The sequence below is a fragment of the Camellia sinensis genome, unplaced genomic scaffold (genome assembly GCF_055761805.1).
Source record: "Camellia sinensis isolate YWXY unplaced genomic scaffold, ASM5576180v1 Unanchor6, whole genome shotgun sequence".
In the NCBI taxonomy this organism is placed as follows: Eukaryota; Viridiplantae; Streptophyta; class Magnoliopsida; order Ericales; family Theaceae; genus Camellia; species Camellia sinensis.
Window position 1 is genome coordinate 11,707,297 of NW_028129474.1, and position 61,004 is coordinate 11,768,300.

At 36.4% G+C, this 61,004-nt stretch overlaps 2 protein-coding genes across 2 annotated transcripts; both read left to right on the forward strand.

The window, feature by feature from the left end:
- The first annotated feature begins 31,070 nt into the window (after positions 1 to 31,070).
- LOC145818256 (uncharacterized) lies at positions 31,071 to 32,326 on the forward strand. Its single transcript, XM_082912898.1, has 3 exons — positions 31,071 to 31,449; positions 31,929 to 32,141; positions 32,238 to 32,326. Exons 1-3 carry the CDS (start codon positions 31,071 to 31,073, stop codon positions 32,324 to 32,326), a joined length of 681 nt encoding a protein of 226 aa, XP_082769024.1.
- Positions 32,327 to 38,670: 6,344 nt separating this feature from the next.
- On the forward strand, positions 38,671 to 38,994 carry LOC145818257 (uncharacterized). The gene has a single exon (XM_082912899.1). The coding sequence runs from the start codon at positions 38,671 to 38,673 to the stop codon at positions 38,992 to 38,994; it is 324 nt and encodes a 107-aa protein (XP_082769025.1).
- Positions 38,995 to 61,004: the final 22,010 nt, after the last annotated feature.

Below are 61,004 nucleotides of genomic sequence, written 5' to 3' on the forward strand. Positions count from 1 at the left end.
GAGCTAGATAAATACACTTATCCAAATAAGTGCACTTATAACCAATATCATAATATTTGTTTTTTCATCTTTTTATATTATTAGATTGGTTAACCAATATCATTAATAATAACTCATAATTAAAATTATAAAGTGGCAACCATATGATACACCCTATGTGCAGTAGAATTTCTCTCACATTTTCCATAAACCAATCATTTGCATAAAGACAAAAAAAATTAAAGATATATAAAACATTTTTCTTTATATATATATATATATATTCTCCGTGTCTTTTATCTCTTTCTATCCTTTCTTTTGCCCATCCTAAAATATTCTTTGTACACCACCCAAAGTAGGCAATATATACACATAGCACCGAGCGCGAGTGAGATTAGTCCTCGTATTTTTTTGTATAATCGAATCACCGTTATGCGTCTGAAACACTAACAATTTGATGAGTGAACCTAACAAAACCCTGCCCATAGGCTGTGTATCCTCTCTCACAAAATAGACAGATAGTGAGAGAGATTTATTTTTTATATTTTGGTTTAAGTGAGAGAGATTTATGAGTTATGTAATGAGCCAATAATAAAAACATACAATTTGATTCCGATTTTAATTTAGATCGAAACAAGTAATAATGTTAAGAGTAGTTGATGTCACTAGAACAATGGAAAATATCACAATTTTCAATGAAGGCCTTCAAGAAACCCTAGGCTCGCCTTCAAGAAACCCTGGACTCACTTTTGAAAAACGCAGTTCTGTCACCTTCTTATGTAACCCTAGAAAATCCATTTTGTTTCTCTAGAAAGTAGACACAAGTGTCACGACCTTGATTATTGCTTAAATGTTTTGGATTACACTTGGTCACTTGGGTGGTTTGGGCAAATGAGGCCCTCCCCCTTTTATAGGCTTACAAAAAATGTTCTAGACCTAGTATGATAGAGAGTATTCTAGACACTTCCTCCAACTTTATCTTATGGGCTATTTTAGAAGTATTCTAGTTCTACATGAATGAAGAGGATTCTAGATCCTTCCCTCATCCTTTCAAAGAACCTATTCTAGAATAGACAAGAATTATGTACAAGTTTCTAGTCTTATGTACAATTGTCTATAATACTCTAAGGAGTTCTAGAAGCTTCCATGTAGATTATGGTACTATGTACCATATTCTCATATTTTCTCAAGTTTTCCAGGAGCTTCCAGAATATTTCCTTAGCCTCCCTTCCATGAGACTTTCTTTTGGTAGGCAATTATGTTCAAGTAATTTGGCGGGACATGACACAAGGCACACCATAGCTGGTACATATATATATACACACCTATAGATACATATTCGCACACCCATAGCTGTGTATGTACACATATATATATATATATACACATACATATTCAAGACGAGAGAGAGCGCACAAGAAAATGAAGAACAAAGTAAGTTTAAACCTTCACGAGATCTGGTGGTCTCAATGCTGAGTTTAACGACCGTTCACCCATGTGCATAGATCCTTCTTAGAACCGAGAAAACAAAGAAAAACTGTGCAAGGTATGTCAAACCATTGAACAGTGAAATAAAACCAAAATATGAAATCTCCAAATAAGAGAGAATGACTAAAGTTTCCTGAGAAAAACGGATTTCATTAAGAATTTGTACAACTCACTTTGAGAAAAACTCAAGTAGAGACGAGCCACAAACCGTAGGTCGGTATCAAGACTGTGGACTAGAGAGAGAAAAAGCAAGAAAATGACGGAGAAAAGGAAATTTGTATTTGACAAGATGGGATGAGCTGTTCTCAAAGGGGAGAGAACGATTCGCACCTCTCACATGTCGTACGGTCCCCACTACCTCTCCGTTGCCATAATGTGTGCCGTTAGGGAGAAAAAATTATGTGGTGCTCTTCAATATCAAGTGGTGGTACTTCTCACCCTTTATCATATATCATGTTTTTTATTTTTTAAACGCTCAACAAAAATCAGAATCTCACTTTATTTATCAATTAAAATACTTGACAGATGAGTGATTGGGGTATGTGCAGTGCGATTCAGACGGTTTAAGAGTAAAATTATAAATCAAATGGTTGGTTGATGGATTAGCGGATTGACGGATTAAAAAATCTTGTAACTAATTATCATATATTTACGTAATATATAACACTAATTTGAATAATATTTTTTAGATATATAACACAATAATTTTACATAATATGTTTTATATATATAACCATTAATTTGTAATAAATTTCATATCTTAAATCTCTCTCACACTTATTTTTATATTGATATTGCATTAGAGATTAAAATATATATATATATATATTAATTATAGTTGAACGGAACAGTTTTATTGACAAATTATAAATTTTAAAATTTAAATCACACTTAGTAATTAAAATGATACGAATTAATACGAATCGATAAGATTTTAACGAATTAAATAATATTTTACACAGCAAACATGCCACCAAACAACTTGTCGGAGAACGGCTTGTTGCCTGCTGAAAAGTGAGGGTCGCCTCACAAATTAGGTTGGACTACGAGCTATGCTCAGATTGAAGGTAACCATTTGTTGTACTGGTACTGAGTAGTGCGCGCACATTCGCGCACTTGATCGTCATCAACGTGTATTAAATACAGAGCGGTTTGTTATACGCACTTTTTTTTGTTTTTTTGTTTTGGTTATACGTACCTTTGTGTGAAATTTTTTATACAGTAATGTTATTCTTATTATTTTATTAAAAAATTATAAAATATTCTTGAAATACTATATATTCATACTCTTTAATTAATTATTATTCATTATATTTTCTTATATTCCTCAATTACTTAATACAATACTCAGAGCCAATTCTAACTTTTTCGAAACCCAAAGCAAACTTTAAATATGAGACATTTCATATATATTAAAAAAAAGTTTTGATTAAAAGATTATATATTGAATTTTGTTTTAAATTTTTGCATTTAATAGTGCTCTCAAAAAGACTATTAAAATTTATTTAAATATATAACAAAGTTTATAATAATAAAAAAAAAGACTAAAATATAAGTTGGAGGTATGCTAAGTCTTCTATTATTTGTTTTTGCTTTTTTTTTTTCCATGTCCAAAATTATACTCTATAGAAATAGTGACATGTTTGATATAGTTTATCAAAAATTATTAACATCATTATAATGCTAACTTAATCCCCAATCATTACAAATCAAATAATCAATGAGCGGAAACATAAAAAATAATAAAAATATGTAATCGTAATAGATAATATATATAATCAATGATCAAATAAATATTTAATCAAACAAAAACAAGAATTCATCTCTATTACAGAGTTTGTATCTTGAAACCCAACTTTATATTACAAATTTAAGACTTTCCATCATAGTTTAACAAATATAAAAATAAAAAAAAAAATTAATACATAAAAAGTTAAGAAATATGATAATTCTTCAATTAGTTTTTTTTTAAAAATAGAAAAATACTTCTAATTCTTGTTGCTGACAAAAAACAACGGGAAAATTATTTATAAGTCCTATTAGGGAGGCTTATGTAATATAAAGGCCTGTGCAATTTCTTATAGAATTTGAAGTTCTATTTAAATTAAAAAGTATTCCGCAAGGTCCTATAAATTGTGTTTAAATGGTATTATTGTACTATTATACCCTTTATATATGTTTCCATGTTATAAGTTATTAACCGTATTATTTATTGGAGACTTCTAGGAAACTTTATTGTGTAGGCTTCGTCTAGTGTCGTGATCTGCGTCATGATCACGGAGGCTGGTAGGTTTTGAAAATGTTACTAGTTTGCATGGTTTTGTTGTTTGATCTTGCCGATCTAAACTCAAATTGTTAGAGGGAAGGAGATAGAGTTGTCTGCTTCTTCAATTGGTAAGTGTTGCTTTGTGTTTGCCGATTGTTTAGTTTTCAATGTCATCATATATGATATGGATTCAATCTGGTATAGCCATCTATTGGCACACTTTCATTAGCCTCCATTGAAGTTACATTTAGGTTGTAATGGTAATCATGCAACAACTTATGTGGTAACGTTATCGTATTGTAATGTTTACATCCATGTCACTTTACATTTCGTAAAAGTACATTACGTTCGCTTATTAAGTTTTATTTGAATGTGAGAATCTTACTGGGTTGTGCGAAATGGTACAGCCATACATTCGCACAATTCTGTTAGCCTCGAAGGACGTTACGTTTAGGTTGTAATATTAAACCACACTTGCGATGTTGTCATTTTTGGTCTGTGTTACGTTCATTTGTATTTAGTTTGTATTGTGCAATTGTTGTACTTATTGAAAACATACGTGTCACATTACGTTTCACAAACTTATTGGGTTTCTATTTTTTCCATTTCAATGTCACAATGTTGCTTGTTCATGAAAAGTATTGGAATGTATGTGAATGTAACTCACATACACATGGATATGATCGTAGTTTTTGTATTATTTATTTTGTGTTGTCCCATTGTTGTATTTACTGTAGACATATGTGTCATATTACGTTTTGCAAACTTATTGGGATTCTATTTTTTCCAATTGAATGTGACAATGTTGTTGGTTCATGAAAAGTATTGGAATGTATTTTAATGTTACTCTTACTTTTCATTATATATTATTCAATTTGGGTTTTTATTGTTTAACTGTAAAATTTCTTATGATTGATTGTGATTGAATATGGGTTGAACCACGTTGTACGATGTCGACTGTAGTGACCCTCATCCTCGTCTTAGTCATGTTCATGTGCATCTGCATGTTTTGTTTTGTTAAGCTTGCACTTGTGGTTTTGACTTGTTTTGCCCAAAGTAAGGTTTCCATCTTGTTTTGTACCTATGTGTTTTGGCTTGAGTATTGTTTGTACGTTTTGTCCCTTGCTTGGTGTGTGTAGCCGAGGTCATCTTAAGCCTAGGTCACGCCTTTGGACCTTTTACACCTAGGACCATCTTGGAACCAGTTTGGTTGACCTCCACCTTCGCCCTGGCATATTGGCCGAGATGTCATCATCTAGGCCAAGGTGTGCATCATCTAGGCCGAGATGTGTATCATCTAGGCCGAGATGTTATCATCTAGACATCCTAAATCTTTGATCCCTGCACCTGGTGATCTTGTTCCTGGACTGGTATGACCTAGACTGAGGTGTGGCACATCTAGGCCGAGGTGTGGCACAGTTAGGCCAAGTGCTAACCTTCCTAGCCGAGATCATTGAGACCTTACTTGCCGAAGCCTTGTCCTAATCCGAGGTCCTTACCTGCTGGAGTGCCCATGTCACCTTACTTGTTGAACACCCTTTGCCATGCTCTTGTCTTGTCATTCAGTCACCTTTTTTAGGAAACCCAATCCGGTAGTGCCACGTGCCCCAACAGAGGGTTAAGTCAGCCGGCAGTGGGAGAAAACATATCATTGTGTGTCATATTTTGCATGGTAGAGAGAGAAACTCTAGGAAGAAGAAGTTCTTAGAGTGAGAATAGATTTCCAAGCTTGATCCTTAGAGTTTGAACCGTTGGATTCGTGTTTGAGGTTAGATTCTTGTTTTGCTCTTGTTATTCTTTATGTTCATCTAACTACATTGTATGATCTAGCATGATTCATGAGCCATGCATTGCTTTGAAATTCGGTTTTAGGAAGAAAAAATGATGTTCTTGTGTTCTTGAAAGAAAACCATGTTTTGATCCGAAAGTTTGTATCAAGATCCATGTTTTGTGTTTGTTTTCATAAGATTTTCAAGTATGGGTGCTCAGGTCCATGTTTTTGAACTCATCTCATGAAATCTCAGATTTTGAATAAAGAAGTTATGATTTTAGCATTCATGTTCTTCATGTTCTTGTCCCTCATGTTCTTCAAAGGGAAACCCAGATTTTTCCGACTTCATTTCCTCGAACGTGGCCGTTGGGACCATACCTCAGCCAAGGGGTGTGGGACCTCGGCCAAGACCTGGTTGGTACCCAGCATGTTTTCCTCGAGATGAAAAATAGCGTTTTAACTCCCAGCATGTTTGCCTTGACTTGACCTGGTTTTGAAAGAAATGCCGAGATCATTTCCTATCATGCAAAGCTTGTTCTAAGGGTGCATTTCATATCCATCTTTGAGCATCTCTTCTTGTCTTCTTGAAATGCATTCAATGGAATTTATTATGTGCTTATAGGTCTTGGATCCTTGCCTTAATCCCTACACCCAAAGAGCTATGTGAGTGGTATTTTTAATAAAGTTATGTTATAAAGTTTTGATAAAGCTTTGTTTCGTTTTGAAAAAATATTTGATCAAGCATGAATGATTATCCCTAGTTTTGTATCTAGTATCATATTTGTTTTGACGACATTCTGGGAAGTCCTTAGTGCCAGGGGACTATAATGCAACTGCACCCTTGTTTTGAAAGTCCTTAGTGCCAGGGGACTATAATGCGACTGCACCCTTGTTTTGCCACTGACGGTTTTCCGCGTGGGTTTGTTTGTTCGGAATGTCATCCCTTGTACTATATTGATGCTAGTAAGCATCCCTTGAAGCTTTGAAAGTATAACACCCTCAAAATAATAACATTAAACCCATCAATTAAAAGATTCATTGACATATGAAATAACCACTTTCTTCCATTTATCAGAGTTCCATTACAAAAGTATTACATGTTAACAACAAAAGCAAATGCCCTATGGGCTTACAGCTTTCCAAGTTAACACTTGGTTGCAACAAAAGAGTACTAACTCATTTACACATTAAGCCCTTGGCTTGAATTTACATGTAATACATCAAAAAGTAAAACGACAAAAGTATGTCCGCCTCTAGCCTCCCAAGCTATGTCCTTGGAGGTGGCATGCTACCTGTACCTGAAATTGATATTCCCATATAGGGTGAGCCACAGCCCAGTAGAAATACACTAAACCAAATATGAACAATGACTAAAAGATTAGCAGTTGATAGATGGTCAACACTGGTGCCTTCCCTTATCACATATTACATTTTCATGATATACAAGTTCATATTACAACTCATTTTCCAATTCCTTTTCAATTCTCAAATTACATCCATGGCTCAGAACCTGGCCAAACAACTCATATGAGACAATAACTCATATCAAACACTTCCCATTTCATATTAGATAAGCATACTAGCTATATCACACAACAACAGATAAGCATACAAGCTATATCATCATTTCCACAGATATGCATATGAGCACTATCACACTTCCAATGACAAGCATATGAGCTCTGTCAACACATTAATAGATAAGCATATGAGCTCTATCTATGGAGTCCATCCCCTATCTCCTCCCAACACATCCGGTTTAGAGGTCCATCCCCTATCTTCCCCTAAACCGTGGAGTACATCCCCTATCTCCTCCAACACAACACAATGCATATAAACAACAATTATATACATCATCACACAATACATAAATTGAATGCATTCTTTCAATCGTCAATCTCGATGACACATTCCAGTGATTAGTTACAGTTTGCCTAATTATCATGCATTGTCTACAACAATCACGACTATCCTCCACCGATAGCCCAAAGCAGTTATTTCTATACAGAAAATAAATGCAACAATGGATATATAATCGACATTCCAACTAGGTGAGTGATAAATAATCCAACTACACCCCTTTTATCCCATGACTTCCCAAATCAATTCTTCATATCTCATAATTAATTATGCAAATTAATTAACCAATGTAATTAGGGCATTTTCCATAATTCACATTACAACCCTTAGGTTCCATTTTCATTAATGCCTCAACATTAATTCCACTTTCTCATGCCAAACATGCATCTAGGTTTTATATAAATAAAAACCCCAACATTTTATAAAATTACATAAGTGCCCCAAACTTTTACCAAACTACCAAACCAACCCCAACATCTCAAAATACCAAAATTTAAAGACAAGGTTCATAGAAAGGAGTAGGTTATCCCTACCTCAAAGTTTGAGCTCCAATGGAGATGAAGACTAAAACCAAAATGCTCCAAATTCCGAAATTTTCAGATTAAAATGACGCCCTCGACGATCAACACAACTTTTACAAAGGCCGAAGAGAAAGAAGACACTCTAACTAGATCAAACCCTAGAGAGAAGGGAGTATCTAGAGAGAGAGGCTCTCAAAAATGGTTTTTAGAAAAAGTAGGAGAGAGAAAGAAAAGCAAAAAGTGATTTGAAATCACCCAGCGGATAACTCATATACGTATGGTCCGCTCGAGCGGAGAACACGACACTCGAGCGCCAAGAACAAAACTCTGGACACGCTCGAGCGCAATAAGGCCCGCTCGTGCGCCAAGACACAAGAATAAAGCACTTCCGCTCGAGCGTCAAAACCAGCCCGCTCGAGCGCAGATTTCCACCTCCCAGAACTATACTCTGGAAGTACTACCCGCTCGAGCGCCCAACGACCCGCTCGAGCGCCACCGCTCGAGCGTAAACAAATCCGCTCGAGCGTAAAAATCAAGTCTGCAGAAGTTTTGCAGACACCTGAAAATACTGGAGGCGTGCAAAACCCGCTCGAGCGCCAGAACACCCGCTCGAGCGCTAGACTAGAGACCAAACTCCGCTCGAGCGCAAAATTACCCGCTCGAGCGTAACACCAAAAACCTGGGCAACAAGGATAAAGACCAAGGCTTAACCCACCTGTAACAACTCTCCCCAGAACATCCCAAAACTCAATAAAGTGGAATTTAAGGACGACAACAAGACAGATACCATTACCAACTTCACGGAACCGAGTCCGGAATACAACAGAACAATAAGAGGGAAAACCGGGATCGCTATAGAAAGACTTGATAGATGAACTTGGTTCATCCCTTGATTTGTACAAGTTATTACATGTATTGTTTTGTAAAGATCTTGGATATCATTCATTCAAACCTTTATTACTAACATCATTCACTGAGTATCCATGTAAGACCCATATTCTGTATTATGTTAATTGGTCCTTAATGTGAGTAGGATTATGTGTCTAATATGATTTTGTGTGCCATTATGTTAAAATATGTGGTTTTGAATTTCTATCTGTTCACCGTAGGAATATCTTTTTAATTATCTACTTTGGAAATTAAATTGAAGGCCTTATCGGCCACAGAACCCAAAATTGACTGCGCCATTGTGATTGGCATAATTTTTAAAGCCTACTGTGAAATTTGATTGAAAATTAATTCGGATCAGATTAAATTGATTAAATTAATGGATTAAGTGCCCAAATACCTTATATTAAAATATTGTGCTTGAGTGGGGTTGTATAAGGGGCCATGATATGTTCAATTCCCTCTTTTATTTTATCTTTGGCTGAAATCAACTCTCTAGAGAGAGAGAGACCCAAAATTAGAGAGGGAGATGGAAGATAATTCAAGTTTGATCTTGAAGCTTGATAATCTTGAAGGCATACTCAAGAACTTGCTATTGATTGGAAAAATTGAGCCCCTAGACAGGTAATTGATCTTGAATTCATAAGTTTGAATTTGTAATTTTGTAAGTTCAAGGTTTATTTGTGATCAAGGGCATAATTTGAGTTGAATTTATTGAATTGGGAGTTTATATGAGCATTCATGTGCATGATTGCTATAGTTTTGCATATTCTTGCATGAGCCATGTTGAACAAGAGAAATTGGGCATCAAATCTCACATGCATGCATGGTTTTCATAAGTTCCATGATCATAAGCCTTATTTGTACCATTTGAACTCGAATTGAAAGCCAAAACTTACATGCATGTTTGATTCTCGAAGAAATGAAGCTTATGTGAAGTTTGAAGACATGAGTTTTGTTCATACTAAAGAAATGAGAGTTGTTTGAGAATTAGATGTTGACTTTGAACAGTTTGATGTAATATCCTTACACTCTCATACAATATAATGTGTTTATATGTTTTTGGGACTGAAATCATGCATTTGGAACCCTTGAACATCAAATTGAAGCTCAAGAACACTGCTGGAAAACCCAGAAAATTTGATGTCCGCTCAAGCGGGAGAACCGCCGCTCGAGCGTGGAATTCGTGCTCCCTGCATATTTTTGCAGACCTAGTGTCCGCTCGAGCGGGGAAGTTGATGCTTAAGCGTGAATTTGATGCGACCAGAACTTTTGCAGACTTCATGGGTCCACGCTCGAGCGGGGACCCTGTTTCTTGAAATTTTGAAAATGCATTCTATGTTCTGTTTTCCGTTCCCTTTCACTTCTAAGTACTCTTAGGCATACATTGAGCATTATAAATGAGTTAGAAGAATAAGAATTAAGCCTAAAGAGGAATATGTGAATTAAGAACGGATTGAATCGGTTGTGACCCATATGTGTTATGTGATGTGTAGGGTCAAGCTCCAAGGCAAATCAATCAGCCGATCGCTGTGAGTAATATCTGAAATACGTTGTTATCCAATTGCTTACTTTTATGTAAGTTTTGTAAAGTTCATTAATTTGAATGGTGGACAGAGTTTGATATGAAAGTTTGAAAAGGACTAAAGGCCAGTTTGATATGGAAGTTTGAATAGGCCAAAAGGCCAGTTTGATATGAAAGTTTGAAAAGGCCTAAAGGCCAGTTTGATATGAAAGTTTGAAAAGGCCCGAGGCCAGTTTGACGTGCATGAATGGGCCAGAGGCCAGTTTGACGTGCATGAATGGCCAGAGGCCAGTTTGACATAAATGAAAGTTTAATAGGCGAAAAGCCAGTTTGACAAATGGAAGATAAATGGGCCAAAGGCCAGTATATTTGGAACCACAGTCACTTGACTTAAATTGTGTATATATATATATGTTAAATAGAAATATGAATTGGGCCCAAGGCCGTTTGAAGCATGTTGTTCTACATACCGTTTGTATAACTCTTTTATTTAATATTATTCACTGGGCTATCACTCACGCTCATTTATGTGTTTGTAGGTGAGCCAAGAGAAGTCCAAACCCAGCCCCAGTGAAGTCTATATGGAACAACTAAGGTTTTGAAGAGTCAGCCCTTGCATCTCATGCACGAGACACGTCTTCACCCTTCTGCCATTCTATGTTATTTTGTCATATTGGCGAGGACTTTGGTGTACGTCTGTATATAGCTTTGTTTTGGCTGACTTAGATTTGAAGGATCATGTCTATATAGAACTTTATGTTACTATACTTTCTGTTGTGAGTTATTAACATATGTATGTATGGAATGTTATGATGTGCATATAAGCACGGCTCTATGGACAAAATTTTAAAATTGCTTCCGTTTGGCCCCCGTTAACTCTGTTAAAATACGTCTGGTTTGGTTTGAGGCCGTAGGTAATCTCATGATTACTGGCCGGTTATGTCCTTAACCCACGGGGGCGGGTTCGGGTCATGACAATCCAAGCTCACCCTCTCCTTATATATATGTAGGTAACGAGCAAGAAGGCGATGACGCCTAGATGATTAACTGCAAGTTGTTTTGGATTCATACTTTTGCTAGCATCTTGAAGATTATGCTTCTTGACTTGGTTGTTGCAGTTCATTTTGTATATGTCGGCTTGAGAAGCCTTTTAATCAAGATGTAATATGTATTTATTTTATTTGTATTCAAGTTGTAAAACCACGTTATGTATGACATTTCATTTGATCTATGCACAGCTCTTGTGGACTAATTAGATCCAAATATATTGCTTCCGTACATGTAAGCCCCATATGTATACTCTGATTTTGTGTGACTTCGTAAGTTGGCCTTCGGTAATCTCAGATTACTGGCCATCATGGCACCATTCTACTAGGGGCGGAATGGGGTCGTGACATCGACGTTACTGCGCTCACATTTGATTACATATCACATATCTTCCATGCCTTGTTTTTTTGATTTTTTGCAGAATGTAGTGACACGGTTAATGTTTTATTTATTTTGTTGCGCAGGATATGGACATCATGCTATTTTGCACCTTCGGTTCATCCATTGTTGCTGTCAGGGGTATTAATGGATTGACATTCAAACAATTGGTTGAAAATTCATGTGACAAGTGGATGGATGTGATACCATCATCGATTTCCATATCTTACAAACTACCGTGTCGCGAGAACCAATTCATGATGAGTAATGATATGGACATGGAAAACATGTTTTCCATTGGAAGGTCCTTTGGCGTTACCCATATTAACGTTGCGATTGACTTGCAAAATGAGGTGGCTGATTTGATTTGAGGTAATCAATACGATGGGACTATCTCCGCAAGTCAAATGGATCCTAACATTGAACAATTATCGAGTCCCGAAACTAACGTAGATTTGTTGCCCAATTATTGTTGGCACAGTGAGAAAACGTTGATGACAGTTGATTGGTCACATGGCATTAGTCACATAGGCCAATGTTTTAAAGGGGGTGTTACTACATTCCGTTTGGTTCTGTCCAAGTATGCTATTGAGTGTGGATTTGACTTCAAATTCATGAAAAATGATTCAGTGCGGGTCACGGCTGTGTGCACGTTGCGAGAGCAAAAAGGGCGTACATGGTTGATACATGGAAGGGTTCAAACATGCAATGGATACTTTTACTTGAAGAGATTGAACAACTTGCGTAATTGTGGTGTTGTTCGCACTGGGAAGAATAGTAGGCTCAACTCTAAATTGGTTTGCAATGTTATTGGTGATCAGTTACGTGATAAGCCGCTTACATGTCCCACTGATGTCGTGTTTGACCTAAAAAAGGAGTACGGACTGAATGTTAGTTACCACATAGCCTAGTTAGGTGTGGAGAAGGCAAGAGGCGAAGTGTATGGTGACTATCATGTTTCATTCGATCAACTTAGGTGGTACGCGGATACGGTTATGCAATACAACCCTGGGAGTTATGTCAACTTGGATTTCGAGTACTCAACCAACCGATTAAGCGATTCTTCATATCATTCAAATCTTGCATTAACGGATTCAACCATGTCTGTCCATTATTGTTTCTTAATGGCACTTTTTTGAAAAGGAGATTTAAAGGCAATTTGCTTGCAGCGACAGGAAGGATGGCAACAAAGGTACGTGCCTTATGATGATTACTTCAAAATTCCATATAGTAACGCATCACATTGCGACTAAACATTTTTTATTAGTCCACTATAGCAGTAAGGGATCCCTAATGGCAAGATTATTTCCAATTTAATGTTATTTTCATATCATTGTCTATGGTGCGATTTGAATTGTGAACAATTGTTAATGTGAACGTAAACTTTGTTTAAAATATTACACATCTAACGTAAAACTTGTCAAATCTATCAGGTTTATTCCCATTAGCTTTTGCTATTGTTGACTCCGAAACGACTGCAAATTGGACTTGGTTTTTACAACACCTGACAAACGTTGTCAATAGTGCTCGCACATTAACTTTCGTATCTGATTGTAATGCTGGGTTGCTCGAATCCTTGCCTACTGTATTCCCATTTGCATACCATGCGTATTGCTTACAACATCTCCAAGCAAATTTGAGGGACAAATTACGATGGGTTGACAACCGTGTCCGTTTTGGTTTAATGGCCAAGTTGCGTAAATGTGCATTTGCTACAACCGAGGCTTCGTTTCAGCACCATTTGACGAAGCTAAAAGGATTAGGACAATCTGGAATAAATAATTTCTTGGAAGATATGCCACCAAACCATTAGGCCAACCCGTATTTCAAGTTTGTACGATACTTACATGTGATAACATTGAAAGTACCCAATATGTGATAATATTTTCATTATGTTTTCAAAAAGTAAACAGGGGCAAATGGTATGGGGAGATGACCTTAAACACTGCAGAATCGTTTAATAAATGGATACTTGATGCCCGTAATTACACAATCACTAAGTTGGTTGATACAATCAGAAATCAAATAATGACCATAAGGGCTGAGCGTAAATTATTGGCTACTAATTGGAATGGGTTACTTTGTCCAAAAATGGAAAGCCGTGTTAGGGAAACATGCTCCAATGGTTGCACATGGATTGTTAACTAGGAAAATAAAAACATATACGAGGTCCATTCATTTCCAACGGTGTTGGTAGACATTGGCAAGCGTTCATGTTCATGTTTCCAGTGGCAATTGAATGAATTCCCATGTGCACATGCGGTAGTTGTAATACAGAATAGTGGAAAAGATTTTAGTACATGTGTTGAACAATTTTTCACCGTCAATTAGTATAAAATAGCTTATTTCGGATACATTCAGCCAATATCAACAGTTGGCAAACCCTCCTTCTCAGAAGATGACTTCATCATATATCCACTGGCAGTTAAACGTCCTCTAGGGCGACCGAAGAAGAATCAGATACCATCTCAGGAAGAGAAACTAAGTCAGATCAGGTGCGGTCGATGTGGCCGCATGGGCAGCCATAACCGAAAGACATGTAAAGAACCAATTTAGTAATAGACACTTAGTGAGCAAGTTTTATAATCACTTTTGAATAGCAACATTGTATTATCGTAGTACAATGTAGCGAAACAAAATGATGACAAATTTTAATAAGTGAACACATTATTTATAAGTGATTATTCAGCTAGTTTTTTCCTTCACATTGCTTTCATTTATATGTTAGGTTTACATGTTTATTTATTTGTTCATGCAACTATATGTTTCAAACCAACAAAACACGTTTGCGTAGTGCGTTGTACGCTGGCCTTGTATGTGAGAATCCATAGTTTTTGAAGCCAGGTCACGTTGGTGTTATTCTGTCAGTGCGACACAGGTTATCCTACAACCAGTTCATCAATCTTAAATTATAGCATATTCTTGACAGATTAAATTGACAAAGCACACCCCCAACGTTAATGTGCCAGCATACATACTAAGTGAATGACAATTTCAAAATGTGAGGCATCTACAGACAACATGACATTTGGTAAATGCAAACTGAACCACATCTATCTAACAAAACCCACCACCCTTAACATCCTGTGACAAGTAGTAAACACTCCAATACATTCACCTTCATAATCTTTACAGTATACATAGGAAGTCAAATTTTGTTACAACAATCCACCATCGACACATAACGTGAATGTCCAAAGCAACAATTTCAGCAACGTAGACAACAAACGGCATATTATCAATCCTTAATCTTTTTAGTTACATTTTCCAACTCCCTAAGACAAGTACCAAACACTGTCATACATTCACAATCACAATCTGGGTATTAGAGATGGACAACCAAGATCCGTTCTCACGTTCACATTCACCTTCACAGTAACATTTGCATTCACATTTACACAACCACATTCACATTTGCATTTTCCAACCCTCTAAGACAAGTACCAAACATTGTTATACATTCACAATCACAATCTAGCTATTAGAGATAGACAACCAAGATCATTTCTGACATTCACATTCACAATCACATTAACATTTACATTCACATTTACACAACCACATTCACATTTAGTCACCCAACATTCCTACTGACATTAACTTCTTACTGACATTACTGAATGATACATAAAGCCATATTACCAAAAATAAGTGCATGCAAAAAATAATGAATGAACCATTGTGACATATTCCCAAAACAAAATGTACGAATCCTCAATCCATATTGACAATGCAACCAAAAACATCGAGAACATCCAAAATTTGTTTAACGTCAAACGTACTATACCATTCAAAAACTAATTAATTGTGAATTTATACCAAAAAAAACAATGATGCACCCATCTACCACCATTGGAAGATTGTTCCAATTGTCAATTCGCAACAACAAATGACCTTTTTCTGTCATTCACAAATGACTTCACCATACTGGCTTGCATCATTTTGCAGCTCTCCCCTCCCATTGACTTGTCCACATCTAGGTGACGCCCAAGTTGCTTCATAATGAAGCATACTAAAATTCCACAATCAGCCCTATTAGAAATATTTAAGACATTAGTAACAATGTCAAAACAGACCGCGTGCAATGTATGGAAACATGAATGACATACGTTGTAAACAAACGTAACCCACACTTATGAGTCTACTTTTTGTTGCGGACAATAATCAACCACTAAAAATTCCTTCACCAAATCATGCGTTTCAACTGTGCCAACCTTCAGTCTCCGCTTTATGTAATCCTCAAAGTATCCCTTCTACGTTATTGTCAAATTTATATTACCAAGTAATTAGTTTTGTTGTCCAAAATAAAATACAAAGACCACTACAATTAACTAATTCACGTTTACTAACTAGCAACCACGCTTCCCAGTAATGTTTGTCTTCCCTCCCACTTCTTGGTTTTATTGAGTTGTAATGCATCCAAAACCCCTCCTCAGTGTCATAAACCATTAGTGTCCAATGGTTATCTAAGTGGATTGGGAATTGAATATATCTAGCTCTAAGGGCATGAGGGGCATGCACGGCCAAGTACCTGTCACGTACATCTTCGCCCACATCTCTAATCGTAGGCTACACACATTTATTTTTGTGTTCATTAGCACAAACACAAAATGACTAAAAACAATTTATCAAACTCCACGTCTTACCAAACATAACGTGCTGAAAATGTATGATTTTTCCTCACCCATGGATGCAGGTGCCTTGATCTGCTGCTTGTACATTAGCATTTCCACATATGCATCAATTACCTACGTGCACAAATAAATCATCTATGATTTTGCTTCCCTCGGTATACATTTACGTAAATGGCGTACGCATGTTAAGAAGCTTCAGAAGTTTGAAGAATAATTAGGGATACCATACTTACATTACCTCATAACGTCAGCCCCTTAACGATTGTCCGTATGTCTTTGAAAGACACAGAATTGGAACCATTCTGCCCAGTCCAGACTTACACACTAACAATTAAACAAGACATTTGTTGAACACTAAATTCATGTACAAATGCAAAACGGTAATAGTAAGTTTGGAAACCTACCTGTCCCCCCCCCCCTTTCTCGTACACTTCTTTAAGCTTGTCTTTCTCTTGTGTTGATAACAACTTCTAGATCGGCAAATGATTAGTCAAATCGAACCAAGAAAATGTCCTCTCTAGCTCTGCAAGGTCATCAACCTCTATGATCTCATCGTGCATGTATGTTTATCGGCACACTCACCCACATTGACCACACCACTATCAGATGGTTTCATCAACCTCTCCAAAACCAATGGGTATTCATACTCTGGCAATTTGTGCTCTTTCCTATTTTTATTTTTAATGTTTCTCACAAGCGAGTTCTGCAACACAGTTGTTGTTCCAATATTTTGACTTATCCCAGGCATTATATCCGCATCACACGCCACATGCCCAATGTCGTGGGTCGAGGTCACATGAGTATCTACCCCTCATAACTCTGTCTTCTCATTCACATCAAATGGAGACGACGTTGACAATGGCATAATGTTAAGTATGTTTGCCTCACAATGGTACATGTTCTGATTACTTTGCTTCATCTCCTATACACCAGTAGCTGCTTGGGTGCATGCACTGTATACTCCTCCAACTAATCCACAAGCTTTGCGTTTTTGTCATTAAGCTCATCCACTAGTTGTTTCATCCTTTCAATCTCACATTCCTTCTGGTTATTGGTCAGTGTGATTTCATGTGCTAACTTCCTAAATTTTTCTTCGTATGATGCCTTCATTGTTGACAATTGTGTCTCTAAAGCAAATATGACATCAGATTTACAGCGGAGTTCTATCTCGAGCACACTAATTTTAACCAATGCTTTCTGGTATTCTTTAGTCGTAGACACACACTAACCACAATGACCAAAACTATCAGCACCACCTCTGTTGACATCTCTTTCATGTTGTACATTTTGCTTTACATTGTCCAGTCCATGGACACGAATACCATCAATTGAACCCAAAATGCTGCCATCTACAATTGTCCCAATAGTCGAGCCCATGTTCCCACCAACCCCACTGCGATACAAACATTCGGCATTTGCTCTAATTTCCTTAACGTCTTTCGCCTTCGTGATGGTCCGTTCAGAATGACTCATGTGCAACTCTCCTGCCATAACCTGCAAAGAAAATAAAAAATAAAAATCACAAATAGAAATTGCCACATCTCATATTTACGCTAACAATACACAAATTCATACTTCAACATCATGCTGCTGATCGATGTCCACTGCTCTTATCTTTGTGACCAACTTGCTGATATTCCATTTCATAAACCTTGGAAATCCATCTCCACAATCATCTTTTATCAAGTCGGTATGCTCACATATCCAAAATTGTGTAACCATGGGTTAAAAACATAAGTTGTCAAATTTATTCGAAACAAATACACGTACCAAAGCTACCAAACAAAGTCAAAATTATAATGGGGGAAAAACAAAAAACCAGAGCACTTATAAGCAAGGCACACATCCAGTAACTTTCTCAGGCTTAGAGTAAAATCTCTTAATTGACTCCATCAAAGTTGCGCAGATTGCTCCAGCCCAATCATATGCTTTTATGTTCTCTAGATCCTCAACAACCCGGACAAACCCCCATCCCATGGTCTCGCCCGAAGTGGCAAAGAATAACTTTCCACATAAGTACAAACACAGTAACTTTGCAACATCCTGGTGGTCCTGACTAGTGTTCCCGATTAATGCATCCATTAACAGTTCCTTAATGGTCTTCAAGTTTATGTGTGCTATGTTGGGACACCTTCGTTGGATGAAGTCAGTCGGAAGTGTTGGCCCATGTGACACATCTAAACTCTTCTTGCCACCATGGATTCCAAATATTAGTTGCATATCGATGCTCTTCAACTCAATGTGTTTACCACCAATCATGAAAGCAGACTTCTCTGGAACAAATGTTTGAATAATCCTCATTACAATGTCATCGCATTTTTGGAATTCATGTTGATTTAGATCATTTTTTCACATTGCATCAAACAAAAACCAAAGCGGTGTTTTTTGAAGATGATGTAAATGCTCATCTTTTAGTTTTGATGCTGCCACAAGCTTCACAATTCCAGCGATGTTGTAACGGTAACAGAATCTTGGTTGTTTGGTCAGTGGTTGTTGAGGTTCATATTTGACCTTCTTTCCTTTTCGAACACTGTTTTGCCCTACTGCATTCACATTCTGTGACGAAGTTAGACACCGTCCTCTTTTGCCAGATGTAGTCCCTTCACAGATATTTACTTTCGCCTTGGACCCCTTTTGTGGTGTACCTTTAATTGTACCTCTTGAAAAACATGCCAAAAACATTTCACATTTTGTATACAAACAAGTGGCCAGTAATAACTAATGTGAATATGTAAATTAATAGCAATATGTGACAATATAAGTTAATATGTTCCTCGTGAATATTAAAATGTAGTACGATAACGTGTGGTTGTACATGTATTCAATTCAAACTCATTCACATACCCACACCCTACATTGACATTCTAATTGGATGACAATACAACATTTCAAGACCCTAACATTCACTACGTATGCCTTAAGAACTATTTTTACTTCATTCAATAAACGTCAAAATTAATTACAACATTTTCACATGCCATTACGCTTCAGTCGTGTTAGATTAACATGCCTTTTCTGAGTAAACACTATTTAATTCACATCATTCTTTAGTATGAATATACTTATAAATCATGTAAACATAATCCAAATGACACAATAGCATTGTGATTCAAAGCAACACAACACTGTTGGTTCATTACAAAAAATTAAAAAATGACAAACATGGGTTTATGGAGGTTAACGCCTTCAGCCCAAAACACAACATCTAGCATAATGTGGCGCATGCCATTTTATCAACTAATGTCACAATAAAAGCCATAATAGTGAAATAAGTCAATTTCTGTGTAACACACCCCGAACACGAACGTGACAACATTTAAAGGACATGTGCTTGTGCCACTTTGTGCATATGTCGTTGTGTGAGACAATACAACATATTCAAATTCAAACACGAACCAAATCTACCCAACACAAACCACAACCCGTAGGTGTATTATTCAACCCGCATAACACAAATTTATGATGATATGGAAATTACTCCATCAAATATTTCATACCTTAACACATAACTATACACCCGTTCACAAAAACGTCAGTAGAGTATGCAACGTGAACGTCAATAATGGGAGACATGCCAATTCACTTAATAATATCAAAATGTAAACAAGACTGACCTACGTGAATATTGATGTACAGCAAACTACAAACACGAACACGAACGTGATAACTTAAAATGTGCAAGGGAAACCATAACCACATCCCGAGGTCATGTTACGCGTATTATTCGACTAACTGTGACAATTAACTAGTGTTGTCCTAAATATTCACTTGCACATTCACAGTTCAAACATGTAATATTCTCCCCCTGAATTCCAATTGACATTATAATGAAAATTACCTTCACACAATTCACAAATTAAGAAGTAATTATGCACCCACATACACGGACATGCTTTTGTAGATACCCCATTTTTGACCATCCTCAAGACTTGGACATCACCGTTTGAACACTCGGCGATCATCTATGTTCGTGTTCGTTTTGAGTTCTCAGAGGTCTCGGCTACGCGCCTTACCTTAGGATCTCTCGACTTGCTTGTTTTGTGTTTGGTTTTGCACCAAACACTTGTTGTTTTGCTTCTGAGGGCAGAGAATGGCTTGTTGGTCATCCCCACACCTCACCGGCCATGGCTTGAGGCCACCGACCCTGTTTTGTTGCTACCGGCCATTGGTGATGGCCGGTCGGCACTCTTTATGGTCGGCCGACCATTGTTTTGGTCAATCTGTCATTTTTAGCTGGCCGACCACTGTTCATCTGCTTTTGGCAGATATTTTATGCTAGCTGTGATAGCTGGCATCCACAATGCCGCCCCTCCATACACGTGTATGGAGGGATTTCCCTCTTGCTTAGCTTGTTTTGTAAGCTTTGCAAGATAGGAATTCCTATAAAGGGATGGCTTCTCCTCCCTCCTGGAGGGTTCCAAAAAGTTCTAGAGGTCTGATATTAGGGTTAGAGAAGTCCTATATCTATCTATCTCTATATCTCCCTCTCCTTTTGATTTGTGTGTGTTAAAGGTGTTTTGTTCTTAGTTTTGCACTAAGACACATGGTATTACATGATACCTTGGTTGCTGAGGTGCCAAAGGGTTGCTCTTGGAGTTTTTGAGCTGGTTTTGACCTAAAGAGGCTGCTGGAGTGGTCTTCTTGAAGAAGGTCTTCAAAGGTAAGAACCTTACCCCTTTATTCCCCATTTTTGGACAAGCTTTTGACCTATCTTGCATCTATTTTTGAGCTTAGTGCATAACTAATAAAAGTTCTAATTTTGTGTGTTTTAGAACTTTTTTTAAGGTTTCTTTGAGGTTTGGGGTTGTTTCCCCCCTCCAAGGCCTTGTTAGGCTTTGTTTAAGGCCATACCTTTTGGCCCTCGCTTTGAGCTTTGCATGACCTCTCTACCATTGAAATCCAAAGGATTTTCAGTGGTGGAGAGGTGGTTTTGAGGTCCTAAACAGGAGAGGGTCATCCCCTCTCCATGTTGCCTTTGATACTTGCACAAATGGCTTGTGTTGTAGCTTGTATGCCTAGTTTGCTTTAGCTTCATTTCAGCCGGTATTTGTGCTTATTTTGTCATGATATAGCACTTTTTTAAGTTGGTTTAGACATACCATGCATGCTTTGCATACTTGTCTTGTAATGCCATGAAATTGCCTTAACATGCATCATGATGTACCATGACTTTCTAGCATGATTTTGGCTTAGCTTTGTGAAGCTTTTATGCATGTTTTGGTATGCTTAAGGTCTTATTTTGGTTGTTTGGGTCATCCATGACTTTCTTTGTATAGCTACCATGCAACCTAGCTTGTAGGCTTTGAGTATTGGATCTTCTAGCATGCTTTACTTGCATTATTTCAGTGACTTGGAGTCTCTTACCATGTCATTTCAGTCCATATGGCATGCTTGTTTACTCACAATTAATGCTTCTTCAATGTCTTAAAGAGTTTGTGTTTTATGCTCCATGTTTGTGCCATTGTGTATGCCATCATGTGTAGGCATTTGGGATGCCATCTAAGTGTGCCTTTGGCCTTGTTTTGGTCTGCCTTGGGACTGTTTTGAGTCCCTTTGGCCCTTTGAGACTTGGTTGGCATGGTCATGGCTTGAGCCCCTTGGCTAGCCTTGAGCCTTGGACCTTGTTGCATGCTTTGCTTGATTTGTTTAGTTGGTTTGGCATCTTTTCTAACATGATCTTAGAGCTTACAATGTGTGCCATTTGTCCATGTTTGTTCCTTTTAAGTGTCCTTAAAAGTTGCCTCTTTATGCTTAAGTATTGGACCATGTATGCATGCATGTTTGTATGTACATTTGCCTCCATTTCCTTGGCATGTTGGCCACTGTTTTGGACCTAGTAGAGAGCTGTCCATCTTGGTGTAAGTCCATCCTTTGCATGTTGTTGCATGCTCGCCTTGCGTGTTGTTGCATGCTCGGCCTATCGCATGTTGTTGCATGCTTGAATCACTTTGCATTTGGCATGCATTTTCTTGGTTAAGTTGCTTTACATGTTTCCATGCTAAGTCTCCTTTACATGTTGTTGCATGTTTGTCATTAGCATGGTTGTTACATGCCTCGCATGCTTGTTTGCTTAGGTTGTGTGCCTAGTACACATTGCTTGTTTGCATGTTCATGTTGCATACTTAGCTTGCATGCTTAGGATGCATAACATTGTGCATATCATGCATGCCTTGCCTCTTGATCAAGCATGATAGAGATTGGGTCCTTGTGTTTTGTGTGCATTCCATTTGACATTGAAATTGCACACTTTGGCCTCTTGGACCATCATGCATTGAAATGCGTGATTGGTGGCCCGAAGGTCGAGGACCAAACTCCCTTGAGTCCATGACATGATAGGGAGGTTGGTTGTGCAAACATTTGATGTGAAATGCATTACCATGTCTTGTCTGTCCTCTACTGCTGTCAAAACAAGGTTCTGCAGGAAGATATGGTCGACCGACTATTTTCAGTGCCGATCGACCAATAATGGATGGCCGAGAGCCTTACAACTGGTCGATGACCACTTTCCCATGGCCGGTGACCATTCCTCTTGGCCAGTGATATTCCACAGTGATCAGGGAGTGATGCTGAAGCATCCTTGGGACTTGTGCAATTTTCAGAGGCATAAAACAGTGAAAACAAAGGCAGTTTGTACATGGTGGTGGATTTCCGAGCGGAGCCGAGCACGCATGCATTGGACCCTCTTCCCGAGGCTGTTTTACCGCTTTATTAGCTTAGTTAATTCGCTTAAACTAGTTAAGTGGTCTGTAACTATTTAATTAGCTTGTTAGTTAGTTAAATTTGTATTAGTCTTTCAGTCCCTCTGAGAGAGGGCGAATTGTGTAATAAGCGTACGTGTGTGTGATGCATGTCTTCCAACCCCCACTTGTTTCTCCCCTTTACTTACCTGCTTTTGATGGTTAGTATTAGGACATGTTTTGATTAGCATACTTATGATAGCATGTTTGCATCCATTCATTTGTATTGCATGCACCGGGCTCGGCGCATCATACTAATTGCATAGTATTTCAAATCTAACTTAAATACATGTTATCTGTTGCATTTCACATGCCATCCATAGATTAGCTGAGCCTATTCTAGCTGCATTTTGCATGCGTTGCATTAGCCATCTTAATATGAACTAGGATCATGCATGATTACTAACTAGTTTCTTATTTTGGCTCGGAGTACACTGTAAGTGTTTATGCCTTAGCATCTCGCATGAGTGTGAATGTTAACATAACAGCATGCTTTCCATGAGGCTAATTGCTTAGTTGATTTACTGCCTGAAATGCCTGTGAATGAAGGTTGGATTGCTTGAATTGGGATAATTCATTGAAATCCGTGTTTTAGCTTACTTACGAGTAGCAAACTCCAAATCATTTTCCAAACAAACAGATGTGCGATGCTTTGTTCCAAATTAGGCGATCTTGTCTATACTTATTTTGCTCGCGCATCACATAGTAATTCTAGCTAATTAATCGGAATAAGAATGCATAATGTTTTCAAAACTAGATATCATGGTTAGTAGAGGTCGATCTTTGATCGGGCGAGCGGGGATGCTCATAGCTGACCTTCCCCAATCGTACCCAAGTTCCCGAGCCGAGGCAACTTTGGTGATGACGGACACGTGGCCTTAGGCAAACGAGTCAGGGTTTCCTAAATTCCCCCATAAAAAATATTTAGGTAGCGACTCTGTATCTGGCAAAGCAGTCCATGTTTGGCACTTCTTTTTAAAAATCTGTTTTTCAAAACGATTTGCCAGATTTGGACTCTTTTGTGATTTACCAATCTCACATTGCACATTATGAGATCAGATTAAGAACCGTGACAATTTGAGTCCGAACTGTAGTGACCCCAAATGAACAAAATCGGGAATTTCCCTCCCGGGGCGTTCGGGGACGTCTACAGCTTTCAAATGTGACTATGAAGTACTCGATGTAACCATGAATAATGCCACCCATGCCGATTAATGCAATAATCTGAATAAAAAAATAAACGAAAATGTGCTACGTGAATCTTGACAACCAAACCACTACGAACACGAACGTGACCTCTTCAAATGGTGACATGAAACCACAACCACACCCCCAAATCATATTACTTGCATTGTTCGTCTCCCTGTGACAATCTACAAACAGTGTCCCCCGAATATTTTGACACATTCACAAACCTTAAAGTACATCAAAATAGGACATGGCACCAGCCACGTTCGAAAACTTACTTTTATTTTTGAATGAAAACAACCAAACAACACCGTACCACAACGTGGCACTATACACACAATCCAACTTACATGTGCTGCCACTCACATTAAACAATAATTTAACATTGGGTCACCATCACATTCATAAACTGTACAACACATAACACAAAAACGTGGCACTATTCACATCCAACAACTTATTTTTTAAGTTAATCCGCACAACCAAACGACATCGTACCACAATGAGAAACCCCCAAAAATAGTCTACCAAACACGATACTTTGCATGGTTCAAAAAAAAACAAAAACAAATAGACCATGTACCAGGCAATACAACAACGAATCAAGCACAAAACACCCATATTGGACAACCCGCCAAACCCTCATCCTACAACCCCCACATACATACTATCATCAAATCGAAAACTATAAAATCCTTTATTCCTCACAAAACTCACAAAACATACAACTAACATTACATATTATGACTGAAGTTAACCGAAATTATCAAAAACCCCATATTCACATAAACCCTAGTTCTGGGTTGTTAATTAAATTCAAATGAATGAACATTGCAAAAAAGGGGGAAAAGCCACACTTACATTGTGGAGCCATTATTCCTCCTCGTTCACCGGAAACAGTATTTCGTTAGCACCTTCCCATCAAACGTGGCGGTCGAATCGCGCCCCTTCTCCTGTTCATGGTGGGTTTCGAAATGTTATCAAATGAATCAGCCGTTCACATTAGAGTAGAGCCACAAAACATATCGAATTCTTTTTGTTCCCTAAAATTTTTCCTAACTGAACCTGTAATTTCCACATATCACGTGTATTTTGAATTTCAAATTCACATCCATATAGATATGATCTATGGTAACATTCAATTTTCTATATATGGTTTTCATATTATTTATGATATTAACAACTACTATTAAGGGTAAATGTGTCAACTAACTTCCCACAGGACTTATGAGAACATAAGTTTTTACTTAAGACCATATATAACATAAGTCTCCTAGATAGAACTTATAAATAATTCTCCCAAAATCAACTAGTAAAAATTTTAGTTTTATTATATGTTTATAATTAAATGCATTTAAAATATAAATTGAGACCTCAAAATGTTGGGCCTTCTTATTCAAATTTGACCTCTTCTTATAAGAAACTTTAGATCTTTCCTACTCAAGTGGGCCTTTGTTTTTGGACCAATACAATACTTATTATAGTTTTGGGGCCTCTTTTTTTTTTTTTTTTTGAGCATTTTTTGCGGTTCCAATGCAGCTGCTTTGTGGGCTTTGCCCCAAAGCTGGCCCTGACAATACCCCACTTACCTACCTTCTCTACCAATCACAATACTATGGAATATCACGCGTTTATATTCCGGGATTACTGAATAATTATCTTGTTTTATTATACCATTTAATGTACCGAGTAATATTAAGGATCATGAAAAAAATATCATGAAATATTTTATAAAAATTCTCCACCCTTAGATTATATATATAACAAAACAACACATACTAATCAAAAGATGAAAAAATTTCATGAAGCATTTCATGATTTTTTTAGCATTACTCTATAATGTACCATCTCATGTGTCAATCCATTTTTTGTGTAATGAGTTCCACCACTCATATTTATATCAAATGATATACTAACACATAAGGTGATACATTAAAAGTATTATAATAAGTTGGTAAGTGAACTAAAATTTTCTATTTTTGTTAGACAAAGAACAAAAACAATTAAAAAATTAGAAGAAAAATACCAATAAGTTCTATTTTGCTCTTAAGATTAATATTGAGTCATATCAAGTTTTAATATAGATAATTAATTCCTATTTATCATAAAATATTCTCAAAAGGTTTATTCGTTCATAATAATGTATCTTATCTCAATTTTACCATTTTCATTTAATATGAACAATAATTTTATTAATAATTTTAACTTAATTAAAATTAAAAATTTAATTGTAAAAATTATTAATATTATATTTAAAAAATCATAAATAACAATTAGATCGAAACAACTATGGTATAAAATGCATCATTTTTTTATTTCAAATTATGTAATTTTTTTAATGTAAATAATCTAAAAAGGCTAAATTCTGCTAAAATTTCAAAGTCAATACTATGACAAATTTATATATTTCTCAGTGCATAAAATAGTTGATGAATATTATCCTTATACTTTTGTTTATGAAAATTCATTTAATTTCAACGATTAAAAATATTTTTATTATTAAATTTAATATAAAATAAATTGTTTATGAAGTTTTTGGTTCATATTATAATGAGAAAAATAAAAATAAAATAAAATATACTATGATGAATAATTGAACTTTTTTATAACAATTTATAAAATAAAAAAGATAAAAGGACTTATTTATTAATATTGAAATTTGAAATAACTCAATATTAATTTTTGAAAAAAAAATTTATTGATAATTTTCTTATTTTATTTATGATTTTTTTAATACAATATCATAATTTTTACAAATAAAAAAATATAAATTTGTGTAGATTAAAAATATTTTTAAAATTGTTGTTCATATTAAATGAGGGGTAAGATTAGAATAATATGCATCATTATAGAGAAATGAATCTTTTGAAAACACTTTATGAAAAATAGTATTTAGTTGTCCATATTAAAATTTGACAGAACTCAATAGTAATTTTAAGAATAAAATAACACTTATTAGTTATTGTTTCATAAATTAGTTGTCCATATAATTTTTTTTCTTTATCATTGCTCAACTATTAGGCTACTTAAATTGTCACTTACGGCCAGAAATTTTTATAAAATTTTTGTCAAAAGACTAACTTCTTAATGCTAGGGATTATGAAGAAAATATCATGAAGATAATCATAAAAAATTCTCCACCTCTAGATTACACATACAATAAAATACCATATACTAATCAAAAGATGAAAAATATTCATGATACATTTCATGATATGTTTTTCATGATCCCTAATATTATTCTTAATACAAAGGCTCCAAAAGTTTTGATGTTTGGTTAGCTAAAGTATTACAACATGTCACTATATTACTACCTTCACTACTATATCGCCTCCACCTCTACCATCTCTACTCCACCACTATTATTGTTGCCCCATTATTTTTACCTTACTAGGCCGCCACCACTGTTACAGTTATTAATATATTAATTTGAAGGACACAACTAAGCATAGGGCACATTTATCTAGAAAATTTTTATTAAATATAAAAAATATTTTTTGTCAAAAGAAATGGAGAAGTCATCCAATTAAGTCAACTCTGGAGGTTTGATACCCAATGCTATAGAGAATTAGAACTCGGTTGGGATTTGGGACAGGTCATTCTATTTCATGTCTAATGCCCATATTTATATCTTTCCCCTCAAGTTCAAGCTTTCCAACAAGTATCTGTCATGCTGACGTGAACTCAAGCATTCTCTTAATCTTAAACTCTAAACTCAGTGATAATTTTGAATTAGTTTCAGCCTGATAAAAATTTATAGTAAACTAACTATTTGCCTCTTGAATTATCTCTATTTAATTATCATAAATGTCATAATTTAAGTTACAACTAAAAAAAGTTGTAATCAAACAATACTTATATTCTATTTGGTTCATTAAAATAAGATGGAATGAAATAGAATGATAATTTTTATGGCTCTCCTATAGAATAATTATTCCATTAACAATGGTGAACGATAATTTCGTTTGTAATATATTTTTTATTATCATTTTAGTCAAACCAAATTTGGCATGAAATTTTCGATGGAATGGTGAACCGAACACTACCTTAAGGTATATCTAAAAAACTCTTCAATCATAATTAAAATAATATTATAACAAATATTATACCGAGTCATAGGTATTGTCGAAGATAATTGGAGAATCTCAGTCAGCTTTCATTGGTGGAAGGAACATTTTAGATGGGGTTTTAGTATCCAATGAAGTAGTGGATTGGTGGAAAAAGAAAAAAAAAGGGGGGTAATCTTGAAATTGGACTTTGAAAAGCCATATGACACCATAAATTGGGAGTATTTATTTGCTATGATGTCAAGCTTTGGCTTTCAGGATAAATGGATTAGGTGGATGAAGGAATGTTTACAATTAGCTAGAGTTTCAGTTCTTGTTAATGGCTCTCCTACTTCTGAATTTTGCCCCAAAAAAGGACTCAGGCAAGGGGATCCGCTGTCTCCCTTTCTTTTTAATATAGTGGTTGAGGGTTTGAATATGTTATTGCAAGGGGATTGAATGTTTTTTTAGTGGTAATCAGTTGATTGGAATGAACTAGTAGAATTGGTGTAAGTGAGGGTAGCATTTTGGAGTAAATCTAAATGGTTGCTGCTACTTTGAATGTTGGATTGCTTTGTTCCTTTGCTTGTCCAGCTAGTGTTAGTTCCTCACCAACATTGTGCTTTGTTCCTTTCTTTTCTTTCTTTTTTCTTTCCTCTTTATTGATGTAATCTTATATGAAATGTATGTTTTCTTCATCAATAAAGATTCTTTTTGCTAACCAAAAAAAAAAAAAAGAGCTAAAGCACTGGGGTTAATCAAAGGTGTTGCGATTGGCCTGAGGGAGGTTAATGTCACCCATTTGCAAATTGCGGACGATACATTTGTGTTCTATGAGGCTGAAGAGAATGACATTTTGAATGTTAAAAGAATTTTGAGGTGTTTTGAAGTGAGTTCTAGATTGAGGATTAATTTTCATAAAAGTAAAGTCTGTGGAATAGGTGTACAGGAGGATGATGTAAATGATTTCGCAGAAAAATTGAATTGTATGAGCCAGAAGTTGCCATTCATGTATCTTGGCTTACCACTAGGTGCCAGCCCTAAGAGGAGGAGTACATGGTTTCTTGTGATCAATAAATTCACATCTAAGCTGGCTTCTTGGAAGAGAAAATTGCTCTCATTTGGAGGTAGATTAACACTGATCAAAGTAGTGCTTTGTTCTTTACCAGTGTACTACCTTTCTTTGTTTAAATTTCCTACAAGTGTACCAAAGTTGCTGGACAAAATTCAAGCCATGTTTTTGTGCAGAGGTTCAGAAATTAAAAAGAAGCTACATCTAGTAAAATGGAAGGAGGTTACCAAAAAAAAAAGAACTTTGGAGGTTTAGGGATTAAGAAATTGAAGGAAGTCAATGAATGTTTACTAGCTAAATGGTGGTGGAGATATGAGGGAAAGGACCATGTGTTGTGGAAAGATATTTTGATTAGTAAATATGGAAACTCTAGAGAGAGGTGGAGACCATTATCTATTAGCAGTACCCAGTACTCAAGAGTCTGGGGTGATATTCTCAGGTTGGAACACAGTAATTCTAATCTTTTCTGCTTCTTTATGGAAAATTCTGTCATTCAAGTAGGGAATGGGATGCGAGTCAGATTTTAGGAGGATATTTGGGCTACCAACAGATGCTTGAAAGATGAATTTCCTAGATTGTTTGAGTTATCAGTTGAAAAAGAGGTCACTCTTGAACAGATGATGGAAAGAAAAAGTAGCTCAACTAAATGAAATCTGAGTTTCAGAAGAAGACTGAGAGCTTGGGAGGAAGATGATATGGAAAGACTACAGTCCCATCTAATTTCATATAAGCCATCTTTATCAGAAAAAGTTGATTCATTGGCTTGGAAGTAGAGGCAGAGTGACGTTGGGCTCAGGGAGGTCACGTGCCCCCCTGACTTTTCAATTTTTTTTTTTTTTTTTTTTTTTTTTTTTTGTGGGTTGGGTCTTACTCTTACATACAGTGCCCACGTTGTTATTGTTGGGTTGGGTCTTGCTCACCACACTGACACACACCATACGCACTTCTTTTTTTTTTTTCTTTTAATCCCAATCTCAACCAAATACTGATACATATTTTTTTTCGAATAAATACACACAACTCCAATTATGGTAAGGTTAAAACTCTAAAACCCTAAAAGTGTATGGAATTCTTTATTGTTTTATTTATGCACAGTACTTGTTAAATGTCTTCGTATTTTCTTTATCTCCCTTTGTTTCTTTGTAATTTACCGACTCGCAATTCACCAGATTAAGATCACACAACACAGATTTAGGACCACACTACAATCTTGGTGTCTTCTCTTCATTGTTTACAAGTAACTTTTTTTTTTTACTTTTAAATAAAAATTATGAGTATTAATTTATAATTATTTGTTAAGTTTTTGATTTGTAAAAAAAAATTATTTGTTATTATTTATGTTAAAATAAGAGATTTTGATATGCTAAAATTATGAATCTTAATTGGTGGTGATTTACATTAAAATTAGGGATTTTGGTTTGTTGTTGTTTGTGCTAAAATTAGGGATTTTATTTGTGCTAAAATTAAAAATATTAATTTGCAATAATTAATATTTAAATTAAGGATTTTGATTTGTTATAATTTGTGCTAAAATTAAAATTTTTGATTTGTTGTGCTTTGTGCTAAATTTAAATTTTTTGATTTATATTAAAATTAGAGATTTTGATTTGTAGGGGTTTGTGATTTTGATTATGAATTTTTATTTTGATTTTTAGTTTTTTCAAACAACCATGGAGAAATATTTTAAAAGAAAATCAAAATTGGAATCATCTCCTCCTCAAGAAGAAGATGGTAATTATTCTTCCGCAAAACAAAGTCACATAGAAATCAACTTAGCAAACCTTCCTGCAGATCCAGGACTACAGCCTCGGATTATGGACTATAATGCTAATAATCGAGACCAAATTCATAGGGAATATCTACAAAAAGGTTCTTGTCAACCCTGTGATCATAATTTTCCACAAAAATCATTTGGACAAAAATTTCGGCGATTTAATCAGGCTTGGTTTAGTGAATTTTCTAATTTGTTGGAGTATAGCGTAGCAAAAGATGCAGCATTTTGTTTATGTTGTTATCTTTTCAAACCCGATATTGGAGATCAAGCTAGAGGTGATTCTTTTGTTGGTGAGGGTTTCTCAAATTAAAAGAAAAAAAAAATTCAAACTCATGTTGGAGGTCCCAATAGTGCTCATAATCAAGCTTCAAGTAAATGTCAAGACTTGTTAAACCAAAACCAACATATTCAAACGATTTTTTTCAAACAATCTGATTAAGTTCGAATTGAGTGTCGAACCCGTTTGAATGCATCCGTTGATTGTGTCAAATTTCTTCTAAGACAAGGACTTGCGTTTCGTGAGCATGATAAATTTGAAAATTCAAGTAATCAAGGAAATTTTCTTGAACTTTTCAAGTTTCTTGCTAATCATAACGAAGATGTCAAAGTGGTTGCATTGAGTAATGCACCACAAAATCTCAAGTTGACATCTCCTGATATTCAAAAAGACATTATAAATGTGGCCGCATTTGAAACTATCAATGTGATTATTAGAGATCTTGGTGATGCACTTTTTCTATTTTGATTGATGAAGCCCGTGATATATCAATCAAGGAGAAAATGGCAGTTGTAATACGATATGTTGACAAAAAAGGCCAAGTGGTTGAGCGCTTTTTGGGTATTGAGCATGTTGCTAATATGAATGCTCTCTCACTCAAACAAGCTGTGGAAAATTTATTCTCCAGACTTAGATTGAGTATTTCCAGATTGCGGGGTCAAGGCTATAACGGGGCTTGTAATATGCAAGGTGAGTTCAATAGTCTTAAAACACTTATACTGAAAGAGAATCCTTGTGCATATTATGTTCATTGTTTTGCTCATCAATTGCAATTGGCACTTGTAGCCGTGGCAAAGAATCATAATCAAATTGCTTTACTTGTCACTTTGGTTTCTAATGTGGTGAATGTTGTTGGAGCATCATGTAAATGCTGAGATATTGTTAGGGAGAAGCAAGCTGCAAAAGTTGTTGAGGCACTTAATACTGAAGAGCTATCTAGTGGGCAAGGCTTAAATCAAGAAACTAATCTTAAACATGCTGGTGATACACATTGGGGTTCACACTATGGTACTTTAGTCAGCTTGGCTAGTATGTTTTCAACAGTGATTGATGTGCTTGAAATGATTTCGAAGGATAGTTCAAATTTAGAACAACGAGTAGAAGTAAATGTATTGTTGGACTTAATTCAATCATTTTAGTTTGTATTCAACCTTCATTTGATGAAAACGATATTGGCTATTACAAGTGAGTTATCGCAAGCACTACAAAGGAAAGATCAAGATATTATTAATGCCATGAATTTAGTTCAAATTTCTAGGGCACAGCTCCAAAAGATGAGAGAGAGTGGGTGGACATCTTTACTTGATGATATTTTGTCTTTTTGTGAAAAGCATGAAATTGATGTTCCCCAAATGGACGATATGTTTGTAGCTCAAGGGAGAAAAAGGTGCAGTGCTCAAGAAATTACAAACTTACATCACTATCGCACTAAGTTATTCTACACTGTTTTTGTAATGGCCCTCATCCTCACCTTAGCCACGTTCATGTGTATCTGCATGATTTTGTTTTGTTAAGCTTGCACTTGTAAATTTTGACTTGTTTTGCCTAAAGTGAAAGTCCCTGTCTTGTTTTGTGCTTATGTGATTCGCCTGAGTATTGTTTGTATGCTTTGTTCCTTGCTTGGTGTATGTAGCCTAGGTCACACCCTTGAACCTCTTATACCTAGGACCATCTTGGAACCACTTTGGTTGACCTCCACCTTCACCCTGGCATATTGGCCGAGATGTGATCATCTAGGCATCCAACATCCTTGATCCTTGCACCTAGTGATCTTGTTCCTGGACTGGTATGACCTAGACCGAGGTGTGGCACATCTAGGCCGAGGTGTGGCACAGCTAGACCAAGTGTTATCCTTTCTAACCGAGATCATTGAGACCTTACTTGCCAAAGCCTATGTCTTGATCTGAGATCATTACCTTGTTAGAGTGCCTTGTCACCTTGCTTGTCATACACACTTTGTCATACTCTTGTCTTGTCATTCTGTCACCTTTTTTAGGAGATCCAATCCGGCGTTGCCACGTGTCCCAGCAGAGGGTTAAGTCAGTAAGCTAGCTGAGAACCCATGTCATTTTGTGTCATACCTTTTGCATTGTAGAGAGAGAAACTCTAGGAAGAGGAGGAGAAGTTTAGAGTGAGAGAGCTAGATCCCAAGCTTGATCTTCACACCTTGAACCGTTGGATTCGTGTTTTGAGGTTAGATTTTTGATCTACTCTTGTCATTCTTTATGTTGATCTAATCGCATTACATGATCTAGCATGATTCATAAGTCATGCATTGATTTGAAGTTTGGTTTTAGAAAGAGAAAAATGATGTTCTTGTGTTCTTGAAGAAAAACCACATTTTGATCCGAAAGTTTGTATCAAGATCCATGTTTTCGTGTTTGTTTTCATGGAATTTTCAAGTATGGGTACCCAGGTCCACGTTTTTTAACTCATATCATGAAATCTTAGATTTTGAATAAAGAAGTTATGATTTTAGCATTCATGTTCTTCATGTTCATATTCTTCAGGTTCTTCAAAAGGAAACCCAGATTTTCCAGACTTCATTTCCCTGAGTGTGGTCATCGGGACCACACCTCGGCCAAGAGGTGCAGGACCTCGGCTATAGCGACCCTAATTTGGTTAAGTCATTATTTATTATTATTATGATTATTATTATCTTTTTTTTTTTTGGCTTTATTAATTATGTGGTTTATATGAGAATTTAATGTGTTGTTTAGTTAATGTGATATTTAATGAATTTAATGTTGTAATTAATAAATTTAATGTGTTATTCAATTAATTCATATATTTATATATTTATTTTTGTTATATAAAAAAAAAGTGTTATATATAGATATATATATATATATATATTATCTTATATTTATATTTATATATATTATAATTATGTTGTATTATATAATATAATATATTATAATAGTTATTAAGTTAGAATAGGATTAGGAATCAATCCAAAGAAAAGAAATTATTGATATAAATTTTATATAAGATATTTATAATTATATATGTGATATAATAAAAAATTAGGTCATTATATATATAATATAACATCAGTAGTCAAGTAGGTTTTGAAGTTAATAGCAAAACAAAGAAAAAAAAAAAGGAAGAAAAACAGAGCAGCCGAGAGAGGGGCCGAGAGGGAGAGGGAGAGAGAGAGAGAGAGAGTGAGTTAGTGCCATAGAGAGAGATTGTGTGAGTGCATCAAAGAAAAGAGAGATAAAGGGGAGAAAGGAAGAAAAAGATTAGGTTTATGGTTTTGTTTTGGTGGCTCTATTAGTTTTCAGATATTTTTTAATCTTCAATAAAATATGGTGAGTACAAAATTTACTTTTCTTTGTTTATATTTGATTCGTTATATTTATTTATTTGTATTTATTTAATATTGATTTGATTTTTGTATTGATATGAAGATGACAGATTGATTTTAATTGTTTTGATTAATTGGGTATGTAAAGTTTAGGATTTTTAGATGATTGATTAATTTTAATTATGTTGATTAGATGTATATGTAAGGTTTAGGATTTTTAGATGATTGATTAATTTTAATTATGTTGATTAGATGTATATGTAAGGTCTAAGATTTTAGATCATTAATTGATTGTAATTATTTTAATTAGTTGGATATGTAAGGTTTAGAATTTTTAAATGATTGACTAATTTTTAATTATTTTGATTAGACGTGTATGTAAGGTTTAGGGTTTATAGATGATTGATTGATTTTAATTATTTTGATTGGTTGTTTACGTAAAGTTTAGGGTTTTTAGATGATTAATTAATTTTAATTATTTTGTTTAGTTGTGTAAGTGAGGTTTAGGGTTTATAGATGATTGATTGATTTTAATTATTTTGATTGGTTGTTTATGTAAGGTTTAGGGTTTTTAGATGATTGATTGATTTTAATCATTTTGATTAGTTGCATGCAAGGTTTAGGTTTTTTTTTATATGGATTGATTTTATGATTGTAATCACACTCACGATTATATAAAATTAAAATAAACTTAGAATCCATAGATATGGGTTAGAGGATGGATTGATTCGCTGTTTTTATTTATTTATTTTTATTTGATGTTGGATTGATTTTGTATTTGTATGTAAATGAATGATTGATTTTACTTAATTGGATTAGTTGTGTATGTCATGTTTATGATTTTTATATGGATTTATTTTATGGTTGTAATTACACTCATGGTTATATGAAATTAAAATTAATTATGAACCTATAGATAAATTCCTTATACTCCACCATGACTCCATGGATTGTTGTTTTATTTGAGTGATGGGGAGAAAGAGTGTATAAAAAAAAAAGTGAGGATTATGAGATTTATTTGAATGCCTTAGGCTCGGCATTGTTATGTTTATTCTCATGTGTGAGATGTTGTGTATATATATATTGTTGCCTCGTTCTCATGAGTTGACGAGTGCTTTGATTTGCGCGCGTACGTATATGCTAACCATCTGGGGAGTGTGAGTCAAACTCGGGACAATGTCCCCGTGCAAGTTTGGCTTCGGAGCGGTGTTAGGTATACGGGAGGCACATGGGATATATGTGTAGGCCGGAAGGGGAGAGCCGAAGTGGTGGAGTTAAGGAACAAAGAATTTAATTATGAATTTATTAGTATAGTGTGTATGGTATTATTATGTGCATGATAAAAAAATAGTAAACGATCTTGATAAATTATAAAATTTGAGCAAAAGCATGTATTCGTGATTTTGGATAACTTTTGTGTTGTAACTTTTTATTAAAAAGATCGATTAGAACTTATAATCGGATGACCTTGGCTATTGTCGGTTTGATTCACTCTGGTAATGCAGATTTTTATAGGTTGTTTTAACCACGAAACGAGTTCATTTTTATTGGTTTCGCGTAAACTGAAGTAAAACATTATTCTGCACACTTTTCATGTTTTGAACTTTTTCGGAAAAAAATCATCTTATGGCAGTTTTTGTTCGTTTTCAGCTTCATATTTTTCGATTGAATTTCGTCTAGATTTTTAGATCAAGCTTTTCTCTTAACCTGTTCAGTTTCTGTTAAATTCGTTCACGTTGTCTTTTAGGAAATTTGATTCTGTACAACTTTCGTTCTTTGAGTTTTGATCAATTCGAATTATTTAAGTATGAAACGGTGTAATTTTATATTTGTTTCAACAAGTTACTTATGATTAAATTATACTAACTTTATTTGTTTTGCAGGATGGTGGGTCTTACTAACTTTTTATGCAGAGCTGACCCACCATATTTCTATTTCTATTTTGTTTATTTTATAATAAATTTATATTTTGTTGTGTACGGACAAGAAACTAAATGCCACCGTGTCTCGAGAAACTACCCATTCGTCTCGGTGCGGTTGGAACTACTTGTCTTGTCCTGTAATAAGAATTTAACGAATTTTTGTTTGTGTCTGGTGGACACGTGGGTGTTGAATCTTGTACTCATACCAGTATACCTGTATACTGGCCCGTTTTGTCTCTTGGCAACTCGGGTGCGTTCTGTTGGAGCGTAGCTGAGCTTCCTTTGCAGGATTAGTAGAGGCTTTGGTGGTGACAAGAAATAACCGTGATCGTAGGACATGTCGTTTGGAGTTCTTTTATTTTTCTTGAGCTTAGGGTTGATACTAATTTATGTAATTATTATTTTTTTTTAATGACTTTAGTATTGGAATAATTTGGCATGGTTTGTAACCGTATTTTATTTAAGTTGTTTTGACTATTTATTGTTACCTTGATGTTGAGGTATTGGTCAGTTATGAATTTATGGTGAATGGTTTGGTTATTGTAGTTTTTTTGTTTCACTCCCAGAATTTGGATGATAGAATATCGATTGGGGTTTAGCCCTAATTTAATATTTAATTGTCCAAATTTTGGGGCGTGACATCGGCCAAAACCTGGTTGGTACCCAGCATGTATTCCCAAGATGAAAAACAGTGTTTTAACTCCCAGCACATGTCTTGCTTTGTCTTGACCTAGTTTTGAAAGAAATGCCGGGATCATTTTCATTCATGTAAAGCTTGTTTTTAAGAATGCATTGCATAACCATCTTTGAGCATTCTTTCTTGTCTTCTTGAAATGCATTTTGTGGACTTTGCCATGTATTTGTAGGTCTTGGACTCTTGCCTTAAGCCCTACACCTGAAGAGCTATTTGAGTGGTATTTTTAATAAAGCTATGTTATAACGTTTGATAAAAGCTTTGCTTTGTTTCGTTTTGGAAAAGTATTTGTTAAGTATGAATGATTATCCCTAGTTTTGTGTCAATTATTATCTTGTTTTGATGACATTTTTGGAAAGTCCTTAGTGCTAGGGGACTATAATACAACTAGTACCCTTGTTTGAGATATCTCCCTTGCCACAGACGACTTTGTGCGGGTAGGTTTGTCTAATCGATTTCGGGTCGATTATTCCCTTGTTTTGTCAGGAATGTCATCCCTTGTATTATATTGATGCTAGTAAGCATCCCTTGAAGCTTTGAAAGACTTGATAGATGAACTTGGTTCATCCCTTGATTTTGTATAAGCTATGATATGTATTGTTTTGATAAAGATCTCGAATATCATTCATTTAAACCTTTATTACTAATATCATTCACTGAGTATCCAAGCTCACCCTCTCCTTATATATATGTAGGTGACGAGCAATAAGGCGATGACGCCTAGATGTCATGTCATTTGCAAGTTGTTTTGGATTCATGTTTCGCTAGCATCTTGAAGATTATGCTTCTTAGCTTTGTAATTCCTTTCTTTTGTATATGTCAGCTTGAGAAGCCTTTTGATCAAGATGTAACATGTACTTTATTTTATTTGTATCCAAGTTGTAAACCATGTCATGATGTATGTCATTTCATTTGACTTATGCACAGCTCTTGTGGACTATTTAGATTTAAATTTATTGCTTCCGCACATGTAAGCCTCATATGTATACTCTGATTGTGTGTGAATCCTTGCAAGTTGGCCTTTGGTAATCTCGGATTACTGGCCATCATGGCACCATTCTACTAGGGGCGGAATGGGGTCGTGACAATTTTGGATATGAAAATTCAAGAACTAATTGCTCGTTTCACTAAGTCGAACACTGAGTTATTACTTTGTATGACATGTTTGAATCCATCTAACTCTTTATCTAGTTTTGACAGGAAAAAGTTAATTCATCTTGCTGAATTTTATCCCAAAGAATTTTCTTCAGTGAAGCTCATGGTATTTAATGATCAACTTGATATATTATCGACATGCTATCCAATACTGAGTTCTCAATGTTGAATGGAATTGCCGATCTTGCTAAGAAAATGGTGGAGACTGGAAGAGACAAAGTATATCCATTAGTGTATTTGCTCTCGATCTTAGCATTAATCTTACCTGTTGCAACTGCTACTGTTGAGAAGGTATTTTCAACTATAAATATTGTGAAGAATCAGTTGCTGAACCGAACGGGTGATGAATGGATGAATGATAGCTTGGTTGTCTACATTGAGAGAGATATTTTTGACGGCATTGACAATGATACTATCATGGAAAGATTTCAAAAGATGAAAACTCGTTGGGGTCAATTGTAAAAGTTTAAAATTAAAAACTTTTTTGTAATGAATATTAATTTTTAATGTTTAATATTAGCTCAAAAAATTATTATTATGCTATTGTTATTGATTGGGGAAGAAAAAGAGATTATAATTAATGAGTGCCCCCCCTATATTAAATTCATGGCTCAGCCACTGCTTGGAAGGCATCGTCTTCAAGTATGTTTACAGTTAATTCAGTTTATAATAGAAGTACTGTGGGGCAGGGCTTGGAGACATCAAGGCTGATTTGGAATAACATTTCTCCACCAAAAGTTCAGTTTTTTGGATGGCTCGTTTGGAAAGGTAGAATCAAATCAAAAGCTTTCCTCTAAAGAGTGGGTTGTCTCAATCATGAGGCTAGGACAAATTGTGTTTTTTTGTAGCTGTGAGTTAGAAATAAGGTGTCATGTTTTGTTGCAATGCCCTTTTGTTTAGAAGATCTGAACACATATGCTGAATTGGTGGGGTTTGCATTGGGTGACCCTTGAAAAGCCAAAGGGGATATTGGATTAGTGAAGAGGATACAAATGGAGAAAGGTTGAAAGTAGAATCTAGGAGGCAATTCCTTTGGCAGTCCTATGGTCTGTGTGGAAGTTACGAAATGAGTGCATTTTTAATGAAAATCAATCTATGTTGGAGGAGGTTTGTGAGCCGATTAAAACTAGAGTTGCATTGTGGATTAAAGCAGCTTCTAGTGAGTTTCAGTACTCAATGCATGATGTGGTGGCCAATTTGGAATAGGTAAGCTATGCACTACATTAAGGCATGAATGGGAGTTGGGTTGCACTGCACCAGTGTGGATCATAGTATGATCTGGTTTTGTTTACTCAGTGCATGATTGTTCTTGTGTTTGTGGTTCCTTACCAACTTGAGGGTGTTGATCTAAGGAAAGTCAGGAAGCGCTTGGGAGGATCTGTAAAGATTGATATGGTTGTGTTTTGCAGTTGGGGATGTGTTGTGTTTTACTTAGTGCATGATTGTTCTTTTGCTTGTTGAATCCTCACCTGATTATATTCTGATTGGGAAGGTGTAGGCCTAATGTGTTGCTTGTGCACTGTTTTCATTTATTGATGTATCCTTATTAGTTTTAGGTGTGGCTCAAGGGTTTAGTGGATGCTGAAGAAGTGTTTTTGGCCTTGGGTTTACTTAAGTGTCATGAAAAGGGGTGCTTTAGGTATGAATAGCTAGTGGCTATGCTACTGTTAGTGATGCCGCTAAAAGGATTATTGATATTGCTGCTTGTGGCTACTGCTGTTTGTGGGTTTTGTTCTGTTTTGGTTGCTTGCTCACCAACTTGTTGCGATGTTGCAGATACTTGAACTTGTTCTATAGTGCCAACCTAGTTGAAATCATATTACTTTGCTATGATGCTTGTGCATCTGTCTTCTTTATTGATGCATGGTGTAATTCATTATTTATCAATAAAATTCTTTTTTTACTAATAAAAAAAAAATCATAATCATAAACTACGAAAGTTATAATCGGACAATACATATGTCTACCATGAAATTTTCATGATAATATATATATATATATATAATAATAATTTTATAATAAAACAAAAAATAAAAAGTAGGCTATTGAGAAATAATAAATAGAAATATACAAACTCACTTTTAAAATTTATTTTATAGATTTAGTGATATATTAATAAAATGATTAGTTGATAATTAAATAATAAATGAGAAAGAATTGACTTAAATATTTAATAGAATACCATATCATTAAACTTAGAAAGTAAATCTAATTTTTAAATATAAAATATGGATCTAATTTTTGTACTGGATGGCAATCCTCATAATAAATGGGTGATGTCGCCACAGTGCCTTCTTTCTTTAGTAAGGCTCTTCATAATCCTGCTGTCATGGAATTTTTTTTTTTTTTTTTTTTTTCTAAGTTTATCATTTTCATGCCCTTTAATTTTTTATGATCTATTTTCAATAAATTCAATGAAGACAGATGGTTGATCAAGCATAATGAATATTTTTTTCAGTCTTTCTGCAATATCTAATTAATTAAGAATGCAAAATGCACGGATGCACCTGATAGATAATGTGATATGCAAAATAAATAAATCCACTAGCTTTATCATGCTTCTATGGCATGGATACACACTTTATGAGGTGAAAACATGCATTGCTTCCTCATGCAAGACTGCCTATGACAAAGCACTTGCCTCTTTATTAACGTGCATGGCACACGTTTGCACAACTGCACACTGAAATTTTGAACGGTGGATGTTACATTCAAGCAATAAAAATTGTCAAATTATGGGGCCACTTTTGTAGTGGTTTTGTCTGTACCATTTACTTACATGCTAGTTTCTAAGCTTAAGAGTGCCTGAAGGATGTGATAAAGGCTGGTAAATGAAAAGCATGACAAACGATGTCATTGACATCTATGTTTTCCAGCAAAACTTTAACAAAGGCCCATGGTTGAATTTTTTTTTTGTAAGAAATCTTGAAGAGTAAGGTAGCTAGAGAGCTTTGGAGTATGCTCAATTCTGGGGTTCAGCAGATGACACTGTATTTGATGCTTGACTAATGAGTTACCTGGGTGTTGACACCAAGGATGTGTGAGAACAAAAGTGCCGGCAAGTTTAGTTTGCTGTGCCTCTTTGGCTTAAGTGGAGCAATGGGAGGGTATGCTTGATGAGGTGAAATGACTGACTATTTCTTGAAGAAGATTATGTTGAAGTCTTCCAATTATTTAGGTTAGTTAAGTTTTCTGATTCTTTGTTTTCTTTTGTAGATCTTACAGGAGATTCAGATTTTCTAGGAGCATATGTTTTGTTAGCCCCTATATACTCTGCATATGCATGGGTTGCTATCATTGTTGGCGCCCTAAAGTTGTGTTTGGTTCTTGGATTTGGGAAGAGATTTGAAAAAGGAAAGGAACATTTCACACATCTTTTCCCTTCCCCTTTCCAAATCTCTTCCCAAATTCGAGAACCAAACACAGCCTTACTGACTACCTTTGCTTATCAGAGAGGAAAAATGAAGAAGTAACAAAAAAAAGAAGATAAAGGAATAAGCATTCTCAAACAGGGTGATACTTGGGATTTGCTGAAGGGTTTCCTAGTTTGATGCTCTGAACTTGATTGAAAAATAGAGATATTTGGGATTTGCTAAAGGGTTTCCTAGTTTGATGCTCTGAACTTGATTGAAAAATAGATGATAAATGTGCTAAAGTAATGGTTACAAATATAGAAATTTTATTAACTTAAAAAACGCATACCTAGTTTGATTTTCTAAATTTGATTGAAAAATAGATTACAGATGTGCTAGTAAGTAATGGTTACAAATATGAAAAATAATAAACTTCAAAAAACATAGGCACCACCATGGCGTATGTGCACGCATAGACAGAGAATGGCTTTCGGCCTGAGTTAGTTCTGAAATTCTGAGCCAGTGTAGGTTTGCTTGCCATTTGCATGATCTTGGATTCCATGTTGAGCATTACCCTTGGTTTTGGTTGACAAAGAAGCCAAACTTGAGTGACATTCATATAGGCTTATGTTCATTGAACGTCTGGCTTTGAGAAGGATGTTACTGAGAGAATAGGCATTTAAATGTAATGTTCTTTAAATGCTAGTGGGAAGTGATGAGAGGATTTGTGCAAGCTTTTGAAAGCCATTACTACTAATTGAGGATTTTGTCTGATGCCCACTACTTTCCTGTCCTGTCAAGAGAAATAAGGAAATGGTACGATAGAATTGCTTGATACACTATAGCTTATTAAGTGGTAGGATAATATCCACAATTATTATTAAAATAGTGTGTTCACATTCTAACAAATTGCACTTTCGATCATTAAAAAAAAATTAGTTGTCAAAAATTGTAGAATTGGCAACCAAAAATTAAATTAGTCGGCAAAAGTATAATATTTAACTACAAATTTTTTTTAGTCGGGGTATATTGATTATTGAAGACTAAAAAAAAATTTGTCGCTAAAAATGTCACAATTGGCAACTAAAAAAATAATTTAGTCGCCAAACAGTTAGTTTTGGCTACTAAAGTTATTTAGTCGCCGAATGAGAAACAAAAATTTACTTTTTATTTTAGGCGACCAGAAGTTTGGCTGCCAAAAATTTATTTTCAGCGATAAAAAAATATTTTAGTCGCCAAAGAATTAAAATATTTAGAGGGAGACATTTCAAATTTTGAAGGGATTCATAAAATTAATTGGCAACCAAAATGTTTAGTCGCCAATTGTGTAAAATGACCAGAAAATACACTTTTGGGCGGAAAAAAAAAAATTAGTCGGGAAAAAAATACTAATGAGTTGGGCTTAAAAACATGTCAGTCTCTCTCACTGTGGGATACACACTCACTCTCTCTCTCTCGCGCGCGCGCGCGCGTCTGCCTGTAACAACCCGATCATGTATTTACTCAAATAATCATCTAATTGCGTTTTTATGTGCTAATTGGTTATGTGTTTAATGTGAATTATAAGGAATTTGAAATTATATCTATTGATTGTAGAAAATCTGTTGAAATTACAACTTTATAATGAAAATTGAAAGCCTTAGAGATGTTAGAAACCAAAATTGATTGAATATTTGTAATCAGCATGATTTTTAGAGCCTAATATGAAATTTTGTAAAAATCTAATTCAGAATGAATTTAATTAAATATTTTATATATGTATGTATATTTATGAGCTTAACTTAGACTCAACAAAAAGAACAAAAATATCTGGAGAGAAAGAGAGAGTTCTAGAGAACTCAAGAGAGGAAGAAGAAGATCAAGAAAGGATTGTAGGAATCTTCTTAAATCATCAACCCTAGGTATGAATTTCTTCCTTATTTCTTGAATTTGAGCCATTTTCACTCATAATCCTCTAAGATTGAAGCTTAAATTGAATGAACTCATGGTAGTAACATGCATGGCATATTTTTCATGGAGGTTTTGTTCATACACATGATCTCTTGCATGAGTCTTGAAAATGGAGGAAGAACCTCATGGATTTTGAGAAAAAGGAACTCAAGAGTGCAAGAGTAATGATTTTATACTTCAATTCTTGAGTTTGATCTTTTACATGGAAGATTGGGTTTGTTTTGAACTTATGAATTCTATTGGAAGTTAGATTTGCCAAATTCCAGTTGGTTTTGTGAATTTTGGGGTTTGAAAAACATGAAAATGGAATTGGTGTTTCAAAAGCTTGGGTTCCAAACACTTAGCAAATTTTAGAACAACTTTACACCGAGACTGCTCAAGTGGCCCAGCCCACCGCACGAGTGACCAAGCGTCAATCGCCCAAAACTGCATTCTGCTTAACCACCGCACGTGGGGCCAACAGGACAATTTTCCGATTTCGTTTTCATTCCGTTGTTCTGACTTCCAGGCCTTCATTGCATGGTTTTCACATGTAATATATCCATATACATATTATAAGCATGAAAGAAATTAAAGAAAGACTGTTAACACTTTATCGGATATGTAACAAATGAACCGACTAAACAAATTAAATGAAATGTGTTTTGTTGTGCTTGGTTATATTTCTACAGGTTAAACCATTAAGGTGGATCATCCAACCAAGCACTGTGAGTAATATTACTGTAAAGATATGTTCATATGAAATATATTTGACATGTTATTGATTGAGTTATGATTTCTGAAATGTTATTTTGATTGAGTGAATGAATATCTGTTTTTGAATCTATCATAGCATCCAAATACAATCCCAAGTCATGGGGGACGACACATTAGTGCAGGTCTATGACATACATGTGATTACGAGATCTCCTTTGCCACTTGACAAAGTGGTGATGTGTTTAATCGGTAATCGGAACCAATTACTCTAGTTGGAAGACGTTATGATATGTTCTTTTGGATGTATCATTACTATATTCTGATATGAGAATAATTGTGATCTGTTTTGCTTTACGGATATGGTATATTTGGAGTTTGTTCACTAACCTCTTTACTTTAATGTTATTCATTGGGTTTTAGCTCACTGTGTGTATTTATATATATAGGTGAGCGTCAAGAAGCACAAGCCCAGAAGGAACCCTCTAGCCGAGCCACTGGAGTTTAAGGCCTTGGAGTAATACAGGGTGGATAAATTAATGTTATGTGCATGTGTTAGTTCATATAGACTCACAGCTCATTGGACTACTTGTTGTATATTGTTATTATTAAGCTTCCGCTAGCCGCTATTATTTTGATTTGTACAGAAAGGCCTTTGGTAATCTCGGATTACTGGCCGGTCACCTCACCGACCCTTACGGGGCAGGGTTCAAGCCGTGACACTGCTGTAGACGCGCCCGCGTGAGGCCTTCGTGCTACAGTTCGGACTCAATTTGTGTCACAGTTCTTAATCTGAACCAAAGAGTCCAAATCCGGCAAATCGTTTTGAGAAATAGATTTTTTGAAAAAGAAATGCCAAACATGGACTGCTTTGCCAGATACAGAGTCGCCACCTAAATATTTTATTTTGAGAAATTTAAGAAACCCTGACTCGGTGCCAAAGGCCACGTGTCCGTCATCACCAAAGTTGCCTCGGTTCGGGAGCTTGGGTACGATTGAGGAAGGTCAGCTATGAGCACCCCCTCTCGCCCGATCCGAAGATCGGCCTCTACTAACCATGATATCCAGTTTTGAAAACGTTATGTGTTCTTATTCCATTTATTAGCCTAGAATTACTATGTTATGCGCACAGCAAACAAGTATAGACCAAATCGCCTAAATTGGAACAAAACATTGCATGTTCGTTTTGAAGATGGTTTGCTACTCGCAAGTAGGCTAAAATGCAAGTTTTGCCACCCTCGAGTGGGCTTTTAGAAAAGATGGTTTTGCCACTATCTAGTGGACTTAAAACTCATAGTTTTAATGCATTATTCCAATTTAGGTAATTCAACCTCCATCCACAGGCATTCAAGCAGTTTATATCACATAAGCAGCTAGCCTCATGGTAATCATGCTGTCGTGTCAACACTCACACGCATGCGGTATGCTAAAGCATGAATGCTTACCGAGTACTCCGAGCCAAAAACAAAAACTAATTAGTAATCATATGCATGATCCTAGTTCATGTTAAGATGGCTAATGCAACACATGCAAAATGCGACTAAGATAGGCTTGGCTAATCTATAATGGCATGTGAAATGCTATAACTAATCACGTATTCAATTTGGAATTGAAATACAAATGCAGTTAAAATGATGCGCCGAGCCCGATGCATGCAAGACAAATGTATGAATGCACGCATGCATAGCATAAGGTATGCTAATTTAAATATGCCCTAGTCTACCATCATAAGCGGGTAAATAAAAGGGAAGAAAGACGTGGGGTTGGAAGACATACACACACTCACGCACACTTATTACACAATTGCCCTCGCTCGGAGGGTCCGAATAAATATTACAGTCCGAATGGATAATACTAAATTAATTATTACAAAAAACTTCTAATTAATTAACAAAATAAATGCAGAAAGAAGGTGGCCGCTGCCCTGCCTTGGGATGCGTGGATGATGCATGTTTGACTCATCTTGCCCAGAAATTTGCTACCATAGCACTATTGCCTCTGTTGACACTGCCATGCTCCTCTTAGGACTGTCAAAGTCCAAGGATACGCTCTTTGGAGATTGGGGAATGCCGCCGGCCAAATAGGAACATCACCGACCGAAGGCTGTGGTCACCGGCTACCTTTTTGTCTATTGGCCAAAAATAAATAGCCGGCCGGGACTGTATTTATCCGACCAGCTAAAACTTCCTGCAGAACCTGCAGTTGACAGCAGCAGAGAGCAGGCAGTGTATGGCATGGAATTTCATGCAAATGTAAGCATGGTCACACTCCCTATCATGCCATGGACTCAAGGGGGCATGACCCTCGATCCTCGGGCCATCAATTAGGCATGATGGCCTAAGAAGTCAAGCTTTCCATTCAATGAAAATGCATGCAACACAAAAATGAATACCAAGACCCCATCATGTTAGAGTCAAGGGCCTCGACGACCGAGGGTTGAGAGGTGTTGCATCACTTGAAGTATGAACACTTCTCACCCCTCAAGTTTGGCTTGACACCCCAAGCTAAACAATGCAATGCAAGTAGACAAACATGGATCAAGCATGCAAATGAAGCTAAGGCACAAATCATGCCAAATGTGCAACAAGTATATGAGATAGCTCAACATTAAGCAAACATGCAAGTAGGATACAATGCAAGCATGCTTATAATGTAATGTAACATGCTTATGCAAAGGCGGATTTAGACCACAAAGAGGGGGACCTCAACCAGCCCCAAAAACAGTGGCCAAAGGTGCCAAGATAGTGGTGCCAATCATGTAAGACAAACATGCCAATCAACGAGCCCAAGATTAAGGTACAAAAGCCAACTCAAGCATGCCTAAAGGAAGACAAACATGGACATTAGACCAATAAAAATCAGTGCCATAGCATGTGAGAATAAGCCTCAAAACCCATACACATGGCATCCCAAAGCCTCAAACACATGGCCATGCACAATGACCTATCCCGAGACATGGAAGGTCAACATTTCAAGGCATGAAAGAGCTGATAAATGTAGACATGTAAGCATGGTATAGGGACTGAAATGGCATATTAAATGATTCCAAATCGTTAAAATAGCCTAACCAATGCATGCTAGGGACTCACACCCTTAAGGCTCACAAATTAAAATGCATAGCAACTATATCCAACATGTCAAACATGACCAAATCAGTGGTCAATAGACCTTAAGCATGATGAAACATGGCCAAGAACTTCACAAAGTAAAACCAAAATATGGGAGCATGGTGGTCAAATGTCATGATGCATTTCTAGGTAAAAATAAGGGAATACAAAGCAAGTATATTAAGCATGTAAGAGACCACTAATTCAACCAAAAATAGAGGCATATTATGACCCAACAACATACAAAAACCTCTGAAATTGAACCAAAAACACCTAATCATGTGTGCTACCCTTATGAGCCAAGAATATGCAAAAATGAGAGACCAAGGGAGAGGGGTGTCCCTCCCCTATGCAAGACCTTAGAACCCCTTCCTCACCACTGAAAATCCATTGGATTTCAGTGGTGAGAAGGCCAACCCACCAAGGTAAACAAAGCTTGCCGAAAGAGCACAAAAAGAGGCCAAAAGAGGCCTAAGAGGGGGAGGTCGACCCCAAACACCAAAACAACCTTAATGAAGAATTTTAAGCATGAAAATACAAGACTTTTTTCAGTTATACACAAACCTTAAATCAACATGCAAGACAGGTCAAAAGCCAATGCAAGATTGGGGAAACTAAAGTAAAGTAGTTACCCTTGAAGAACCCTTGATGAACAGCAAATGCAGCCCTCTTCTTTTGATCAAAATCAGCCCAAAAGCTCAAGAACAAACCCTCCAAGCCCCTCAAGGTCGGAGTAAGGTGTGATGGTGTGTGTGTTAGTGCAAAACTAAGGTAAAAATACACTTTTAGGCCACAAAACACACACAAGGGAGGAGAGAAAGGGAAATATAGAGAGAGAGAGGATATATATATATATCAAAATATATGTATAAGCTCTGTGTCTTTTTTTTTTTGGTTTTTGCTAACCCCCAACAATGGAAGATGAGAGGTCCTTATAAAGGCAAAAGAAATGGTTCTAAGCTTCTCAAAGAAGCTAAGTAAAAAGGGGCAAAGGGGGCAAGGAGGTCAAGGCTTCTTGAGGAAGCTAGGACAGCTGGCCAAGCTTCTTAAGGAAGCTTTGACAAAGGGTCAAGCTTCCTCAAGAAGCTTTGACCAAAAGGGGGCAAAAAGGGCAAAACAGCCACATGTATGCCCCGGGGCAGGTTTAGTGCATTCCAGCTGGCACAGCTGGTATGCACCATGCCTGAAAAAGGTAAAAAAGTGCTACCGGCCAGAAAAGGAGGTCATCGGCCAAACAGATGGTCGGCCGGTCATATAGAGTGCCGACCGGCCATTGGTATTAAGAAACCATGGCCGGTGGCAGCAATTAATGGCCGGTGATGCAAAGGGAAGGCCGATAGGGTGTGGGGATGGCCAACAAGCCATTCCCTACCCCTCAAAGCAAAAGCACAAGTATTTGGTGCAAAACCAAACGCAAGACGAGCAAGTTGAGAGATCTTGAGGCAAGGCGTGCAACCAAGGCCTCCGGGAACTCAAAACGAACACGAACATGGATGATTACCGAGTGTTCCACCGGTGACGTCCAAGTCTTGAGGACGGTCAAAAATGGGGTGTCTACAACTGCCCTCCTCCGATTCTCTCTCTCGCTTTTGTCTCCATCACCATCAGTACAAGAGCACTATCGGCGCCAACGCCCGTCGCACACAAAGACCATCACAAACCAGCAGCCTATATCATCTTATCTCGCAGTCACGATCCACCATTGGAGCAATACCCAAGGTATGTCCTCTCGATTTCTCTCTTTTTTTCTCTCTCTCTCTCTTTCTCTCTCTATGTATCTCTTTATCTCAGACTTTGTTTCCCTAATTTCGGCCTTTAGGGGTTTTTTCTTCTTCCACCCACATACCTTGTTCATGCAAACCTACCCTCAAATCGACCCAACCATTGCCATTCATATAGTGGGAAAATGGTTTCCTCAACTCTTCCTGTCTCCACCTTCATATATGCAAAATCCATTTTTGAAACCCCTCTTCAAACCTTCCTTTCCTAGATAATCGAAAACACCAAGTGTTTATTTTAAATGTGGTATAAAAAGCATGATTTGAGATTAAACGTTTTGATTTTAATTGCCTTGCATTTATATGAAGTTGGGTTTACTCTGAAATGTCCACAAATAGACCATTTCGTAAAAAGAAGAAGATCAAAATTGTCAAGGTAAGTTCTGAAATGGAAGCATCTATTTACTGTTCATGGCTTTAGAGTATAAATTTTTACCCAATAAAAACAATTCAGACTTTAAGAGCCAAAATATTTGCCTAATGTTATTTTGTATCTCGTAGGCCAATCTAGAACCTTCTTGTTTGTCAACTTCCATTGACATCTAAGGTGAATTTTGCTCTTTCCATTGCTTTAGTAATTGTTGATAACTATGGAAAATAGCTCTTAGTAAATATTTAAATGAGAATTGTTACAATGTTAATTTTGCAGAAGTAGCAACCTATTTTTGCTTATGTGTTCTATAAGCCAGTGAAAATCCATTAGAAATCCTTGCTCTCTGTTTTGTTATTCTAACCAAGTTTTGGGGGTAAATAATCATGTTGTTGTGTTCCTTCTTGTGTCTGTTATTACACTATTGATAGATTTTGCAAATTCAGTTCTATAGCATAGACATTATGCTGATATTGCTGAATATAATAAATCTACTATCCAAAGGTATGTGCTTAGTTGAGATGTATCTTGAATTTTGGTTCAACTATAATTCAATATGTTTCAAGCAATAAATGATAAAGAGTCTTGTTGGAGTGCACACACAAAGTTATTAAGCAAAATAGAGAAGGTATGATTAAGATATATACCTATTTGATATTTTACTTGTTGGATGCTTACCTTTCCTTTCATTTTATGCACTATAGATCTTCATTCAATGTGTTTAAATCATGGTTAGAAACCTGCTACCAATGTCCTTGAATCCGTAGTTCTGAAATATTGTCTTATGATAGATATTTTGGAATATGTGCCTAATTATTATGGGGAACTGTAGTCTTGCTGCATATGGTGACAATTCATATTACCTTGGTGCTACGGCATATTATTGTTTGTTTGAATATTGTCTAATTCAAGTATTTGCACCAAATGCTCGTATTGTCTAGTGTATTTCCATGTGACATTTGGTTTAACTTATATAGTTGCAGGATGTTTATTTTGATTCAACCTTTGTCTCCTAAGTAGTACAGCAGATGTGTGATAATTGATACATAGATCAGCTATTTTGCTAAAATTTCCATGTAGATGAGCAAGTGAAGTGTTAGTGCCCACTACTTGGGAGTTTGTGTAACATCAAGTGGGGAATGAGTCTGACATTAGGAATTCTAAATTCTTCTTCTTCTTTTTTTAATTAATTTTTTTATAACAATTTGATAATTAAATTCAGCAAGGATTAGGATGTGTTAGGATCAAACACACCCAGAAAAGTATCTCACACACACAGAGAACACAATATTTACGTGGTTCGGCCCAATGCCTACATCCACGGACAGAAATGAGAATTTTCACTAAAATGGAGCAAAATACAAAATACAGAGGAGGAGATGAAACTCACTCAACTCACAGCTCTTACTCTCCAATTTCTGATATCTCTCATCCTCTCCCTCCCATCTCTATTTATACACAAAAGGAGTAGGTGGGAGAGCCTTCATTCTTGACTTGGGTAGCCTCCATTCTTGACCTTTGCTATGGTTGGTGGCTGCCAAGCTTGACTTGGTTGGTTGCCTTCCCATGTTTTTCATGCATGTGGGTTGGAACAACAATTCTCCCCCTCCATACCCAGATGCATGACTGACTTCTCACTTGAAGTCCATCCCGGCAATGTCTCTGCAAATTTCGAGTTTGTCTCTCGAGACCACCTTTGTAAGCATGTCAGCTGGATTCTTATCTGTGTGAATCTTGGTCAGTTCCAATAACTGCTTGTCCATCACTTCGCGTATCCAATGATACCGAACATCAATGTGCTTTGTGCGAGAATGGTACATTGAATTCTTGCTCAGGTCTATGGCACTCTGACTATCACAATGTACCGTGAACTTTTCTTGCTTTAATCCCAATTCTTGGAGAAACCGTTTCAACCACAACATTTCTTTCCCGGCTTCCGCTGCGGCAATATACTCTGCCTCAGTTGTGGATAAAGCAACACACTTTTGTAGCTTGGACTGCCAAGACACAGCTCCCCCTGCGAAAGTGAACAGCAATCCTGATGTAGATTTCCTACCATCAAGATCGCCTGCCATATCTGAATCAGTATAGCCTTCCAAGACTGGTTTAGCATCTCTAAAGCACAAACACATTTTTGCTGTACCCTTGAGGTACCTCAGAATCCACTTGACTGCTTCCCAATGCTCTTTTCCTGGATTGGAAAGGAATCTGCTTACAACTCCAACCGCATGAGCAATATCTGGTCGGGTGGACACCATTGCATACATCAAACTCCCTACAGCGGATGAGTAGGGAATCGCCTCCATCTCTTGTCTTTCCTTCGTAGAGGAGGGACAAGAATTCTTGCTCAGCTTGAAATGATTAGCCAGCGGAGTACTGACTGGCTTGGCATCTTTCATGTTGAACTTCTCAATCACTCGTTCAACGTACTTCTCCTGTGACAGCCACAACTTCTTGGCTTTCCTGTCACGCACAATATTCATGCCCAAAATTTGCTGTGCAGGGCCTAGGTCCTTCATGTCAAAGGACTGTAATAACTCCTTCTTCAGTGATCTGATTGTTGTGGCATCTTGTCCAACGATCAACATGTCATCAACATAGAGTAGAAGTATGATAAAGTTTCCACCGGGAAATGTCCTGACATAAACACACTGGTCTGCAACAGTTCTCTTGTACTCATGACCTACCATGAATGAGTCAAACTTCTTGTACCACTGTCTCGGCGCTTGTTTGAGGCCGTAGAGACTCTTCTTCAATCTGCAGACTAAGTTTTCTTTCCCTTTGACTTCAAAACCTTCTGGTTGCTCCATGTAAATTTCTTCCTTCAGATCACCATGGAGAAATGCTGTCTTCACATCCATTTGTTCAAGTTCCAAATTCAAACTAGCTGCTAGTCCCAAAACTACTCGAATGGATGTCATTTTCACAACTGGCGAGAAGATTTCATCAAAATCAATACCTTTCTTCTGCCCAAAACCTTTGACAACCAATCGAGCCTTATACTTGACTAGCTTTCCGCTGCCATCTTTCTTCAACTTGAACACCCATTTGTTCTGCAATGCTTTTCGACCCTGGGGAAGTTTCACCAAATCATAAGTCTGATTCTTCTGCAAGGATTGCATCTCTTCTTGCATAGATTGCTGCCAGCTACTCTTCTCCTTATGATTTTGAGCTTCTTGAAAACTTTCTGGCTCCCCCTCATCGGTAAGCAAAATATACTCAGAAGCAGGGTATTTGGTTGACGGCTTAAATTCTCTTGTTGATCTTCGTAACTGTGGACCAACAGTCTCTGGTAGAGGGGGTTGTGGCTCCCCCTGCTCAACACCCTCTGCTTCTGGATCTTCTTCTTCTAGAAATCCATCCTGCAACTCTACATTATTGACTGCATGCTGCGGTAACTCTTCTTCATCAGTGGCATGCTGTGATGGTGCAGGGTTTGGAATAGTTTCTGAAACATCATCAACTTTGGGTTTGGCTGGTTGCCCAAAGTCTTCAAAGGTCTGGCCTTCTTGAAACACTACATCTCGGCTTCGAATGACCTTTTTGTGTTTCGGATCCCACAATCTGTATCCAAATTCTTCATCTCCATAGCCAATAAAGATGCATGGAGTGGCTTTGTCATCCAGCTTCTGTCTGTGCTCTTTGGATACATGTGCAAATGCTTTGCACCCAAACACTCTCAAGTGAGAGTAAGAAATCTCCCTTCCAGACCATACTTTTTCTGGAATCTGAAAATTCAGTGGAACTGATGGCGATCTGTTGATCAAATAACAAGCAACACGAACAGCTTCTCCCCAAAATGGCTTTGGTAGCTTTGCCATTTTGAGCATACATCTGACCTTCTCCACAATGGTTCGGTTCATTCTCTCGGCTATACCATTGTGTTGTGGGGTTCCAGGAACAGTCTTCTCATGCCGGATGCCGTGAGTAGCACAGTAGGCTTTAAATTCCTTTGATGTGTACTCGCCTCCATTGTCTGTTCGGAGACATTTCAGCTTCTTTTCAGTCTTCCTTTCCACCATAGCATGGAATGTCTGAAAATGCTGGAACACCTCAGCTTTGGTCTTTAAGACATAAACCCATACCTTCCGTGATGCATCATCAATGAACGTCAGAAAGTATTTTCTACCACCCAACGATTCCACTTCAATGGGACCGCAAACATCAGAGTATACTCTGCTCAACAACTCTGATTGTCTTCTGGATGATGAATGGAAAGCTACTCTATGATGCTTCCCAAACAAGCAGTTGTCACAAGGATTTAATTTTGCATCTTTGGCAAAGGGAATAAGTGACTTCTTTGCCAAAATCTGTAACCCTTTCTCACTCATGTGACCCAGCCTTTTGTGCCACAAATTTGGTGACGTCTCATCTTCTGCTGCGTTGAGACTATTTGAATTCACCTCCACATGAGTCTTGTATAGTGTGCCAATTGCCTGTCCTTTGGCTACCACGAGAGATCCCTTTTTCAACTTCCATATGCCTTTGCCAAAGTAGTTCTCATAGCCTTGTCGATCTAAGGCTATCCCTGAAATAAGATTCAGGCGTAAATCGGGAACATGCCTGACATCTTTCAACACCATCGTGCACCCAACTTTGGTTTGGATATGAACATCACCAATTCCCACAATTTTTGAAAAACTGGAGTTACCCATTTTCACTGTACCAAAATCTCCAGCTTGGTACGTACTGAAGAACTCCTTCTGGGATGTAGCGTGGTAGGAAGCTGCTGTATCTACCACCCACTCGGTGTCGTTGTCTGACATATGGAGGCATTCTTCTTCTTCAACAGAGAATAATGCAATATCCTCTGAGACAGAAACTGCAGTGGTCCCATCTTCGGTCTTTGGCTGTCTATTGCCTTGTTGTTGTTCTCCCTTCAAGGCATAGCAATACTTCTTTATGTGACCCTCCTGGCCACAATGGTAACATTTGAACCTTGGCCGGCTCGTTCCTTCTTTGAATTTCCCTCTGTCTTGAGATCTTCCTCTGCTGCGTCCTCTACTTTTGCTTCTTCCCCTGCCCCTGCCTCTGCTTTTATTTTCTGTGACGAGGGCATGGGATTGATCTCCACCCATTTCTTTCTTTCTTGCCTCTTCACTAAATAAGGCATCTGTAACCATGCTCATGGTCAGTTTCCCTTCTGGGGCAGAGTTGCTGAGAGACACCACCAATGTCTCCCAACTGTCTGGCAAAGAACTGAGCAGCAATAGGGCCTGCATTTCATCATCTAACTCCATTTTGACAGTTGTTAGTTGGTTCACCAAATTTTGAAACTCACTGGTATGTTCAGCAACAGAGATACCGCCTTTCAACTTCAAATTCACAAGTCTCCTCATCAGGAGGGCTTTGTTCCGAGCAGTTTTCGACTGGTACATGCCTTCTAACTTTATCCAGAGAGCATAGGCATCAGTCTCCTGGGCGACATGGTGGAAGACACTGTGATCAATCCATTGTCTGATCTGGCCAATGGTCTTTCGGTTCTTCCGCTTCCAGTCTTCGTCTTTTTCCGTTGGTGGTTTAACGCCATTAAGCTCAATGGGGTCAAACAAATCTCGGCAATACAAGACATCTTCCATTCTAGGCTTCCAAATGGCATAATTGGAAGCATTTAACTTTATCATAGAACCTGAAGTCGACGTTGATTCCTCCATCATACAATAATGATCGTTGGCTGAAAAACAAGTTTTGCTGTGGAGTCCGGACTGGTCAAATTAGCCGAAAAAACACTTCGGATTGCCAAAATAAAAACTTCAAATTTTTCAAAACTTATTTGCAAAATCTGACCGTACGGATGTGTCCGGAATACTCCAAATAGTCGGAAACCACTATTGGATCACCCAAATCGGATCTCAAATGGCTTAGATCAAGCCAAAACAGATTGAATGGTTCAGATGGGCAGAATCTGGTGCGCCTGCGAAGCACCAGATTATTCCTCCGGTTCTGCTGACGTCAGCGGCTCAGTCAGCGGCTTGGTCAGCGGCTTGGTCAACTCGGCTTCGGCTCGGCTTGGGGCGCGCGTGCTGATGGCGCGTGTAAGGCACGCGCTGGTTCCTCAGTCGTCTTCCTCCTTGAACCGCGCGTGGAGCGCGTGTCTGAGAGTGGGATCACGCGCCGGGTGCCTGAACGGCGCGTGTGGGCGCGTGATGAGAGTGGGATTCACGCGCCAACTTCCAGGGGTGCGTGGGAGCGCGTGCGGCCTCCGTTTGGTGTCTGTTTTATATTTCTGGACTCCTCTCGTCGAGTCCTTGCTCCTGGTATGCTCAAAATCGGATTTCGAGCAATACGATTTCTGGGCAGTTTCGAAACAATACTCTGTTTTTCCGAAAAACGTATAATTTGGCTCTGATACCACTTTGTTAGGATCAAACACACCCAGAAAAGTATCTCACACACACAGAGAACACAATATTTACGTGGTTTGGCCCAATGCCTACATCCACGGACAGAAATGAGAATTTTCACTAAAATGGAGCAAAATACAAAATACAGAGGAGGAGATGAAACTCACTCAACTCACAGCTCTTACTCTCCAATTTCTGATATCTCTCATCCTCTCCCTCCCATCTCTATTTATACACAAAAGGAGTAGGTGGGAGAGCCTTCATTCTTGACTTGGGTAGCCTCCATTCTTGACCTTTGCTATGGTTGGTGGCTGCCAAGCTTGACTTGGTTGGTTGCCTTCCCATGTTTTTCATGCATGTGGGTTGGAACAACAGGATGGTCTGCCAAGATTATCTTAGAGATTCACATGGGCTAGGTTTGTGGATGGGCATTAGAAAGGTTAGCAGGAGTGTTCCATGCTAATTGGTTAAAAAGGTATATTAGTTAACAGATTTGATGGATAACAGAAATCTCAACCCTCTATTCCCCTCCCCCCCCCCCCCAACTATGGATCAAATGAGTCCTTCTCATGCAAAGGTCCAATCCCATGGCAAATGACTTTCCTGCGAAGTGGCTTTGGACTACTAGTGGTTGGAGCCAGTGGCATAAGACCATGTAACCTAGCCTTTGGAGCAGACCAATTCAACCCCAACACTTTTATTTTGTGATTTGTGTGTTTGTGCATGAAAGTGTATGGGTTTTGCATTTTGCTTTTCTCAAATTCATAACTGCAGTTTTATCAATTTGTGATTTTCAAATCAAATGTTGGCTGATTGGTGTCAAGATTCCAAACTGAAAACAATCACAAAATGTTGAAACTTTAAACATTGTTTATTTGCTCATGACTTGAATTTGATTTAAGGTAACTCTTTTTCTCTTTCGTGCCTTGTACCATTGAAACATTGCATGCATATCTATGAAGCACGAATACCTTGCCACATTTCATATACTGGTGTCCAACATGCGTCAAACACGGACACGTTAAATCATAGTCATTACCTTAGTTTATCTCTCATACAGATTTCATTTAGTCGTTACCTCAATTAAGGGATTAAAGTGCTGGAGTTTACGGGAACATATGTTCCTACCCATTGTGCTACTTGGTTATTCGATGACATTTTAACTTGATATATTTTTCTAGAATTTACAGGAATAGTGCAATACGTATGAGAGATAAGCTAAAGGTAAGCCAGTTGATGCCATGATACAGTTAGGCTAAATTGAGTTTTGGATTCTTAGCGGGGAGAATTCAGTTTTCTTCTACAGTTCTGAAAATAGTTTCGTTATCATCATGTTAAGTAAGGGGAAAGTAAGGTGAGTTTGGTTATATGCATGGAGCATCACCTACATCTACTTAATCATTTATGTTCGTGATTTTAAGAATAGGTAGGTATGTAAGAAAGTGGAGTTTTTGTATTTGAAAGTGTGTAGAAAATTTGTATTAATAGGTAGAAAGTTAGAATTATTAATTTTATAATTGTTATAATTCGAAGAGTATAATATATCAGAATTATTAATTTTATAATTGTTATAATTTGAAATGTCAATTTTATTGAATAAGTGCTAATGGTTTTTATTTTATTTTACTTTTTATTTTTTTACAGATTATTTTTGCATGGATTATTGTGGATATTTATTTTTTTGTACGAAGAGCATTTGTTCTATATATGGACGACATTTATTTTTGTACAATCCTCTGTTTTTCAAATTCAGTGTTTTTGTATGCAATATTTAACTTAGATGGATTGTACTTGGTTGGTATGGATTTATATAATATTTGGAATATAATGTTACAAGTTAAAGTTTTTGGATAGTTGATAATAAAATGAGCATTATTGATAAATGATAATGGATTTAGATTATAAAGATTACATGTTGCATTGATAATGAAATGTATATAATTTAGAAATTAATGAAAAAATTCAATTTGTGCATTTAAAAAAATTAATGAATAGAGTTTTTGGCGACTAAACATTTTATAGCCAAAAAAATAAAAATGGAACTTGTTAGCGACTAAACAGTTAGTAGCCAAAAAAAAAAAAAAGTTTTTCGCGATTAAAAAATTAGTAGCTAAAAAGGAGCACTATGATTTTAGCAACTAAAAAATTGGTAGTCAAAAAGGAGTGTCACGTTTTTAGCGACTAAAAAATTGGTAGCGAAAAACCTGAAGATGAAAAATATTTTCTTTTTAGCAACTAAATATTTTCTTTTGGGTGACTAAATTTTAGTCGCCAATTCTTTTGCCAACAATTTGTCAACGACCAAACGGGCGACTAAAAATTTTAATCGGCAAAAATCTTTGATGATTAAAAAATGATTTTGATGACTATAAAAGTGTAATTTGTTGTAGTGTCATTAGCGCTAGTGAGGAATAATGAGGGCAAGCTTTTGGCTTTGCTCGATATTCAATGCTATCCTTTTAGAAATATGGGAAAATGGGATGATAGTATTGGTTTTTGTTAAATGAGATTGTCCGTATTAAGGAATGATGAGGTTTTGAAGCTTTTGGTTTTGCGTGATATTCAGTGCTATCCTTTCAGAAATGTGGGAAAATGGGATGATAAAGAAGATAGGTCCTTGGAAAATGGAACGATATTCATCTATTCCTTTTATTCTCTTTTTTCCTAAATGTTTATAATTTTTGATATTGATGGGCATCCAAGAGAGCCCAGCCCACAATCTAGGTAATACTGGACCAGGACTAACAACATAATGGGCACCCAAGAGGATCCGGCCCACGACTCAGGACCCAACCCACGAATTAGATATTAAAACCAGTAACCTTGAGAAACCAATGATGAACCAGGACTAATAGCATTCAAACTCCTGTCGAGCAGGGAATCAGCCATGTAGGCAGATAAAAATCCTATAAAGTTATTGTACCCACACATCAGCCATTAATAAGGCTCTTGTAGCATTAAATGCAACAACCCCTTCACGTCGGAGGAGGTAGACTCACCATGAACGATGCAAGCTAGAATACAGACTTTCAGCCAACAAAATAGTCTGAAAATGACAAGGAAATGATGAGCAAAGGATATAAGGAAACCTTCGAGATACGTTAAAAGTTAAGTTTTTCCTTCGTCTCATCTATCTATCTATAATCACCCATTATCCTAACCTAACTTGATCGTCGGAGAGTCCGTCGGGAAATCCCTTTCCCCTCCATACCTTTTTGTAGGCTCATTTGGAAAACACCGAGGCCAGCAGACCTGTTGGAAGCGTGGATCAGCCCAACCCATCCTCCGGTTGGAATCGTTGCATCATCATAAACTAATTCTTACTTGTAGAAACATAAGCCTCAAGACCTTCATCAAGATGTGCTTTCTTCTACTCTGATGTTCCTTTATTAGTCCATGCTACAGATATCACATATGAGCTAGCTAGTAATTTTCAGTCGTCTTTATTGATGATAAATCCTAGTGGTGTTTAACTAATTCTTTCTCATCATTAGCTCACCCTGGTAAGTCCTCTTCTAGAAACAATTTATATCTTTTACACCTGATCTCATTTTGTGTAAATTTTTAATAGAGTCTTAACAGAATAATTAAATGTAATAAGATAATATTTTTAATGAATAATTGTTAAATTTTAAAATTTAAGAAGTCAAAATACAAATGAATTATAGTTTAAAATGATTTATTATAATTTACCCTTTATTTAAAAGTGGAATCTTATGGTGCAGAATGGGACTTATAATAGCATGGGCATCACAAAGGCTTTGTTTGACTGTCTAGATTGGATATAAGGGTTTTAGGAAGATATGTAATATCTAACGATGAAAATGAGATAGATTATACATACTGTGGGATCATTTATACTATGTTTGGTTAAGACAAGATATAGGATAAAATAAGAAAAGAGTAATTATTTTTAACTTTTGGATAAAAGGTGAGCCCTATCCGACGGTGGGGATATACAATATCGTGGGGGGTTAGTATTGCATATCCCTCTTTTGCATCGTATACTATCCGGATTTCCTATATTCGGAACAACCAAACACGGGATAAAGGGAAACAAAAAAAATATGTAAGACCCATTTTATATTATATTCGGTCTCACACCTATATCTGGCCTTTATATCCAGTAAACAAACATGGCCTTGTTTGAACATGTTTTGTTCATTTTCTAAAATGTATTATTGAGAAAATTGATGATAAATCCAATCTAAAGAATGTATAAGGCATTAGGTTCAGTGGATATTTTTTATTAGTGAAAGGTTCATCTTTTGTGAAATAGTTTGATGAGAAGTCTTTTGTTATTTTGGGAGGACATTTTACTTTCAATTTTACCCCTTAATTTATCTATTGATTTTTTTTTATCCATTGACTTTTTTTTTGACTATCTATTCTAATTTATATCTATCTGTTCAAATTTTTTGTCTATTTGTTAAAATTTTTTGTTTATTTGTTCAAATTTTTATCTATTTGTTTAAATCTCTGGATTCTATCTATTCAATTTATTTTTTCTATCTGTTGAAATATAAAGCTAAACAAAATCCTATGTGTTGAGCCAAAATTTTACTATTTGTTGAAATTTACCACCTAATCTGTTAAATTTTCCTATCTATTGAGCCTTCGTTTGGAATGTGGGTTCACTTTTTTATTTTCTAGTTTTTTGACTATTTTAGTCTGAGGTTAAAAAGTCTCATTTGTGATAGACTTGTTGGCTTTTTTAACTTTTATGAGAAAAAAAATAAAATAATTATAATTTGAACGTGAAATTTTATCCTATTTTACTAAAATAATCTATTTTGTCCTATATGACTATTTTAGCCCAAACCTTCATACCAAACATAGCCTTAAATTAGATTCAAACTATTGAAATTATCTCCCTC

What these genes read in the sequence shown, in the direction of transcription:
- LOC145818256 (XM_082912898.1), top strand. Translation starts at nt 31,071, where the DNA reads ATGGAGAAATATTTTAAAAGAAAATCAAAATTGGAATCATCTCCTCCT. An exon ending in TATTGGAGATCAAGCTAGAG is followed by an intron (nt 31,450 to 31,928) that starts GTGATTCTTTTG and finishes TGATTGATGAAG; the next exon opens with CCCGTGATATATCAATCAAG. An exon ending in CGGGGCTTGTAATATGCAAG is followed by an intron (nt 32,142 to 32,237) that starts GTGAGTTCAATA and finishes TGGCACTTGTAG; the next exon opens with CCGTGGCAAAGAATCATAAT.
- LOC145818257 (XM_082912899.1), top strand. Translation starts at nt 38,671, where the DNA reads ATGCTATCCAATACTGAGTTCTCAATGTTGAATGGAATTGCCGATCTT.